We start from the raw sequence: 70,432 nt of genomic DNA on the forward strand, positions 1-70,432 counted from the left end.
TACTCTGTATACCAACAAGTATTAGTTTCCCACAAGGCAGGCTGTGTTCCAAAGTGGGCAGAGAAATTAATAAAGCTCTTCTTGTTCCACACATTCTGGTCCTGCCTCCTAAGGCCCCTCAGCCATAGTCCACTTCCAGGTCCCTTCTGCAAATGGCTGCTTACCATCTTTGGCTTTTCCTAGCTTCATAGCCTGGTTCTAAAACCCTGGGGGCACTGATCAAGGAGCAGGGTGCATGCAGTAGGCTCTTGAGGTTTTTGCACTGTCCCTAGGAATTAGTTCTCACCTATCCTCCCACCCCCACCCTGAACTATAAGTTCACCCCACCCCCAACTATTAAAGTGGTACAAGAGGCAAGGTCCTGTCACTGTCCCTCTGGTCTGTCCCAAGCTGGAACTGAGCACAAAATGGGTACATGGGAGTCATCACAATGATTGGAATGCATTGAGGTTTGAAGACAGGAGCACTGGCCCAGTGATGCCACCTGGAGCTGTGCCTTCTCCCCTCACCAGCTGAGAGCTGGGACTTCTCCTTTGACCCATTGCTAACTTGCTGTCTTCTCACTTTTCTCATACCTGCCCACCAGCTCTCCCCATTCCCTACTGCCTCAGATCCACCAGCCCTTCCAGCTGTCACACCAGGCATCATCCTGTTCCCCCTCATGTCCACTCAGCATCCTCCCAGTGTCTGACTCGGGTCCCTCCTCTCATCCCACAGCCACTCTCCCAGATCACCTGGCCTAGGTTGTCAGAGAGACTGTCCTAACATACACAATGGACATGGTTCCTTATTTCCAAACCCTTCACCAACTCTGTTGTCCACAACCCTGGTCCATCTCCTTAGCTATCATCTTGCTCAGCCCATCCTGGCCTGACATTATGCATGGGTCCCTTCTTGAATCTGAAAATAACCAAAACGAGTTGCTTTTTTCAAAACTAGTTTCCAAACAGGTTCTGTTTCAAACCTCCATGGCTTTGCATGTGCTGTTCTCTCGGTTTGAAGGGTCGCTCACCCATCCCCGGCCTCTGAATCCCTGGCAACTTCCCACCATCACTTCAAATCCCAGCTGCATGATCTCCTCTCCAGCCAGTCTCTCAACACTGTGAAAATCTCCCTTTGGGAGCCTGCTCCTCTGTTAGATCTGGGGTGGTTCAGACAGTAAAGAATCTGCCTGCAGTGCAGGAGATCTGGGTTCCATCCCTGGGTACGGAAGATGGCCTGAAGAAGGGAACGGCTACCCACTCCAGTATTCTTGCCTGGAGAATCCCACGGACAGAGAAGCCTAGAAGAGGACAGTCCATGGGGTCCCAAAGAGTTGGACACGACTAGAAGACTAACACTTTGACTTTTTTTTCCAAAGTAGGGGCCACACGTGGCCCGGCTGTGTGGCTCTTGCTCCCATCTGAGGGCTGGCACGAAGCTGTGCCAGGGTAAGCTGAATGAAAGATTCCACGCCGAGGGCAGGGACGGCCTCTATCCTGAAGTTCTGCCACAGTCCAGCGGGTGACTTCTCCTCTCCCTCCTCACCGCTCTGGGCGTGTCTTCAGGACCCTGGCCCAGCCTCTCCGCTCCTAGAACTGCCGGTAGCTAGTGTCTCACTTCCTCTGGGAGGCGGGCCCTGAGCTGGCACCTCCCCTTTAGGGCTGCTCCTGGAGCTCAGCGTTCTGGCGCCTGCCTCTGTTTCAGCTTCTCCGCTCTCCAAGAGCAAAACTGAGAATCGAAACTGCGCGGGACTCCATGCAGCAGGATCCGGAACCGACCGGATCGCCGGGGCCCCAGCAGGACCCCACGCTGCCCCACTCCCCCAGCATGCCTCCCCCGGAGTCACTCTCCGAAGGCCACCAGTCCAGCCACAGCGACAGCCCCACAGAGGTACTACTGCGTTTGGGGAGATGGGATTCGGGCTTTGTTAATTAGGTATGGTCGGTGGAATGGGGGGACTGGGGAACTTGACCAAGTACCTTGAAAAATGACGCAAAGAAGGGAGACCAGGTGCGAGGGTCCTGACCTTCTCGGCAGGGTTAGGGGTCGTGGAAAGTAGAAAGGGGGATCAGCATGAGTTTGAGGGAGGGGTCTCTGGGTTGCGATTCCCCAGGAGCAGCGGGGTGATGCTGAGGGTGAGTGGAACTCCGAGCCAGACTCTTCCGCCCAAGCTGGCGACATGCCTCTTATCCCCTACCTCAGATGAAGGACCACCTGTTACGGAAAATGGAGGTAGTAGTCTTACTGTACCCGCCTGGCAACCCCGGACATGTGCCAGGTGTGCAAAAGCCAGAACCCTTGTTCCCAGATCAGAAAGTGGGAGAGAGGTGTCTTGGCTAAGGCTCAGGGTTCCTGTGGTTTCTCCTCCAGGAAACTTCTTGGATCCTTTTCCTGGAGCACCATGCTCCCTCAACCCTCATCCCAAGGGGTTTTTTAGGGGTTTACTGGTCTTTTCCTGCACAAACTCCCCACCCCCAAAGAAAGTGCTTAGATCACTTGCTCTGTTTTCTTCCAGGCCCTTTTTACTCTCTTTCATGAAAGTACAAATAATACCATATTGCATTAACTTTTATTAGTTGCATTATAACACCTAGGAATAATGTTTACAATACTAGTTAACATGTTTGAGTATTTCTCATGTGCCAGGTACTGTATTATGTTATGTATGTTTTATCTGTTTCTAGGTGTACAATTCAGTGGCATTAAATGCATCCCACAATGTTTGTAACTATCACCACCGTCTATTTTCAGAATTTTTTCATTGAAACAAAATCTGTACCCTTCCAGCTCTTCATTCTCCTCTTCCCCCTAGTTGCTGGTAACCTCGAATCTACTTTCTGTCTCTCTGAATTTGCCTAGTCTAGATATTTTATGTAAGTGGAATCCTACAGTATTTATCTCTGTGTTTGGCTGGCTTTACTTAACATGATGTCTTCAAGGTATATTCATGTTGTAGCATGTATCAGAATGTCCTTTTTAAGGCTAAATAATATTCCATTGTATGTACATACTACATTTTGTTTTTCCATTTATCTGTTGATGGACACTTGAGTTGTTTCCACCTTTGTGAGTAATGCTGTGTACAGAATAATGGATGTACAAGCATCTGGATCCTTGTTTTCTGTTCTTTTGGGTATATAGCTAGGTGTAGAATTGCTGGAGCCTATGGTAGTTCTATGTTTAAGTTTTTGAGGAACCATCAAAGTGCAGTAAGCATTTTGTGTGAGGCTTTATGACCCACATTTAATGAATCTCCTTTTTTAAAGTCCCTTGAAGGCAAGGATTTGTCCTGGAATCAGGGGTCCCCAAGTTCCAGGCCACGGACTGGCACTTGTCCTGGCCTATTAGGAACCGAGTTCACAGTGGCAAGCAGTCAGCAAGAGAGCAAAACTTCATCTGTACTTACAGCTGCTCTCATCGCTTGCACTACCAAATTATCACAGTGGAAACGGAAAAAAGTGTACAATAAACGTAATGCATTTAAATCATCCCTACATCACCCCACCCATAGAAAAACTGTCTTTCAGGAAGCCATAACCTGGTCCCCAAAGGGTTGGGGACTGCTGCTATACATCTGGGTATCTTGTCTCATGAGAAGCAGATGCTCAGTAAATCGTGGAGTGAGTGTGGGAAGGCCTAAGTCAGTGGAGGACTGGGATACTGATAAGCCTGGGTTTTTGTGTCATCCAGTGACAGCCTGGTATGAAACAGGAAGTGCCACTGTCAGCATGCAGCCACAGGATGGGTATCCGGTCGGGTGGGGACTCCTGGGACTTCACGTCTCACCTCCCTCTCTGATTCCCCAGCAAGCCACGGAGGAAGAGTTCCAGTTCTTGCGCTGCCAGGGCTGCCGGGCAGAAGCTAAGTGCCCCAAGCTCCTGCCTTGTCTGCACACGCTGTGTTCAGGATGCCTGGAGGAGTCCGGCGTGCAGTGTCCGGTCTGCCAGGCCCCCTGGCCCTCAGGCGCCGGCACGCAGGCCCTGGACAACGTCTTCTTCGAGAGCCTGCAGCGGCGGCTGTCGGTGTACCAGCAGATCGCACGCGAGCAGGCATTTTGCACCCGCTGCAAAGAGCCGGCCAACTACTGGTGCTTCGAGTGCGAGCAGCTTATCTGCCACAAGTGCTTTGAGGCGCACCAGTGGTTCCTCAAGCACGAGGCCCGGCCCCTGGCGGAGCTCCGCAGCCAGTCGATACGGGAGTTTCTGGACGGCACCCGCAAGTCCAACAACATCTTCTGCTCCAACCCCAATCACCGCACTCCTATGCTGACCAGGTGAGCAGGCCGGCCGAGGGTGGGGTGGTGCATCTAAGAGCCAGGTAGAGGGTGCGGGGAGCAGAGATCCAGAGCCTAACAGCCGGGGCGTGGGTCAAGGAGCTTCTGAGGTCTTGCAACTCACAGTGTGGTCCACACACCAGCAGTATCAGTAGCCATGAAAGTTTACTCTTTCCCGTGGGAATGGATGGATAGTAATAGTTCCCAGTTTCCCCTCACAAGAAAATAATGCTGCAGAATTATCTTTTCACCCATATCCAGTCATTTCTTCAGGATAAATTTTTTAAAATACCGTGACTCGGTGAAGGGATATGAAAGTTTTACATTTCAATACATGTTACCAAACTGCCCTTTAAAAACTCTTAAAGAAAAAATAAATAAATAAAAATTAAAAAATAAAAACTCTTAAAGAGTGGAATTTTCCATAAGCGCTGCCACTCAGTCCCCTAAGCTAGATTGTAGAATGAGATGTGGGTAGTTAGTTCCTGGTTCAAAAGCACTCCCGAACTTCCTGGGAGGGTCTATATGAAGAAAGTCAAGTCCCATTTTAATTATTTTTACCAAACAGCACAGGAATTTAAATTCAGGTTTTTTGAGACAAGTAAAATACATTAATACGGTTCAAAAAATTGCTAACAAAACTTACAGAGAGAACAAAGTCTCCATTCCATTTTGTCCCACATCTGCCTAATACCCATCCCTTCTCCCTCCCCAATCCAAGGTTAACCATTGTTACCAGCTTTAAAGGGCTTCCCTTGTGGCTCAGCGGGTAAAGAATCCGCCTGCAATGTAGGAAACCTGGGTTCGATCCCTAGATTGGGAAGATCCCCTGGAGAAGGGAAAAGCTACCCACTCCAATATTCTGGCCTAGAGAATTCCATGGACTGCATAGTCCATGGGGTCACAAAGAATCAGTCAAGACTGAGCAACTTTCACTTTCACCAGCTTTAAAAGTTTCCAGAGTTTATGAATATACACACAGATATAAGTATATAGTCTTATAGGACTTATTTTTCCCTTTTTTAGCAAAAAGATAGCATACCTGGGTGAACTTTTAACATTTTCCTCTCACCCACCTACAACAAATAGCCGTATAAGATTCTTGGGGATCAGCTTACAAAGTGAAGGTATTCTTTGCCCATAAGGGGCACACTCAGACAGAGTTCCATTCCTGCTAAACTATAACTTACGCTTGCTTCCTGCTAGGAGGTTTACCACCTGTGCTACCAGATTCCACAAGGGCTGATATTATTGTTTGAGTTTGGATTTCTTTATTTATTATTGAGGTTGTCCAGTGACTTCTCATGTGTTTATTGGTCATTGAGCTTCTTCATTTGTAAATTGCTTACTGAGGTTCTTTGCTTGTTGGTTTGTTTACTCTTAGGAATTACACTTCAATTATAAGAGCTTGTTATAGTGCAGACATTTTTCCTGTGTTGACCTTTGTCATTCATTTAATATAAGGTGTTGTGTTCAAGTTCTTAGTTCTATATAGTCTAATCCATTAATCTCTTCCTTTATGGTATCTGGCTTTGGTCATCCTAGGAAAGATTTTGCCTATGCCAATATTGAAAATATTTACTTATACTCTATATTAATAGTTTCTTTTTATCATTAAATCTTTAACTCCCATGGAACTTATCTTTGTGTGTGATATAAGATAGGAACACTTGCTTCTCGTTTCTCTCCAGATAGAAAGCCAGTTCTCTCAACAACTTTCATTGAATAATCCACTCTTTTTGTTTGATTTTTCCCATTTTCTAAAAATTGAAGCATAGTTGATGTACAATATTCTATAAGTTACAGGTGTACAGGATAGTGATTTACAATTTTAAAGGTTATACTTCACTTATAGTTATTATAAAACATTGGCTATGTGCCCCATGTTGTACCATATATTCCTCTAGCTTATGAATAATCGGCTCTTCGCTTTGATCTGAAATGCCCTTTTAACCTTGTACTACATGTCCATGTAGTCATGAATATGTTTGTAAATCTCTGTTCTGCACCAACAGAGTGCAGAACACAATTCCTATGCCAATCCTTACTGCTATAAGGAATTCAGTAGCTTTATATTTAGTAGGTTGAATTCCCACTCTTCAGAAATAATTTTGCTTTTACAATTTGTGCGGCTTCTTTTGCTCTTACAATTCAGGCAGCTTCAGAATTCGTATGTTCTTTGGGATTTTTGATTGAGATGGAATTAAATCTTGGATGAATTGACCTCATCTCTGGTTACATCTTTTGGGTTTGAAAAAGAATTCCATGGACTGCATAGTCCATGGGGTCACAAAGAGTCAGTCATGATTGAATGACTTTCACTTTCACCAACTTTAAAAGTTTCCAGAGTTTATGAATATACACACAGATATAAGTATATAGTCTTATAGGACTTATTTTTCCCTTTTTTAGCAAAAAGATAGCATATCTGTGTGAACTTTTAACGCTCTCACAAATATCTTGAACTTTTAAATTATAGTTAAATTTACAACATGTAGTGAAGGTCCCAGATGGCTCAGCAGTAAAGATTCTGCCTGCAATGCAGGAGACTCAGGAGACATGGGTTAGATCCCTGGATCAGGAAGAGCTCCTGGAAATGGCAACCCACTCCATTATTCTTGTCTGGGAAATCCCATGGACGGGAAGAGCATGGCAGGCTATAGTCCATGAGGTTTCAAAGAGGTGATCATGACTGAGCGCGCACTGCCTATGAGATAATATGCAATAATATTATGAATGGAATCTTTTCCATTATAGTTTTTAACTGATTAACATTCATTAATATGTATGTGTATGTATGTGTATATATATAGTGAAGAAGGAAATGGCAACCCACTCCAGTATTCTTGCCTGGAAAATCCCATGGACAGAGGAACCCGGCTGGCTGCAGTCCATGGGGTCACAAAGAGTTGGACACAACTGAGTGACTAACACACACACACATACTATATCTAGCCATCCTATTGGGCTCTTTTATTCTTGTAAGTTTTTCCATTGATTTTTTTTTTCAGATTTTATAGGTAAATAGTCATATCACCTAGGAATAATAAAAACTTTTTTCCTTCCAATATTTATACATATTACCTTTTTGTAGCTTTGTTTCACTGATTTGGCCAGAACTGCCAGGGCAACATTGTATAATGTGAAGTGGTTAGAAAAGGCAACTTTGCTTTGTACCTGTCTTTCATGAAAAAGTTTCTTATGGTTTCTTGTTCAGTATGATGTTTATTGTTGACTTCCTTAGGTGACTTTTAAAAATCACATTAAGAAAGTTGCCTTGTACATCTAGTTTACTAAGAGTTTTGTTGTTGCTCTTGTCTTGTTTTAACTCAGGGATAGGTGTTCTTTGGATTCTGAAGGTGTCCTTTCACTTTTTAGTATAATGAATGATATCACTAGGTTTCTTTATGTTGAACCATTAATTCCCAGGAGGAAAAACTGTATTTGGTCATGACATACTATTATTTTAGTTTCTAGCTTGATTCCATTTATTATTGTTTTATCTAGGCTATTATCTATATTTGTAAATGTGCTCAATTTTTTTGCATATGTATGATTTCCTTGTCAAGTTTTCGTATCTATTTGATACTAATCTTTTTCAATGAGTTTGTAAGCTTTTTTGAACATGATGATATATATAAATTGCATATGCCTGGCACATATTAAATACTCAATAAATGTTAAAATACTATTCTTATAATTTCTCTGTTGTAGAATAAAGGACATAAGCAATTCAAGCTTATAGAAGTTTCTTGAAAAGCTATCTGAGACAGGTGCCTTTTTTGAAGAGTAGATTTTTTTCCCTTTTTGGGGACGGTCATGAATCAGATTTTCTGGAATGTTTTCTAAATCATCTTGAGTTATCTTACAATTTAAATATCTCCTCTATACCTGTAATTGTGTCCCCTTTCTTATTTCTTTTTTTTTTTTGGAGGGGGGGTGAAGTAGAAAAGTTTCATTCCTTTGCCAGGCAAGAGGAGACACAGAGGGCTCTTGTCTCAAAGTGAAGTGAAGTGAAGTCGCTCAGTCGTGTCCCCGACTCTTTCGACACCACGGACTGTTGCCTACCAGGCCCCTCCGTCCATGGGATTTTCCAGGCAAGAATACTGGAGTGGGTTGCCATTTCCTTCTCCATTATTTCTAATGTTGTATGAAAGTTAAAGTGTTAGTCACATCCGACTCTGCAATCCCATGGACTGTAGCCCACCAGACTCCTCTGTCCGTGGGATTCTCTAGGCAAGAATACTGGAGTGGATTGCCATTCCCTTTCTCCAGCGGAATCTTCCTGACCCGGGGTTCAAATCCGAGTCTCCTGCACTGCAGGCCGGAGCTACCAGGGAAGCCTCCTAATGTTGCATATTTGTGCTTATTTTAGTGGTCTTTCCAAAGCACTAGCTCTTTTTTTGGTCTTTTTATTGCTTGCTGATATTAATGTTTTCCTTTTTTCTAATTAATCATTTTATTTTTAGCATCATTATTTTCTTTGTTGTACTCTTCTCTCATTATTCATCTAACTGAACTAAACATCTAATTCATTTACTTGCTATCCTCATTGTTTACTGCATTCTTTGAGTATAATATTGCCTGCCTCCCATAGCTTTGACAAGTAGTGTAATCATAGTCAATCATTTCTCAAATATCTCTAATTTCAGTCTTTTCTCTTTTCAAACATTTTCTCCTTGTTAGAAGAGTGTGGGGGAGAATGTTTTCTAAAATTCTCAAGTGGCTTGTATTGTTTGATTTAAATGTTTGATGTTAATTTCTACAATATGGTAAACTAGTATTTAAGAGTTGTATCTATGACTGTGTTGAGGTTTTCTTTGGGGCCTTTGACTAGCATATTCCTCACATTTTTTTTAATGTGTATTCTTTGTAGAGATGTATCTATATCTCCTCTTTCTACTCTTGTTTAAATTTTTTAACAAACATATTAGAACATATGTGTGTGTGTGTATCTCTCTCTCACCATCAAGAGTGAGTGAGTGTGTGTGAGTGTGTGTGTGTGTGTGTGTGTGTGTGTGTGTGTGGTTAGTTGCTCAGTTGCATCTATTTCTTTGCAACCTTATGAACTGTAGATACCCAGACTCCTCTGTCAGTGGAATTCTCCAGGCAAGAATACTAGGTTGACATTCCCTTCTTCAGGGCATCTTCCCGGCCCAGGGGTCGAATCCAGGTCTCCTATATTGCAGGCAGATTCTTTTCCAACTGAACTATCAAGAGTAGACTACAACTGTTCTTCCAGATAGCATAAAACTTTTAGCAAACTTTTTCTTCTCTCCTTCCATTCCCACATTCAGATATAGTTGGATTAATATGAAATTTTATCTCTAGATTATTACCAAATTTTCTGTCTTTTCTATCCTAAGCATCTTTTTTTGGCAGTTAGTTATCACATTGTAACCCACTTGTTATTTATGACCTTAGATTCTAATTGGTGTTGCTGCCCACAATAATTTTCTCTATAATATATCTTCCTCTTTCTTCAATTATTTAATGTTATTCATTTCCCAGTTGACTGGAATACTTCAAGTAAATTTTTTGGTTGATTTTTTGAAGCATACTTTCCAGAACTTTGAGTATCTTAACTTGCAGGTTCTTTTGCTGTCACATTTATGTATTTATAATGTTTTTTGGTTGTGTCATGTAGCTTGTGGGCTTTTAATTCCCTGGCTAGGGATCAAACCCAGGCCCTAGACAGTGAGACCATGGAGTCACAAGGAAAGTTTAGCTCGTTGTAAAATTCTGAGGTCACAATCACAAATCTTTCATCTTGGAATACATAAACATTGCTTTGTACATTTGTGGCCTTCAGTGTTGCAGGTGAGAAAGTCAATTATTGTCTATATTTCCTCTCTGCGTAATCTGTTTTTGTTTGCTAAGGATTTTTAAAAAGATCTTTATTTTTCTGTGATGGGTCTTTGTTGCTGCATGCAGCCTTTCTCTAGTTGCAAAGAGAGGGGGCTACTCTCGGTGAGAGGGTGTCTCATTGCAGTGGTTTCTCCTTGTGAAGCACAGGCTCTAGGCGTGTGGGCTTTAGTAGTTTTGGCACATAGGCATTGTTGCCCCCGAGGCATGTGGAATCTTCTCAGACCAGGAATCCAACCTGTGTCTCCTGCATTGGCAGGTGGATTCTTAACTACTTGACCACCAGCGAAGCCCCTGATGATAACTTTTATGTAACTTTTTTATTTGAAAATATTTCTTCAAGCTATAGGTCTTTTCTTTTTTCAATAATCCTCTCTGACATTGTTGAACTGAAAATTCAAGTCTTTCTTCAGCTCAAAGAAATTGTCTTCTACTTTTTTATGTATTGCTCTCTGTTCATTTGCTTATGTTTTTCTTTTTACAAGTATTTGTATGTGTGGCTTTTTTTAAATTAATTTTTTATTGGAGTATAGTTAATTTACAATGTGATATTAGTTTCTGCTGTATAACGGAGTGAATCAGTTATACGTACACATATATCCACTCTGTTTTAAATTCTTTTCCCAAATAGGTCATTACAGAGTAATGAGTCAAGTTCTCTGTTCTAAACCGGAGGTTCTTATTACTTATCTATTTTATATATAGTAGTGTGTTTATTGGAGAAGGAAATGGCAACCCACTCCAGTGTTCTTGCCTGGAGAATCCCAGGGACGGCGGAGCCTGGTGGGCTGCCGTCTATGGGGTCACACAGAGTTGGACACGACTGAAGCGACTTAGCAGCAGCAGCAGCATCGTGTTTATGTCAATCCCGGTCTCCCAGTTTACCCCTCACCCGTGTTCCCCCTGGCACCCATAAGTTTGTATTTACATCTTTAACTCTATTTCTGTTTTGTAAATAAGTTCGTTTGTATCATTTTTTTTTAAATAATCCACATATGAGTGACATCATATGATATTTGTGTTTCTCTGTCTAACTTAACGTCACTCAGTATGGCACTCTCTATGGTCAGTCGTGTCCACATGCAACCTCATGGACTATAGCCTGCCAGGAATTCCATTAATTCCGTTACTTTGCCTTTTTTCTTCCAGATTCTCATAGGTACTTGAATTGATTTTCTAATCCACCAGCTCTTTTTTTTTTTTTGAGACTTCTTTCTACTATTTACTACTTATGTTGAGTTTTTTTTTTTTTTAGGTTTTCTCCCTAGCAATCATGTTTGTTTTTTTTTTTTAATTGCCAAATAAGGTCAGTTTTCTCAAGATGCTTTTTCTTGTCGGCCTGTTCTTTTCTCGATGTATATTCTTAAATCTCCCTAACTAACAGACTTAGAAGTTTTGGAAGTTTTATGTTTCCTATATTACCCTTTTTTCAATGTGAGCCAGAAGTCAGTTTGGTCCCCATTTTGGCTGCTAATCCTCTTTATAGATCCTGTGGTTTTGTGTTGTCTCCTCACATGTAAATGTGAACGTCTAGATCGCACAGTTTTAGTAGCTGATGGGCAGCAGTTGTATGAACCACAGTTTATATCTCCCACCCTGCAATAAGGACAGTACCTCCGCCAGAGCCCCAGGATGGTGGTAGCTTACGGAGTGCTTCACCTTTTAGTGTGGGGGTGGGCGTGGATTTCTCCCCAGGTATAATGAGCAAGGAAGTCCTTCCAGAAAGAGGACAGGATTCCTTTCCCTTGTGCATGGTAGATGGCTTCAAAAAGCTGACCATGTTATTTAAAAACCATACGTACACAGTGACAGTTCACATTGTTTCACATTTTACCAGCGATTATTAGAAAACCTCAACTTGTTTCTTCTGTGCAAAACCTCAATGTCACAAATAACCCACAACTTCCTTCACCTTACAAGTCAATAATAAACCCTTCCATCCTTTGACACTGAGCTGACTTATGGTTCACACTAGGAGGCAGCATCAGAAATGGCTTTAAACTTTTAAACCCAGCCCCGGAGGGTCCTCCCTGGGGCCCTTGGCATTTGGTCAGCATGCCTCTGGAGTCCATTCTTTCAGCCCACCTTCCTACTACATAGCAGGCCCTCTGCTAGGTGCTTGGGTATCAATATAAACAGATACAGCCCTCGACCTCTGAGGTCACAGTCTGGTGAAGGAACCAGATCTGCAATTAACAATCAAGGCTGCAAAGGGCTTTGAGGAAGCCGGCTCACGTGGGTCACTCTGTGCCCATAGTTGCCCTAAGGACAGTGTGAAAAGACACTGTCCTCTCCCTCCCGTCTTCCCTTGCCAGAGGGCCAGCGTCCCATGTGTACTCAGTCAGTTATTCAAGGGCAGGAGGAAGAAGGAAGGCAGACACTGGGCAAGTGAGCTCAAGAAAGGCCACCTACCTAGCCTGGATTGGCTGCTGGCTGGGGACTACAGCTTCCAACTTAGGCTGATAGGTAAGGAAGCAGAAAGGGGAGGGAGCGTGTGCAAATCGAGAGGCTCCAGCAAGTCTGCTGCATTTCAGGAACTCCAGGTAAGGGGTGTGCAGGATGGCAGGGGCTAGAAGGGTGAGCTCGGCTCAAACATGGGGGAGAGGGCTTCCCTGGTGGCTCAGTGGATAAGAATCTGCCGGCCAGTGCTGGAGAACATGGGTTCGAACCCTGGTCCGAGAAGATCCCACGTACCTCAGAGCAGCCGAGCCTGTGCATCACAGCTCCTAAGCTTGTGCTCCAGAGCTGGGGCGCTGCAACTACAGAGCCCACGCGCCACAGCTGCTGAAGCCTGTGCGCCCCAGAGCCCGTGCTCCGCGGCAGGAGAAGCCACGGCAGTGAGAAGCCCTGGCATCGCAACTGGAGTAACTCTGGCTCTCCGTAACTAGAGAAAAGCTCATGCAGGGACAAAGACTCGGCACAGCCGAAAACACATAAATCCAATTATTAAAAAAGAAAGAAAGAGCATGGCGGAGTTGGAAGAGTTATGACTCTGTCCTGTAATTTCCAGGACAAAGAAGGTTCTCGGTTTTCCCCATTTCGCTGCAGTTGGCTCTTACACCAGTGAATATCCTGGAGAACACAGTGTGAGTGGATCTATGGGGACTCTGTTGGAAACCCCCGAGAGGAATTAAGGCAAAGAGCGGGAGAGTATTCCAATCCTCTCTCTCTACTCTGCTATTTGATTGAGGTGAGCAAGTTTAGGAGCAGGGAGACCAGATTTTTTTTTTTTCTTGGCTACATGCTTATTTGCATTTTGAGAATGAAAGTGTTAGTCACTCAGTCGTGTCCGACTCTTTGCAACCCCATGGACTGTAGTCCACCAGGCTCCTCTGTCCATGGGATTCTCCAAGCAAGAATACTGGACTGGGTTGCCATTCCTCTTCCATAAAGAATTTGAGATTTACCAATTTATTGTTGGGTGTATGACCCAACCTGAAACTGAAGCAAAGAATCTGGACCTGGGGAAAAAGGAGCCGCCTTAGGAGGCTGAGGCCATGGTGCAGGTGGGGCCTGCAGGAATGCAGAGATGGCCGCATGGGGAGACGGCCAGGGTCTCACACAGCCATGGACAGCCTGTCCTGGAGGTCAAGGTGGCTGCCAGCCTTATCATCACGTGTGCTTGGGAGTGCCTTAGGGTAGGGGTAGGGGAGGGGAATCAATCTAGGACCGTTAAAATTTGTAGGCAGGAAGAACTGTAGCTATAGTTGAGTGGGGGAAATGAAAGACCTATTAGCAGAGACATTGCCTACAAAGGTCGGTATAGTCAAAGTTATGGTTTTTCCAGTAGTCATGTACAGATGTGAGAGTTGGACCATAAAGAAGGCTGAGTGTCAAAGAATTGATGCTTTTGAACTGTGGTGTTGCAGAAGACTCTTGAGAGTTCCTTGGACTGCAGAGGAGATCCAACCAGTCCATCCTAAAGGAAATCAGTCCTGGATATTCACTAGAAGGACTGATGCTGAAGCTGAAGCTCCAATACTTTGGCTGCCTGATACAGAAAGCTGACTCATTGGAAAAGGCCCTGATGCTGGGAAAGATTGAACACAAGAGGAGAAGGGGATGATAGAGGACAAGATGGTTGGATGGCATCACCGACTCAATGAACATGAGTTTGAGCAAGCTCCGGGAGATGGTGAAGGACAGGGAAGCCTAACGTGTAGCAGTCCATGGGGTCGCAGAGTTGGACATGACTGAGTGACTGAACAAACAAAAAGTAATCTAGTTTGAGAAGTATGATGAGATGATCAACTGGGAAAAGCGTTCCCAAGACCAGAAGTTGGGATGATTTGCAACAGGTGGGGAGAGGCACCCTGGACAGCCTAGGGAAGCGTTCAGGGCAGAGGCAACATCATACAGTGGCAGCAGAAAGCAGAGTGCAGGGGACAGGTATGAAGCCAGCATTGAGTGGTGCTCTTTGACTCCTTGGTACCGGAGCAGTGCTTTTCAAGTAGGAAACTTTGCCTTTTCCAGTATGGTCAGAGAATGGGCTCTTCTGGTTGGATCTGACCTCGTCTTCTTTTTTATATTAATTTCTGTTGGAGTATAGTTACTGTACAGTATTGTGTTAATTTCTCCTGTACGTGGAGTAAATCAGCTGTATATATACATGCTCAGTCACTCGGTCGTGTCCAGCTCTTTATGACCCCATGGACCATAGGGCTCCTCTGTCCATGGGATTTTTCAGGCAAGAATACTGGAGTGAGTTCCCTTTTCCTATGCATATACATCTATCCCTCTTTTGGGGGTTTCCTTTCCATTTAGGTCATCACAGAGCTCTGAGTAGAGTTCCCTGTGCTGTGCAGTAGGTTCTCATTAGTTATCTATTTTATACATAGTAGTGTATATACACCAATCACAATATCCCAATTCATCCCTCCCTTTCTTCCCCCCTTGGTATCCATACTTTTGTTCTCTACATCTATGTCTGTTTCTGCTCTGCAAATAAGATCATCTATACCATTTTTCTAGAGTCCACATATAAGCGATGTTATATGGTATTTATTCATCTCTCTCTGACTGACTTCTTTGTGTATGACAGTTTCAGGGTCCATCCACAGCTCTGCAAATGGCACGATTTCATTCCTTTTTCTGGCTGAGTAATATTCCATTGTATCTGTACCACATCTTCTTTATCCATTCCTCTGTCAGTAGACATTTAGGTTGCTGTCATGTCTTGGCTATTATAAATAGTGCCTCATTGAGCACTGGGATGCATGTAGCTTTTTGAATTATGGTTTTCCTGGGTATATGCCCAGGAGTGGGATTGCTGGGTCACAGGATAGTTCTGTTCCACATCCTCCTATAAGATTATTGAGAAAGAAAGAATTGTTGCAAGAGGCCAGAATATTAATGGGAACTCATTCCCAAGCAAGAGGTCTTATCCGAGCAAAGACCAGGACAGGACATAGGATTTCCTGACTGCAGACTCTGTCTGCACAGAGCCTGCCCTGGTGCTCCCAGCCTCCACATGCAGGCAGTCTTCAACTAACAACCAGGCCCAGCTGCAAAAAAAGAATTCTGCATGTTGCTTGTTTAGAGCTGAGATTGTATTTGCCCTTAGAATTAAATTATTCAAAGGAAGTTTGCTATTTAAGCAATGTTATGTTTAATTTTCCTTGACTTTGAAGAAAAGAAAAGGATATTGAAGTAAAATTAGACTTGTTGTTCAGTCGCTCAGTCATGTCTGACTGCAGTATACCTGGCTCCTCTCCTCCACTGTCTCCCGAAGTTTGCTCAGATTCATGTCGGTGATATTATCTAACCATCTCATCCTCTCCTGGCCACTTCTCCTTTTGCCTTCAATCTTTCCCAGCTTCCAGAGTCTTTTCCAGTGAGTGGGCTCTTTGCATCAGGAGGCCAAAGTATTGGAGCTTCAACTTCAGCAACAGTCCTTCCAATGAGTATTCAGGGTTGATTTCCTTTAGGATGGACTGGTTTCATCTCCTTGCTGTCCAAGGGACTCTCCTGAGTCTTCTCCAACACCACAGTTCAAAAGCATCAGTTCTTCAGTGCTCAGCCTTCTTTATGGTCCAGCTCTCACATCCGTACACAACTACTGGAAAAACCATAGCTTTGACTAGATGGACCTTTGTTGGTAAAGTAATCTCTCTGCTTTTCAATATACTTTCTAGGTTTGTCACAGCTTTTCTTCCAAGAAGCAAGCGTCTTAATTTCATGGCTGCAGTCACCATCTGCAGTGATTTTGGAGCCCAAGAAAATAAAGTTTCTCACTATTTCCCTTGTATCCCCATCTATTTGCCGTAAAGTGATGGGGCTGGATGCCAGGATCTTCATTTTTTCAATGTTGAATTTTAAGCCAGCTTTTTCACACTCCTCTTTCACCTTCATCAAGAGGCTCTTTAGTTCCTCTTCACTTTCTGCCATAAGGGTGATGTCATCTGTATGTCTGAGGTTATTGACATTTCTCCCAGCAGCCTTGACTCCAGCTTGTGCTTCATTTAGCCCAGCATTTTGCATGATTACACTGCATATAAGTTAAATAGGCAAGGTGACAATATACAGCCTTACTGTACTCCTTTCCCAATTTTGAACCAGTCCATTGTTTCATGTCCAGTTCTAACTGTTGCTTCTTGACCTGCATACGGGTTTTGCTGGAGGCAGGTAAGGTGGTCTGGTATTCCCAGCTCTTTAAGAATTTTCTACAGTTTGTTGAAATCCACACAGTCAAAGGCTTTAGCGTAGTCAATGAAGCAAAAGTAGATGTTTTTCTGGAATTCTCTATTTTTTTCTATGATCCAGAAGACATTGGTAGTTTGATCTCTAGTTCCTTTGCCTTTTCTAAATCCAGCATGAACATCTGGAAGTTCTCAGTTCATGTACTATTCAAGCCTGGCTTGGAGAATTTAGAGCATTACTTTGCTAACATGAAATGAGTGCAATTGTGCAATAGTTTGAAATGAAAACTGATTTTTTCCAGTCCTGTGGCCACTGCTGAGTTTTCCATATTTGCTGGCATATTGAACGCAGCACTTTAACAGCATCATCTTTTAGGATTTGAGATAGCTCAACTAGAATTCCATCACCTCCACTAGCTTCGTTTGTAGTGATGCTTCCTAAGGCCCACTTGGCTTCACACTCCAGAATGTCTGCCTCTAGGTGAGTGATTACACCATCGTGGTTATCTGGGTCATTAAAATCTTTTTAGTATAGTTCTTCTGTGTATTCTTGCCACCTCTTCTTAATACTTCTGCTTCTGTTAGATCCATAGCATTTCTGTCCTTTATTGTGCCCATCTTTGCATGAAATGTTCCCTCGGTATCTCTAATTTTCTTGAAAAGATCCCTAGTCTTTCCCATTCTATTGTTTTCATCTATTTGTTTTCATTGTTCATTTAGGAAGGCTTTCTTATCTCTCCTTGCTCTTCTTTGGAACTCTGCATTCAGATGGATATATCTTTCCTTTTCTCCTTTGCCTTTTACTTCTCTTCTTTTCTCAGCTATTTGTAAGGCCTCCTCAGACAGTCATTTAGCCTTTTTTGCAATTCTTTTTCTTGGGGATGGTCTTGATCAGTGCCTCCTGTACAATGCCACGAACCTCTGTCCATAGTTCTTCAGGCACTCTATTGGATCTAATCCCTTCAATCTATTTGTCACGCCCACTGTATAATCATAAAGGATTTGATTTAAGTCATGTATTAATGGCCTAATAGTTTCCCCTACTTTCTTCAATTTAAGTCTGAATTTTACAATATTGAGTCCATGATCTGAGCCACAGTCAGCTCCTAGTCTTGTTTTTCTGAGTGTTTAGAGCTTCTCCATCTTCGACTGCAAAGAATATAATCAATCTGATTTCGGTATTGACCATCTGGTGATGTCCAGATGTCATTTCTTTAGAGCTTTATAGACTTTGCTGAATTATCGTTCAGCATCAGATGTTCACCAGGAGAGTCCTGAGGACAGATTCATTTGCTTTTTCTGTCTTGATGCCTAAAGATACTTTTCATTCCTGAGATTTATTACTTTAACCAAGCTGTCTTAGTGTTGAGCATTTTGTATCAAATTATTCTAGAACCTGACTTGCTCCTTTAGTCTAAAAGTTCTATTTCAGTGAAAATTTCTTATGTTATCCCTCCTCCTCTTTCTTCCGCTTACTTATTTTCTTCTTGCTCTGTTACCTTTAGTATTACAGTTTTTAATTTATGACTTTATTGTTTTTCAGATTAATAATCTTAACAGTATTTCTACAGTTTGGGGGAAACATGTATGTTTAATGAGTATTGAATGAATAGCAAAGATCAGAACCATAGTAGACCCTCAAAGTTACATAAATACATTTTATTATCTTTTTTATAAAAGTACTTGTGGGAAAAAAAAAGTATTTGTGGTGGTACTTTTGTTGCTAAATTATGTCTGATTCTTTTCAACCCCATGGACTGTAATCTGCTAGGCTCCTCCTTTCATGGGATTTCCTAGGCAGGAATACTGGAGTTGGTTGTATATGTTTAATGGGGATTGAATGAATAACAAAGATCAGAACCACAGTAGACCCTCAAAACTACATAAAATAATTTTGTACCCATTTTTATAAAAGTACTTGAGAATGTCAAAATTGTTTGTGTCATATAAGGAGTTACTACTTGTTTTCTATGTCCCCAGATTCTATTTACATTTAATGATTAACTTCATAGTCATTGAATTGCATAACAAATACCTGCTTTGGCATATTTTACAATTTGGATTTGTTCTGTCAAATCTGTTAGAGTTGGAGAGGTATTTTGAGATTGGTACAACTAAATAGAAGAGCTGCCTCTTTATATCATACGTTCCTTAACTAATAAAGTGTTAAGTTACATACGTGTGTGCATGCTCGGTTGTGTCCGAGTCTGTGACCCCATGGACTGTAGTCTGCCAGGTTCCTCTATCCATAGGATTATCCTGGCAAGAATACTGGAGTGGATTGCCATTTCCTACTCCAGGGGATCTTTCAGACCCAGGGATTGAGCCTGAGTCTCCTGCAGCTCCTGCACTGGCAGGAGACTTCTTTACCCACTAGAGCCACCTGGGAAACCCCCATAAAGTGAAAGTGAAAGTTGCTTAGCCGTGTCTCTCTTTGTGACCCCATGGACTCCATGGAATTCTCCAGGCCACAGTACTAGAGTGGGTAGCCTTTCCCTTCTCCAGGGGATCTTTCCAACCCAGGGATCGAACCCAGGTCTCCTGCATTGCAGGCGAATTCTTTACCAGCTGAACCACAAGTTATTGCTGTCTCAATCATCAAATATCATTTTTCTTATTCATGGCTTTAGTTAATTGATTGTTTAAGCCATTTCCATCTGTTTTGCCATTTTATTTATTGAAATTAGGTTGACTTAAGTAAAATAGCTTGATAATCACTATCTATGTGATAAACTTTGTCTTGTGTCTTGCAAAATTTACTGACATGTAAATCCAAATCATGTTCATGTTGACTAGCATTCAATACTATATAATTATAGTATATTATTATACAACTCAATGAATTTGCCCAAATGATCTAACTTGAATCTAACTTTGCTCAAAACTTGAATCTCCTTCATTAACATATAACTTACATGCCACTTAAAATATTTCCTGCACTTGATAACTATTCTGGCAGTACTTCCAAGGGGCATCATTGCAATCACTTAAGCTAATGATGGTAATCACATTTTAGAAATACTATGTGGAGGCACTAGGAAGGGTTGATTGGAGAGACCAGGGGCAAGGAGGCCTACTAAGGGACAGTCTTAAAGGCATCTAAGTCATAACTGGGGCAAGAACAAAGGCAGTGTTGTTGGGAATTGGTATGACAGATTTAGGAACTAGAATTCAGCCTTAATCATCTCTACGTTCTAGCCCCATACCTGCAACATAGTTGGTATTCAGTCATTATATTTAAGCAAATGAAGAAAGAATCTAAAAGACTTAACGATGAGTAATTGTTGAAGCAGTCTAGGAGGGGAGGAGTCTGGAATTCCCCTTGATCTCTGGCTGGAGTGGCCTTTGGATGGTAGTTCCCCTTCACTGCCATAAAGATGAAAGGGGAGGCAGGGGCCCATGCAGCAATGCGCCTGCTGAATGAGTGACGTGGCCCAACAGAACACTGCCCACCCCATCCTGAAAGCAGAGACCTACACAGAAAAGAGTGGGAAGGGAAAAGTACAAATTTTCTCTTCCTCTTTCTTGGTTGTGAGGCCAGCATAAGGAGATAGTGTGAAATAGACAAGGCTTCCTTCTCTCCTCTTTCCTAACTTCTCTTATCTTCCTAAGACCTCAGGTTTCCCCATCTCTGCCACCACCTTCTCAGCCAGTGACTAGTTAACGGATAATGCTTTCACTCTCTTTGAGCATCGTGGCATTTCCAACTACGCATCTCCTCTCCTCGCTTCAGAAATCATTATTTCCTCAACTGTTGTCACCCTGGAGATAGCAGGAAACCAGGCCCATTAAATGCATTCATACTGCTGTGAAAATGACTAATGGATCCCTTTAATTCCCCTCTAGTTAATTATTTGAATTTCCAAAGGAGGCTATTCCTTTCACTACCCCTCAGAAGTGAAAGCTCCTAGTCACCTTGTTGAGATGGGGGTGTGACATGGACGGTTTTTCTGTCACCATTCACCAAGCCAGGCCCTGCCCTGGAATTGTGCTATGGGGTCAACTCTCCTCCACGGGTCCTGATTTCATAGGATTTTTGCTTCTTGCATTCTGAGGATGCAAGATTCCTAGGACAGCATAAGTGGCATGCTGCTGTGGGAGGTGAGGCTGGTTTAGGGTGGCCTGTCCCTACTAGGAAGGGAGCAGTCCAGAAACCACACTCAGTGGCGATATTTCCTTACTGCCCGAGGTTGAGAGGCTCACCCACCAGCAGCAGGGCTAGCCCTGCTCCCCACACACACCGCCCCGCTATGTGCTCAATGCCCTCTCTATCACAACTCCAGAACGTCCAGTGTGTGCCTGGCACTGTGCTGGTTGCTTCCCATGCCCCAGCCCCTCATCTTTGTAACATCTGTGAGACAGAATCTTTATCCCTACTGTGTAGATGGGGAAATTAAGACTCAGAGAGAACGTAATTCACTCACAGCCTCATAGGTAGGAATCATGGAAGAGCTCCCGATACCCTTGTTCACTGTCAGATGGCCTCTGGCATGTACGTTTAGACACAGGCAGCTTAGGAATGGGAAGGCTAAGAATCCAGGGGACTTATGGGAGTTTCTGTTAAAATAGTCATAGTGCAGTCAATTCACTGCAGTCATAAAGGAATACACCGAATAATGTGTCACAAAACAGAAGAGATAGAGCTTTGTTGTAATTCCCACTTGGAATGTTCTCTGTTGGTTCCCCATTGCCTCCTATTTAAAATCCAAACTCCTTTGTCTAGAATTGATTATGGAAACTTTTGGAAAATCTCAGTACATAAAACGGGGGAGGGAGGAAGAGAAAGAGGTAAGTACTATCAGTATAGAGTTTTTCCTTTCCTTCCTTCTGTCTCTATAATTATCTAAAACAGAATGAACATCCCTGAGTGTCACAAAGTGTAATTTCTTAAAATAGGAGCTCGTGCATGTCTTTTCAAAAAATAGACCATTTTGAATTTTCAGGCAACTCCATCTGTTGATTATATGATGTCTTCCATTTCTTCCTTGGTTATAAGGTCTTTATGATCATGAGAGTAAATAACCAACTATTATACCCCCATGGTGTTATTTTTCATATTTAACTCTGATTCATCAAAAATATATCTTGTTGAAAAGCATGAGGCAAAGCTCTAACTTGATTTTTACCCCCGCCCCCTGCCTCCCCATAACCAGTTTCCCTGATAAAATTGTTGAAAAACCCTTTAATGTCCATTAGTTTGGGATGCTCTTTTTCATTATGTAAAATGCTGTATTCTGATAGATGCCAGGGTCTCTTTCAGGGCTTTCTGTTTTGCTGATCTTTCTCTTGGCTATTAGACCAGTACATTAATAGTGGTAGTTCTATAATGTTGTCAGTGGCACTGAAAATCCCTATCCTTACACAGATTTTTTCCAAAAATTTCTTATCTGTTTGATCTGTTTACTCCTTCATGTGAAATTTAGAATCAGTTGGTTAATTTTTAAAATCTCTTTCTTGGGATTTCCCTCGTTGTCCAGTGGTTAAGAATCTGCCTTCCAATGCAGGGGATGCAGCTTCGATCCCTGGTCGGAAAACTAAGATTCTACATGGTGAGTGGCAACTAAATCCATGTGCCACAACCAGAGCGCCCACGTGCATTAGAGCCCATGCTCCAAAACTGGAGAAGCCCCCTACTCTACAACTAAAGAAAGCCCACACACCACAACAAAGACCCAGTGCAGCCAAAAATAATCATAATAATAAAAAATTTTTTAATTGCTTTAAAATCTCATTCATAGTTTGCCTAAAATTGCTTCAAACCATTATATTAACTTCAGAAAAATTATATAATAATAATAGTCTCTGTAGTTGGGACCTTGATACACTCTTTAGTTTTTTTAGACTTTCTCTCTTAGTGGGTTTTTTGTCCTTTAGTCTAAATAAGTTCTACATGTTTCTTGTTAGGATTATGTCTAGGTTTTTTTCTTTTTTCTTTTTTTTTAGCATTTTAAAAATTGTCATTGTGAATGGGAGCTGGAAACTATTTACCATATTTTCTTTTCGTTTGCTCTGCTGGAATAGAATTAAGCTATTTTAATTCTGGCATATTGATTCTGTGGTGTTTTAGTTCATTCTTTTGAGTATTCCAGGAGTAAATAAGTGTCCTTTTGCTCTCCAGAGCTACACTTCTTTGCATTAAGTCCAGATCCTTATCATGGAATTCCTCTGGGCAGGTGCCCACCTCACCTCTGTCACCCCTAAAAATGCCAAGCACACAGGAGGTGCTCAGTAAGTGTCTTTTGAATGAGGAACCCTAAGCCAAGGAAGTCACTCATGGTCTTGGGTGGCAGCCCCATGAGGGATCATTCTGATTCAGAGTCTGCACCTCAGTCTTAGCAGAAAGTTGGGGGCTTTGGGCGCCAGGGTGTCTCTTGTAAGACCCCAAACAGAGAGATACCTGAAGCTAATTGTCTCCTTCCATCAAGAGGGGGAGTGGGGGGGATATCACTCAGCGGTGGAGCATTAGACTGCAGAGGGGGAGTGGTGCCTGGTTTCCCTTGGGAGACCCCACTTGGGGCAGAAGGCGCCAAAGAAGAGGACCCAGCAGAGACTGTGGTCCACCCAGCAAGTCTTGCTCTCCCTCCAGCCAGGCCACTCTAGGGGTCCCCTTCCCAGGCCTGGAGCACTCCTCTTTTTTTCTAAGTTTTTTTTTTTTTTTTAATGTGGACTATTTTTTAAAGTCTTCATTGAATTTGTTACAATATTGTTTCTGTTTTATGTTTTGTTTTTTTTGGCCAGGAAGCATGTGGGATCTTAGCTCCCAGACCAGGGATCGAACATATACCCCCTGCTTTAGAAGGTGAAGTCTTAACCACTGGACCACCAGGGAAATCCCTATGTCCCTATGGAAAGGGACACTCACCACAGACTCAACCCCTCTCCCATGGACCCAAAGCTGAGAAAATGACAGCTGGTTCTAGGTCTCCCTTTATGTCTATAGCCTAATTGCCCACATGGAGAAAGCAATGGCACCCCACTCCAGTACTCTTGCCTGGAAAATCCCATGGACAGAGGAGCCTGGTAGGCTACAGTCCATGGGGTCGCTCAGGGTTGGACACGACTGAGCAACTTCACTTTCACTTTTCACTTTCATGCATTGGAGAAGGAAATGGCAACCCGCTCCAGTGTTCTTGCCTGGAGAATCCCAGGGACGGGCGAGCCTGGTGGGCTGCTGTCTATGGGGTCGCACAGAGTTGGACACGACTGAAGCGACTTAGCAGCAGCAGCAGCATTGCCCACATCTAATAGAATTCTGTTCTTTAATTAAAAACATAGGTAATATGTTCACACAGTTAAACCAGGAGAGCAAACTCAAAGGTGTACAGTGAAATGTCTTACTCCACCTCTGCCCTGCCCCATCGCATAACTAATAATTTGTAACCTTCTAAGGTTTCTTTATTCAAATGCAATCAAATATGAATATATTCTTGTTTTTCTCCATTCATATACAAAGGGTAGCATCCTATATATACACTTCCACATCTTGATTTATTTAAAATATACATCATCATAATTGAATACAGGATATGCTGGTCACTGTTCTAACCTTATATATATATAAAACACATCTAATCCTTCTGATACTCCTATTATTATCCTTATTTTGCCAGGGAGATTTTTGCCTCTAATGAACCTCCTCTGTTTTTTCCAGCTGCATAGTACTCTGTTGCACAGGTGCATCTTAATTTATGTAACTCTTTGAGTAGTGATGGGCACTTGGGTTGTTTCTATTCTTTGCTGTTATGGACTGTGTTACATTGTAAAGATGTTACCTTTTATGCATGGAGATAGAGCTGTAGAAAAGAAATCTAGAAGAGAGTGTTGCTGGGTCAAAGGATAAATACATTTGTAATTGTGATGAATGTTGCCAAATTTCCCTCTCTAGAGTTACTCATTCTTTTCATAATTCTTACCATTTCTCATTAATAGTGTCATTAGAGAACAGTAATATTTCAGTCAATTATAATTATAGTCTTTGATAAAAACATTCATGAAGGACTTATTTTGATCTTCTCCAGCACTCCCATATGAGGTGGGAATTATCCGTATTTTACAGATAAGAAAACTGAGGTCCAGGGAGGTTCTATGACCTGCCAAGGAAGGGCACAGATCTGAGGTCAGATCTGCATCTGCCCAGCTTTTTTCTCTGCTCCCCCTACCACTTACCTCAGTCACTGGCCCTGCCTCACAGCCTAGATGAGTCTCTGTTACTTAGGTCCAGTGTGCTGAGGCTGGAGGAGTTGAAGGCTCATGACCCAGTAGTGACCCCCCTTCCCCTTACCACACATTTTTCTGTCTCCAGAGAAGCTTTGTTAGTGTGAAATGAGTCTCCTCTGTTTGATCAAGAGGCTCAAGCCCTGGGACTTACCACCTTGGGTGACTTGGAAAGGTTGAGAGCTGGCAAAGCTGAGGACTTGTACCTGGCACCTGGTGCCAAGACTTTGGAACTGGGTTGGCCAGCAGGCTCTCTGTTGGCATTTCTGGGACAAGTTGATCTCAGGAATTGAGACCAAAGTGGCCACAGCTAAAATCCTTTCTCCTGGCCTTAGATGGGCTTACTTGTTATTCTCATTGCTGGCTAGAGTAAATTATAGCAGTATTTCTGGGGAAGTAACTAATATTTTTCCTGGTAATATTTTTTTTAATTTATTGACTAACTTCTGGCTGCGCTGGGTTGTCGTTGCTGCATGCAGGCCTTCTCTAGTTGCGGTGAAGTGGGGCTGCTCTTGAGTTGCAGTGCTCAGGATTCTCATTGCACTGGCTTCTCTTCTTGGCAGAGCACAGGCTCTAGGGCACACAGGCTTCAGTAGTTGTGGCACCCAGGCTCCCTGTATGTGGGATCTTCCTAAACCAGGCGTCAAACCCATGTTCTCTGCCTTGGCAGGCAGATTCTCAACCACCAGATCACAGGGAAGTCCTGCTGGTACTCTTTGAAGAGTAATATTTACAATGTTTCAGAGCGTGTGGACTCTGAGCCAGACCACTTGGGTTTTAGTTAGTTTTCTACTGTTGCTGTAACAATCTACCACAAATTTAGGGGCTTGAACCATTACAGATAGATGATTATTTACCTCTGGATGTCAGAAGTCTGCAGTAGGTCTCATTGAGCTACAATCGAGATGTCTGTAGGACTGTGTTCCTTATGGAGGCTCTTGAGAAGAGTCCATTTTCTTGCCTTTTCCAGTTTCTAGAGTGCCTGCATTCTTTTCTTTTTTTAAAAAATATTGTTTATTAATTTACCTTGACTGCTCCCAGTCTTAGTTGCAGCACATGGAATGTTTAGTTTTGGCATGTGAAATCTAGTTCCCTGACGAGGGATCGAAGCCTGGACCCTGCATTTGGAAGGCAGAGTCTTAGCCACTAGACCTCCAAGGAAGTCCCTGCCTGCATTCTGTACTTCATGATCCCCTGCCACCTTCAAAGACACCAGGACAGTATCACTGTGACTTCCGCTTCCTCTCCCTCTCTCACTCTCCTGCCTCTCTCCTCTTTCCCCTCTGAGGTCTCCTGTGATTACATTGGGCCCACCCAGATAATTCAAGACAATCTTCCCATCTCAAGATCTTTAATGTAATCACACCTATCAAGTCCTTTTTGCCATGTGAAATGAAGTGAGGTGAAAGTCGCTCAGTCAAGTCCAACTCAGCGATCCCATGGCCTGTACAGTCCATGGAATTCTGCAGGTCAGAATACTGGAGTGGGTAGCCCATCCTTTCTCCAGCGGATCTTCCCAACCCAGAAATTGAACTGGGGTCTCCTGCTTTGCAGGCGGATTCTTTACCAACTCTGCTATCAGGGGAGCCCTTCTTGCCATGTGAGGTGTCATATTCAGGTTCCAGGAATTAGTACTTGAATGCACACCATTATTCTGCCTACTACAATTTGCTTCTGGACTCTTATCACTTTCTAATTGTGTGACCTTGAACAAGTTATTGTACCTCATGCTTAGTTTCTCCATCCTTAAAATGGGAACAATGATAATTCCCATTCCATAGGGTTGTTATAAGGATTCAGTTCAGTTCAGTTCAGTTCAGTCACTCAGTTGTCTGCGACTGCGACCCAAATTGAACCACAGCACGCCAGACCTCCCCGTCCATCACCAACTCCCAGAGTCCACCCAAACCCATGTCCATCGAGTCGGTGATGCCATCCAACCATCTCATCCTCTGTCGTCCCCTTCTCCTCCTGCTCTCAATCTTTCCCAGCATCAGGGTCTCTTCAAATGAGTCAGCTCTTCGCATCATGTGGCCAAAGTATTGGAGTTTCAGCTTCAACATCAGTCCTTCCAATGAACACCCAGGACTGATCTTCTCTAAGGTGGACTGGTTGGATCTCCTTGCAGTCCAAGGGACTCTCAAGAGTCTTCTCCAACACCACAGTTCAAAAGCATCAATTCTTTGGCACTCGGCTTTCTTTATTGTCCAACTCTCACATCCATACATGACCACTGGAAAAACCATAGCCTTGACTAGACAGACCTTTGTTGGCAAAGCAATGTCTCTGCTTTTTAATATGCTGTCTAGGTTGGTCGTAACTTTCCTTCTAAGGAGAAAGGGTCTTTTAATTTCATGGCTGCAATCACCATCTGAAGTGATTTTGGAGCCCCAAAAAATAAAGTTTGACACTGCTTCCACTGTTTCCCCATCCATTTGCCTTGAAGTGATGGGACCAGATGCCTTGATCTTAGTTTTCTGAATGTTGGGCTTTAAGCCAACTTTTTCACTCTTTCACTTTCATCAAGAAGCTCTGTAGTTCTTCTTCACTTTCTGCCATAAAGGTGGTGTCATCTGCATATCTGAGGTTATTGATATTTCTCCCAGCAATCTTGATTCCAGCTTGTGCTTCATCCAGCCCAGCGTTTCTCATGATGTACTCCACATATAAGTTAAATAAGCAGGGTGACAATATATAGCCTTGATGTACTCCTTTTCCTATTTGAATCAGTCTGTTCTATGTCCAGTTCTAACTGTTGCTTCCTGACCTGCATACAGGTTTCTCAAGAGGCAGGTCATGTGGTCTGGTATTCCCATCTCTTTCAGAATTTTCCACAGTTTATTGTGATCCACACAGTTGAAGGCTTTGGCATAGTCAATAAAGCAGAAATAGATGTTTTTCTGGAACTCTCTTGCTTTTTCAATGATCCAGCGGATGTTGGCAATTTGATCTCTGGTTCCTCTGCCTTTTCTAAAACCAGCTTGTACATCTGGAAGTTCTCGGTTCATGTATTGCTGAAGCCTGGATTGGAGAATTTTGAGCGTTACTTTACTGGCATGTGAGATGAGTGCAATTGTGCTTAGTTTGAGCATTCTTTGGCATTGCCTTTCTTTGGGTTTGGAGTGAAAACTGACCTTTTCCAGTCCTGTGGCCACTGCTGAGTTTTCCAAATTTGCTGGCACATTGAGTGCAGAACTTTCACAGCGTCATCTTTCAGGATTTGAAATAGCTCAACTGGAATTCCATCATCTCCATTAGCTTTGTTCATAGTGATGGTTCCTAAGGCCCACTTGACTTCACATTCCAGGATGTCTGGCTCTAGGTGAGCGATCACACCATCGTGATTATCTGGCTTGTGAAGATCTTTTTTGTACAGTTCTTCTGTGTATTCTTGCCACCTCTTCTTAATATCTTCTGTTTCTGTTAGGTCCCTACCATTTCTGTCCTTTATTGAGCCCATCTTTGCATGAAATGTTCCCTTGGTATCTGATTTTCTTGAAGAGATCTCTAGTCTTTCCCATTCTATTGTTTTCCTCTATTTCTTTGCATTGATCACTGAGGAAGGCTTTCTTATCTCTCCTTGCTATTCTTTGGAACTCTGTATTCAAATGGGAATATCTTTCCGTTTCTCCTTTGCTTTTTGCTTCCCTTCTTTTCACAGCTATTTGTAAGGCCTCCTCAGACAGTCATTTTGCTTTTTTGCATTTCCTTTTCTTGGGGATGGTCTTGATTCCTGTCTCCTGTACAATGTCACGAACCTCCATCAGTAGTTCATCAGGCACTCTGTCCATCAGATCTAGTCCCTTAAATCTATTTCTCACTTACACTGTATAGTCATAAGGGATTTGATTTGGGTCATACCTGAATGGTCTAGTGGTTTTCTTTATTTTCTTCAATTTCAACCTGAATTTGGCAATAAGGAGTTCATGATCCGAGCCACAGTCAGCTCCCAATCTTGTTTTTGCTGACTGTATAGAGCTTCTCCATCTTTGGCTGCAAAGAATATAATCAATCTGATTTTGGTGTCGACCATCTGGTGATGTCCATGTGTAGAGTCTTCTCTTGTGTTGTTGGAAGAGGGTGTTTGCTATGACCAGTGCATTCTCTTGACAGAATTGTGAGTTGATATTTGTGAAATGTTTATAAGTGTCTTGACACATAGTAAATACTGTGGAAGTGTCTGCTGGCTAAAATATATTAAATAAATAAAAATATACATTCTCTTTGACCTAGCAATTCTATTATTTTGTAATATATTTCATAGAAACAAAAGGATCTATGCATTAAGCTACATAAAGCCTTGCCCATATTGGGGGGGAAATGCACAAGCAGGAAATCATTGGTATGCCCGTTAACACAGGGTTCTGCAACACCCTGGGCTGCAGACCCATACCGGTCAGAAACATGTTAGGAACTGGCGAGGAGCGAAAAAGGCTTCATCTGCTGCTGCACATTGCTCTCATTACTGCCTGAACCACCCCTTGCCACCCCTCCCCCAACCCATCCCCCCTCCCCTGCACACACCCCTCCTACCCACCCCATGGAAAAATTGTCTTCCACTAAACTGGTTCAATGCATTATTAATAGGGTGACTGAGTCAATGTAGTCCATCTGGAATTTAATAGAGCTATTAAAGAATACATTAGTCCATCCTAAAGGAGACCAGTCCTGGGTGTTCATTGGTAGGACTGATGCTGAAGCTGAAACTCCAATACTTTGGCCACCTGATGCGAAGAGCTGACTCATTTGAAAAGACCCTGAAAAAGAAAGATTGAGGGCAGGAGGAGATGGGGACGACAGAGGATGAGATGGTTGGATGGCATCACCGACTTGATGGACACGGGTTTGGGTGGACTCCGGGAGTTGGTGAAGGACAGGGAGGCCTGGCGTGCTGTGGTTCATGGGGTTGCAAAGAGTCGGACATGACTGAGTGACTGAACTGAACTGAAGGTTATGCTTGTAGACCTAGATGAGGAGTGTCCTGGACAAAAGTTAAATTAGAGGCGGAAGTTACAAAGTAATCGTTTAGCATGATCTGATTTTTTTTTTTTAAACATCAACCTGCCCAAAATTGTTGTAGGTATGAGTCAGTTATTTAAGCTCTGAACATCTTGTTTTCTTCTATCTGTGAAGTGAGGATCATAATAATTCTCTCTTAAAAAACTCTGCCGAGGATTAAATGGGATGAAATGTATCAAGTCCTTAGAATTCTACTAGCAGCAGAAGAGTGTGAATATTTATGTGAAGTGGTTTGAAGAGCCAGAGGTGTGAAATATGCACCCAGGATGGTCCCCTGGTTGTCTCTGAGGTGGAGAAAAGAAATTCAGAAGTGCTGGGTGCTTCTGATGATGATTAACTCTGCTTTTAAAAAAAATTATTTAATTGGAGGATAATTACTTTACAATATTGTGATGGTTTTTGCCATACATCGATATGAATCAGCCATGGGTATACATGTGTCTCCACATCCTGAAACCCCCTCCCACCTCCCTCCCCACCCTGTCCCTTTGGGTTGTCCCAGAGCACAGGGATTTGGGAACCCTGCTTCACGCATCGAACTTGCATTGATCATCTATTTTACATATGGAAATGTACATATTTCAATGCTATTCTCTCAAATCATCCCACCCTCGCCTTCTCCCATGGAGTCCAAACGTCTGTTCTTTACATCTGTGTCTCCTTTGCTGCCCTGCATGTAGGATCTTTGTTACTGTCTTTCTAAATTACATATATATGTGTTAAAATACAGTATTTTATGGATGGAGGCTAGCTATTACTACTTTAGTAACTTTTTTATGTTCCAGTAAGTTTTATTGGTAGTTTGGATACTATCACCATAACCAGAAACACTGAACTGAGAAAAGCACAGACGTAGAAACATACCAGGATTCAAAGTTTTGTAACTTTTTGAAGAGGCATTTAATAAAGAATATTTAAAGAGAAAAAGAAAGCAGGAATGCCCTAAATCAGGCCAACCTTCTCTGTCCGCAGCATCTACTGCAGAGGCTGCTCCAAGCCCCTGTGCTGCTCATGCGCACTCCTGGATAGGGACCACAGCGAGCTCAAGTGCGACATCAGCACGGAGATCCAGCAGCGGCAGGATGAGCTGGACACCATGACCCAGGACCTGCAGGAGCAGGACCGCGCCTTTGCGGCAGCGCAGGCGCAGATGCGCTCTGCCATCACCCAGCTGGGCCGCGTACGCGCCGACACCGAGGAGTTCATCCGAGAGCGCGTGCGCGAGGTGGTAGCGCACGTGCTCGAGCTGGAGCGTGAGCTGCTGGAAGGCGTGGGTGCGCGGTACCAGCGCGACTACGAAGAGATAGCGGGCCAGCTGGGCCGGCTGGACGCCGTGCTACAGCGGATCCGTATGGGCAGCGTGCTGGTGCAGAGGATGAAACTGTATGCCTCGGACCAGGAGGTGCTGGACATGCATGACTTCCTGCGCAAGGCACTCCACCAGCTGCGCCAGGAGGAGCCCCAGAGCCCGCGAGCCACGGTACACACAAACAGCTTCGACGCATTCAGGATGCGCCTGCAGGACCTCCTCTCTTGCATCACCCAGGGTACAGGTAAGCCACCATCACCTTATGGCTGGCCTGTTTACCCTGTGAGGGCTTGGGCCTGCCGCTGCCCCTGGGGAAAGGCGGGTGGAAAAGATCAACCCGGTGTGACGTAAGAGGAAACTGTGGGGTTTTTATTAAGTCTGTTGGGTTTGATCACATCATAGGTTACAGAGCGCATGATAAGTCTGGGGGAGCGGAAGCCTGCAGCCACCCAGAAGGGTCACGTCTGACTGATTTACAAGACCCTAAGTATTAGTTGTGATCTTGTGACCCTCAAGGAAGTTGAAAGTGAAAGTTACTCAGTTGTGTCCAACTCTGCGATCCTATGAACTGTAGGCCTCCAGGCTCCTCTGTCCGTGGAATTCTCCAGGCAAGAGGGAGTGGATTAGGTTGCCAATTCCTTCTCTAGGGAATCTTCCCGACCCAGGGATTGAACCCTGGTATCCTGCATTGCAGGCAGATTCTTTACTGCTTGAGCCACTTGGGGAAGCCCCTCAAGGGACTTAAAAAACTATAAAGCTGAGAACCATACCCTGTATCATTTTAGCCCCAGAGGGGCCAACCACTTCAAGAGGTTCTCATAAGCCCCCTGTGTCCAGCAACAGAGAATTCAACAGGAAGGTGAGGTTTGGGTGGGGCTGAGAACCTCCACCACCACCACCGTTCCTACCCCCCACCCCCATCCCCTGGTTGGGTGCTTACCCAAAACCAGGCTAGGGCTCAGTGGAGGAGATCTTTTGCCCCTCGGACGGCCTGCCATCCGGACTAGCTGCCTAGCTTTGTGGGCCCTGCCTGGTATTGGGCCTAGGGAAGTGGGAAGACAGAGGACCAGTTTCTGACCTGGAGTTGTCCAGTCCAACTGGGAGACAATGTCGGGGCACATCGTGTGGCTGGAGAATGAGACAGTGCTTGGCTCTGCAGCCCAAATCCAGGAGTTACAGCAGCTTTCTAGGCGCTGGAGGCAGCAGGGAGGCTTCCAAGAGACACGGGGGCAGTCAGGAGGGCCTCCAGGGTAGGGAGGCCGAAATGGCTCTTTGATGAAATTTCTGGTTCTGGTGTGAGGATACCCTTTCACTGAGAAAAGGGAGGAAAGCCTCAGAATCAGAAGGTTCTTGGGCAGGTGGCAGTGATGGAGATCTGCTCACTCCTGCCCTTGGAGCTAGTGAATGTGGATTCATCAAAATGCAGTCCTAGCGTGGACCTGCGCCTTCTCCACCTGGGTGGTGACTTACTGCATGTACAGGACATGACCTCCATAGAGTTTAAACAGCTTGCCTCGGTGGTGGCAGAGAAAGGAGTTATTTTATCTTCCAGCATGATTTAGATTTAATAAAAACAGGCCACAAGTCAGAAGCGTGTCATGGAGCTCTCACTGTGCAGAGAAATCAGTGAGCAGTAACGCTGTTAGGATTGTCCGTGCTTTGCCTTGGTGGCGGCCCCAAGTTGGAGAGAGAGCTGTGCTTGGGGTCTGGAGCCAAAGGCAAACACTCTCCCATGCCATGCCTCTCTTCCTTGTAGGTGAGTTCATGCCCACTGCAATCAGGGAGCTTTCTTCCCAACTACAGCCACTCCATGGAGCTGCCAGAGGCCCTGGAAAATGGGTCTCCAGGAAAAGCAACGGGGATGTTTCCTTTGTCACTGTCCTCAGACAGGATGCCTCACCAGGAACGTCTCTGACCTGCCCATGACTTTCTTTGTGTTCTCCAGATGCAGCTCTATCCAGGAGAGCCAGCCCAGAAGCTGCCAGCGCTCCCAGAGACACTTGTAGCACTGACCCGGTGAGATGGAGTTGAGGTTTAAAGGGGAGGTAGTCCATCCTGCAGGCCGGGCGGGTTGGGAGTTCCCCTCCATCGGGAAGGGAACTGAGTCTCGCTGTCCCTATGTCTACAGGCAACAGAGGAGAGAGAGCACCCGAGAGAATGACAGCAAGGGCCTGGACTGGAGCCTTCAGTGGGAGGGGGCAGAGAAAGGGCTGGCTGGCTCTGGGCTCCTAAGTGCCATAGTAGGTCTTGATGTGTCCAGGAAGCATTAGGCCCAGGGGTGGACAGGAGATAAAGGAGTGGTCCCTGGCAGGCAGGCCCTTGATAGACCTGGCAGATGTCCCTCCCTTCTGTGTGCCCCACTCCAGATATGTGGCCCTTCCCCCACATATGGTTCTGGAGAGGAATGGAGAATGAGGCCAGGAGTCAGACAGTGATCGCAGCAGCCTGGGTCCCATCAATGTGATTTCAGGGCCGTCACAGTCCTAAGAGCCATAGTATTCAGGGTTGGAAAGCGCCCGCACTCCCTCTCATGTGGTCATTCCCTCTGCAGCACCGCTGACCTGCGACTGTCCAGCCGTCATGCACATACCTCCAGGGACAGGAAGCTTGCTCGTTCTTGAGGCTTGAGCCACTCCCATTTCTGCAGTGCTCTTAGGGCGCATCCCTGGGTGCAAATGCAGTGGCATCCTGTTAACCTGTCCTTTTGGCTACGTGCATGCATTTCTTCTCTCTCCCAGGATAAGCTTTTTCAGTTCCTCCCTGGATCGGGCACCTGGTCTGCTCCCCATCCTGGTCATCCAAGTGTGTGTGCCTGTCAAGGAGCTGGGCCCAGGATTGACTGGTTGTCCATGGAAAGCAGGTCTTCTGGTGAGGGCAGTCAGCCTTGCTAGCTTTGCCGTGGCTAATCTCTCTCGTAGGAGACAGAGATTGCTGTAGATTGAGGCAATTAGAAGAGGCTTCCCATAGGAGGCAGAACTTAGGACCTGAGAGCTTTAGAGTTAGGAGAAATCTTGGCATCTGACCTGCTCTTGCATAGAGAATGAAGCTAAGACCCCAAGAGAAGGTGTGACTTAACCCAAGGCCACACAGCATGCTAATGCTAAGGACAGGACTTGAAGCCAGTTCCCAACTGTCTTGGCTACTGCATTCCCATATACACACATATAAAATTTTAAAAGGACATTTAATTCTGGATATTTAGGACGAGTAATACAATCACATGGTCAGAAATTGTAATAAAAACATAGAAAGTGATAATGTCTCCCTCCCACCTTGTCCCCCATCTGACCAGTGTTTACACCCATATTGTTGTTGTTTAGTCACTGAGTTGTGTCCGACTCTTGCAACCCCATAAACTGTAGCCTGCCAGGCTCCTCTGTCCATGAGATTTCCCAGGCAAGAATATTAGAGTGGGTTGTCATTTCCTTCTCCAGGGAATCATCCCAACCCAGGGATCAAGCCTGCATCTCCTGCATTGAGAGGCTGATTCTTTACCACTGAGCCGCCAGCAAAGGCCTACCTATATTTCTATCTTTATTAATTTCTTGGGCTTCCCTGGTGGCTTATATCCTTCCAGAATTTCTTTATGTAGTTACAAGCAAATATGACTATATAGTTGCTTTTTTTTTTTTTGGACAAAGGTAGCATAGTGCCGCAGATATATCATACCTAGGGCACAATCCTGTTGGGGAATTCTTATCTCATCAGTAGGCAGGGAGCTGCCTGATGCCTTTTTATATCTGCATAGTGGTCTGTGCTAAAATAGGTGTAGCGTGATTTGTTTAGCCAGTTCCTTGGCTTTTAGGTTATTTTGATATGATAGACAACGCTAGAATGAAAAAATGTCTTCAAAGAAATTGTGAATGGTGGTGACAAGTGCCCCAGGGCCACAGACTGCACTGGCTTCCAGGTGCCAGTCGTTAGTTAATGAACAGCAAGAGAGCCTGTGTTGTCTTGTGTGAAGACGGTCTAGGTGTTTTTCTGGGCCTCGTCTTGTGCCCTGTTGCTGCCAGCTACTAAGCAGGTTGAACTTGGAGCATCAGAAGAATGCTCTGTGCAGAGGCTTGGGGGTGAGGGTGGATGGATCTGGGGAATGGAAGTGGGTCATACACCATGAGTGCAAAGGACAGGTGCGGCTGCTTGAGGGAGGCAGGCATGGTCTGGCTGTGCCAGGAGAGAAGTACCGCTCGGACCCACATTCCTGCCTTAGGAGCCAGGACCTGGGCTTCCAGCACCAACACGCATCCCTCTTGAAACCGCTGGTTTAGTTTCATCCCCACCCCGTGCCTAGGTGGAGAGGATGATAAATACCAACTGGTGTAATTAACTAGGAGTGCTTGGGTAGGACAGCACCTCAGACATTGTCCTTCCTCTGTCTCCCTTGGTTCTTTCTGTAATGATGTCACAATACTTTAATGGAAAAAATAAATTGTTTTAAAACTGTAAAATAACTATGAATCAGTCATGATGATTTTTTTTTCTTTACTGAGCCCTCGTGTGTGTCCCTGCTTCATTAACATGGTAGGGGGTGTCAGGAAGGATGGGCAGAGGCTGAGAGGAGCCCAATTCTGTCTTTGGAGAGTTCACAGCCCACATGGAAAGAGGTTCTCTTGCATGCCAGCAGTTTTCAGAGACACACACAGATGGGCAGACCAAGACCTTTCCAACTGTTTTCATTTTTTTAAAAAATTTAATTTTTGGCTGCATTGGGTCTTCATTGCTCACTAGAGCTTTTTCTAGTTGCCGCAAATGGGGGCTGCCCTCTAGCTGTGGTGTGCACACTCATTGTGGTGGCTTCTCTTGTTGCAGAGCACAGGCTCTTAGAACGCAAGCTCAGTAGTTGTGGCACACGACCTTAGTCGTGCCTCAGCATATGGACTCTTTCTGGACCAGAGATCGAACCCAGGTCCCCTGCATTAGAAGGCAGATTCTTAACCACTGGACCACCAGTAAAGTCCCCACTCTTTCATTTTTAATGGTGATCAAATACATATAACATAAATTTGCCTGGAAGTGGAATTGCTGATTCGTATAGTAATTCTGTTTTTAATTTTTGAGGAATCACCATAAAATTTTCCTTAGTGGCTGCACTGTATTGGTGCACCAACAGTCCACAGCGGTTCCAGTTCTCCACATTCTCATTCACACTTTTTTTTAAAGTGGTGGCCATCTTAAAGACTGTGGAGTGGTTTAAAGTTTTTGACTACCACCCACTGTAAAAGATATATTTTACATCTAACCTACTGGTGTATACACATGCACATTCCTATAGCTAAAACAGAAGTTTTGTGCAATAAATTACACTGATAAATGTGGTATGTACTCTTAAGATTTTTCTGTTCTGTAGTATTCTATGTAATACAAAAAATGCTAGTCATGACTTTGCTTCCGTGACCCATTCATGGGTCACAACTGTAATTTGTAAAACACTGGCACCAAGAGTACCCTGGAGATTATATATTTTTCCAAGAGGCCTGGGAGAAAATGACCTGCCAGATTATCACCTCCTCCCACACAACCCCCCACCCCCACCCCAAACAGGTCTGCTCTCTGATTCAGAGAAACAGCTCTCCTCTTTTTGTGAGGATGTTGAGAAAAAGAAACCCTGGAAGGAGGGGAGGAAATCAGTCCATGATACTCCATGATTTGGGAACCCACATTTGACATGAATGCACTTGACATCAAGAAGAGCCCCGCCTCGGGGTCCTGGTCCCCAGCACACGGCCTGTCCTGCCAGGCTTCCCTGCCTTCCTCTGCCCAGGCGTGGCCAGGTAAGCCCTGCCGTTCACCCTGTGAGGGTGGGCCCAACCACGTGCCCCACCGCACAGGAGCGGACAGAGCCTGTCCCCATGAGGAAAGCACATTCCTGACCTCACCCTCTTACAACCCAGTGCCTGGGTTTTCTAACGCAGCTCAGCTTAGCCAAGAGCCCCCTCCAGCTATGTGGATGGACCTCGGGCTCCGGATGGACCCTCGTCTGCCGAGTGCATAGGGAGTGTGAGGCGCCAAGGGGTCAGGATTGGAGGCAGGAGGGGCAGGCTGGGGCCCCTGGACTGAGCGCCGGAATCTGGGCCTCTCATTGCAGAGGGATGCTCACCACATCACAAACACCATTTCAGCAAAAGCTCCAGCTTACTCTTGAGTTTCCCACGATAGGGAAAGATGGTGCAGACGGACATAAAGGAGACAGTGAGTGAAGAAAAGGGAGTGTACTCAGGCGCAGAAAGGGAACTTGCATTTCAGAAGCACTGGATTTGGACTTCCCTGGTGGCGCAGTGGATAAGAATCTGCCTACCAGTGTAGGGGACGTGGGTTCAATCCCTGGTCTGGGAAGATTCCATATGCCGCAGAGCAACTAAGCCCATGCGCCTAGAGCCTGTGCTCCACAAAAGAGAAGCCCTTGCACTGCAACTGGAGAGTAAGCCCTTCTTGCCGCAACTAGAGAAAGCCTGCACAAAGCAATGAAGATCCAATGCAGCCAAAAATAAACAAATTTTTAAAAAATTAAAAATAACACTAGTTTCAAGCCCCGGGTCCAGGCCCTTATTAGGTATATGACCTTAGGAAATCACTTCACCTCTCTGTGCCTTGGTTTCCTTCTCTGTAGATGGGCAATAATACAATATATATATATATAATATAATAATGTATAATATAGCACCACCTTCTTTTTTTTTAAACTGTAATTTCATTGTAAAATTCACATAAGAAAATTCACCATTTTAACTATTTTAAAGTGTACCATCCAGTGACATTTAGTACGCTCACAGTCTGGTATAACTGTCCCAGACTATAGTTCCTGTACTTTCATTTCCCCAAAAGGAAAGCCTATATCCATGAAGCAGTCACTCCTCACTTTCCCTCCCCCAACCCTTGGCAATGCCCAGTCTGCTGTCATTGTGCATTTGGCACTTCTGGCTATTTCGTATAAATGGAATCATAGAGAATGCGTTCTTCTGTGGCTAGCTGTCCACTTAGCATGATGTGTTCGAGGTCCATCCACCGTGTGTGGTCAGGATGTCATTCCTTTCTGTGGCTGAATGGGATTCTCCTGAAAGGCTACCCTACATTTTATCTCTTCATCCATTGACATTTGGGCTGCTTCCACCTTTAGGCTATTGTGAACAGGTGATGGGGCGGGGGGCAATGTCAGCTCCATGGAAGGGTCCCCTCCCTATTATGAATTTGCAGCTAGAGAGGAGCTACCGCCATTAGTAGGGACCACCAGCACCACTTCGTCCCTAGAGTTGTTTGTGCTGGTCTGCGCTTAGTCGCTGAGTCACGTCTGACTCTGCAACGCCGTGGACTGTAGCCCGCCAGGGTCCTCTGTCCATGAGGATTCTCCAGGCAAGAATACTGGAGTGGGTTGCTATGCCCTCTTCTAGGGGACCATCCCAAGCCAAGGATTGAACCCAGGTCTCCCACATTACAAGTGGATTCTTTACCATCTGAGCCACCGGGGAAGCCCCGGAGTTGTCTAGGCTGGGCCTACCTGTCAAGCGAACCTTGAGTTGTTGGGCACTGTGATCCCTGAGGTCATCTTCTGGCACCATTAGGATTCACAGGCATTGACGTGGTCCCTGGTGCCAGCAGCTCAGGGTTGCCAGGGGGTGAAGTCATGGAGGCTGCAAGGAAGACTCCTGGTCCCCATTAGGCTCTCGGTATTGGACCAGGAGCCAGCTCTTATGTCTGGGTGAGGCCTTGGAGACTGAGCTGACCCCAGGTCAGGGAACCTGGCTGGTCCTACTGCCTGGTCATTTTCTTTCTTTAATATTTATTTATTTGGCTACACTGGGTCTTAGTTGAGGCACACGTGCTCTTTAGTTTCAGCGTGTGAGATCTAGTTCCCTGACCAGGGATCAAACCTGAGCCCCCTGCATTGGGAGTGCAGGGACTTAGCCACTGGAGCACCAGGGAAGTCCCCTGCCTGGTCATTTCTGACTACTTTTGTTTCACAACTTTGCAGCCAGAGGAGGTGCAGAGGGACCAGGAGCAAGCCGCGGGATTGGCCGTGGTACAGCCGGTGCCAGGGGCACACCCTGTGCCAGTGTACGCCTTCTCCATCCAAGACCCCTCCCGCAGAGAAGTAAGATGTTCCCCAGCCCTCGCCTCCCCTTCCCAGGGCCCAGATCCCACTCGGTGGTAAGAGGTGGAATGGAAGTGAGAACCCAGACCTCAACAGGCACTTACTCTGCGCCCTCCCAGCCCTTGGTGGCTGTGTCAGGAAGCTCCCTTCCAAGCAGGAGCCCCTCCCAGGGCAGTCAGAAGCCAGCAGAGATCGGTGGTCAGTGGTCACCAGCAGGGCCAGTGTGCCTGCTGACCTGGGAGGGCCTCTGTGTAGAGAGGTGTGACCTGCATGGCAGATAGAAGAGGGGACAGCAGGAGCAAAGGGCACGGGGCGGGGAACAGAGTCCTACCACTCAGGTCTGGGTCTCTGCCCACTGCCCTGGTGCCCTGGAGGCTCCTGACCCCACCCTGTGACACCCCACTGCACAGGAGGTCACCAACACGGCCACCCCGCAGAAGAGGAAGGCCTGCCAAACCGATTGCCCCCGGAAGGTCATCAAGATGGAGTCTGAGGAGGGGGAAGAGTCTAGGTTGGCTCAGAGCTCCCCTGAGCAGCCCAGGCCCAGCACCTCCAGGGCAGTCTCGCCACCCCACCTGGATGGGCCCCCCAGCCCCAAGAGCCCCATCATAAGAGATGAGCTCTCGATGCCTGACAGCAACCATCAAACCGGCGACCCTGCAGAGACAGGTAGGGAGTGGGGGTAGGCTGCACGGGCTGAGGCCTGCATCCTGTCTTCCCGGGGTTGGGTGGGACCCCTCCTCTCCATCCCGATGCCCTTCCCAGGAAGCCCAAGGCCAGCAGCATTCCCTGTGTGTCTTGCCCTCAGCTGCCACCAAACGGGAAGGGCAAGTCCAGGGTTTGTCTGGGTTGGGGGAGCTGGCGGGAACGTGGATGGTTTAGCCCATGCTTTGTTGGGATGCCCGTGTAGAGAGCATGATGGGCTGGGGAACACATTTTCTTAGCTCCTTCCCCTGACACACTCTTTTTGAACTCAGACCATGCCTCTGCATAGGCTGGGTCTCCCCAGACAATGTTTGCTGGTAGGTGTCTAGCACATGCTCAGAGAAGACTTGGGTAAAGTCCACACCCTTCAGTTCCCAATTTTTTTTTACGAAGGCCATCCACCTAAAGTATCTCATTTGTTCAAGGTATCTTTTATGGCCACTGCCAGAGAGGGAGTCCTTTCATGTGAGTGGAGGTCAACCCACAGAATTCTGGAATGTTCAAGACAGTTCTTCCTGGAGCTGTCTTACCCAGTGTCCAGCTTTGTTTTCATTCTAGGTCCCATGCTGACCCCTGTCCCTGGTCACACTGAACCCTGACCCTGGCCACAAACTCAGCCCCAATGGAGAATCCTTGCTCACAAATGCTATTGGTAATCAGAAGGTTTTATAAACCTAAAATATCTTTTAACTCAAACATCTTGGTTCACAGAACTGAGAATTGGAACAACCAGTGTGCTGCTTTAGGATGGCCCAAGGTTCCAAACCAGGTGGTGCTTGTCACACCCCCTCCACGGGTAGTCAGTTCTGAATCATTCCAGGGCAGCAGCTGAATTAAGTCTTCACAGACAAGGCATAGTAGGCAGTGATGGAAAGCCACCTTGAGTAACCCCTCCATACAGGCAGATCCCGGCTTCCTAGGTGGCCCAGTGGTAAAGAACCCGCTTGCTAACACAGACAGACATCAGAGAGATGGCTTTGATCCCTGCCATGGGATGGGGACCCATTGGGGGTCCCCTGAAGGAAGGCACAGCAACCCAATCTAGTATTCTTGCCTGGAGAATTCCACTGGCAGAGAGGCCTGGCAGGCTACATCCACAGGGTTGCAAAGAGTCAGACCTAACTGAGGGACTAAACAGGCAGATCCACACTGGCCGACACGCTGAATGTTGACAGCCCCCTTGCAGGGCACATGTCACCCGCCCAGCCCACTGACCTGCAAGGATTCCCATAGGAGAACACCCCGGGCTCCGTTCACAAGCAGCCCTGCCAGGGCCTAACCCCATCTCCCTTGCTCCATTTCAGAGGAGCGCGTCGTGGTGATCAGCAGCTCAGAAGACTCAGATCCTGAAAACCCGGTGAGTGGTTCAGAAGTCCGGCCCAGGACACTTCCTCCCCCCATTCCAGGTCCCCGGGGGCAGAGCCCCCAGCAAGTGACTCTCAGACTCACCTTGCACCCGGGGGATTTATCAGCGAGGCAGTGAGTCCCGAGTTGTCCGGAGGATAGTCTCCAATTGCCAGCTGTGGCCTGGATCACCCCGGCCCTCCTGTCGTACCAGGGCAGGAGCCATCAGTAATCACATGTACGCTTTCTGAAGAGCTGGACGGGGCTTCCCTTCAGAGCCCTGTGTCTTTTCTGGACTAGCCAGTGCCTGTGTCTGCAGCTTCCTTATGCATTTTCTGACTCCTAAGTCTCAGTGAGGAGGGCGGACCCACACCCGTTCCCCCGGTTAATGGCAGCCATGCAGGGCCACGTGGGGGTGTGAGGGTGCAGGGCAGCACCACGCAGGGCCCAGACTAGAACGTTGTGACTCCACATAAGCAGAACTTTGTTTAAAGCCATCCCACAGTGGGACAAGTGGCTGCATGGGTTGTGACCCTCCTGTCCCGGATGTTTGTTCTTAGAGGGTCATAGAGGCCGGGCTGTCGCCTGCCCAGGGGCGAAAGGGATCGGAATTAGAGTGGAAGGCTGGACTGGGTGGCCCCTGAGGCCCCTGCCAGCCCTCAGTCTGAGGTTCTGTGTTGGAAAGCGTGCGGAGCCCACTGAGACCGCCGTCCTGCCTCCTTCCTCGTCCGTCCACCCCCCGCCGAGAGCTCACGGAGCGTCCCACCCCCTCTGGGCCTCTCGTCTGTCCCGTGGCACATGCCGCCCCCCGGCTTGGCCTCCCCACCATCCCGCCCAGCAAGCTGCCGTCCCCGACGCTGAGAGCCCCAGCCAGCCTGCCGGTCACCAGGAGCAAGCCGCCGTCCACCGTGGGATCAGCTTCCTGTCACGCGGGGTGCAAAGAGCCCTGCGCCCTCGCAGCACCTTTCACCTGCCCCTCAAAACGTATGGTGCCCACACGTGGACTTGGCTTTCCCCCACGGGTCAAACCACCACCCCGGCCACCACTGGGCCTCCCAGCCAACCTGCCAATCCCCAAGAGGATCCCGCCCGCCCCCAAAGGGCCGGTGGCCAACCCCGCCTGTTGCGACTGGCTACACGACCCCTTGACTCCTTCCCCGCTGTGTCCCAGTGGCTCAACATCTTTCCCCTTCCTCACTCCCCTGGGATCTCCCAGCGTAACACCTTTTACAGGAGAATGATGGGGGGAGGCAGAGCATCCCAAATTCCCGGAGCAGAGGTCTCCCCTCGGGATCCTGGCAGGGCCCCCACGGAGAATCCCCCAGTCCAGGTCCCCATGGAGGCCTCTCCAAGTGCACTCCTACCACCCCACCCTCTGGAGAGGCCACCCACCAGCACAGACACCCCGCAGACAAGCCTCTGAGAGCCCCAGGTACCTCCCTCCTTTGCAGCCCTGGAGATTGGCAGGTTGGCATCCCGTATGTCTTGTCACAGAATGAAGCAGGGAATGAATGGCTCCATGGACCTCTGAACAAAGAGGCTTAAGGCCTCCCCAGCCAGGATATTCTGGTTCCCCACATCCTCAGGTCTCTTTGCCCAAGACGAAGCTTCTCGCACCCTTTGCAACTCCCACTGCCCCCTTCTCCCGCCCCAAGCCTTCCCACTGGGCCTCTGCCAGGATGTAAGCCCATGAGGGCAGGGACTGCGTGGCTCCCAGGCCCTGGCAGGTGTGGCTGCTCAATAAACACTCATTGAATGATTACCCTTGCAAACCCTTCTTCCATGACCGTCAGATTCCCTGCTGGGCCTACCTCCTCCCGGCTGGCGGTCTTTGGCTCCTCTGCACAGACACTTGGTTCACCTGTGGGGTTGCCGTGACCCTCTTTCCTCCATTCCCTGTGTGAGCCTCAGAGGTGGGACGTGGGGTCCAGGCCCTCTGTGCCTCCTGGACTGTTTCGGTTCTACTATCTGGCAGCATCCTCTATGCCCTTGAGGTTTGGGCTCTCCAGATGAACCCCCTTTCCCCAGCTCATCTCAGACATCCTTCTGCTCCCCACCACGTAGGAAGACTGCCTCCTAGGTTTCCTCTCCCCACCCAGGTCCCGCTTTCTTCCTGGCTGACTCCAACATCCACCAGCCTGGCCTCTCCTTGACGTTTCAAGGATCTTTGCCCCATTCCCCAGTAGCTGCCAGCCCCACCCCTCTTGCCTCCTCCCCCCAGACCACTGCATCACTGAGAACTTTCCTTCTCTAGACTGGCCCAGACTGACCATAGCCTCCTATTCCTTGAGCTCCCCATCAGTTATTTCCAGGACCTGGGCTCTCTCCCTCCCAGTTCCTTCTGCCCACCAGCCAGCAAGGTCCACCGTTTCAGCCAGTCTTCCGCCAGGATCTTGGTGCCCTGTCTCCCCACGGCCTCGCTCCTGGTAGCCGGCCCTCCGAACACAGCCCTGGAAGGAGGCAGTCGTGTCCCCTGCTCTGCACTGCCACCTGGAGGCCAACTTCTGTTGGAGAAAAGTCGAGGGGAGGAAAGCTACAGATGATTTGTCTCCTGGGCTCCTTGGCCTCCTGCCTAGGCATGCCCCGCCCCCTGCTCTTCAGGGCGCCTCGCTGCACCCCTACTTCCCTAGCTCTGGTCCCTCTTCCCCACCCTTGCTCTTGGCCGGTGGCTGCACCTTCTGCCCTAGGAGGACCATAGGACAGGTGGCATGGCAGCGGCCCACATCTTGCTTTCTGATGACTGATTGACCTGACCCCATCACATCCCTCCCCATCCCTTCTGTTAGGATGGTGAGGGTGGCCACCCCCCTCTAGGACTCACTCCTCCTCTTCCTGGCCCTGCCCTCCTGTCCTTTGGGAGCCTCCCTCCATCTCCCCATCCTCATTTGCATCTTCAAACACTTCCTGTGGGCTGTAACTAAGCACCCTGGAGAAAGTCCTACCATTGCATTCATTCCCCCCACACACACCATTTATGCGCTTCGACCTTCATCCCCTCGGCGCTCCTTCCTTGCCCCAGTTCCCTGCCCTTCCCCACCATGCCTGTGAGCCCTGCCACCATCTCCAGATGGTGCCTCTGAGTCCAGTGGTCACCTTCAGTCCTAACGCCCCACAACTCTGCTTCCCTTGGCTTCAGGAGGTTTCCTCCTGCAGCTCTGGCTGGTCCTCCTCACCTCCGCTTCAGGTCTCTTCATTCTTTTAAATGTTGTTGTTTCAGCTTTAGGTTCTTGGATCTCATCTCCTTCTAGAATCTACACTGTCCCCATGATCTCAACCATGCACACGGCTGCCTATGGGCTCCTGCCCACCAGACCAATAAAGCCAGTAGCCGCGCAGTATCTCCACTCAGATGCCCCACAGAAACTCAAATTCACCTTGCCTCTTGTCCTCTCTGTAAGTTGCACACATCTGCCTAGTTGCAAAAGCTGGGACCCCAGAGCTGCCCAGGGCTCCCCCAACCCTTTTTACTATTCCTCAGTGCCAATCACTTTGTGAGTCATTCCATGTTCTAAATTCCTCAGAAAGCTGGTTACTTCTTTCTATCCCATAATCTTGATAACATAAAACAAGGCTAACCCTGGATGGAAGTAGAAGCCTGGGAAAGAAAGAGCAAGAGAAGGATTTGAATGCTGTTAATCTGGCCAGACTTCATGAGAGTCAGGTAGAACTACTGAAACCAGAAATATTTTGGTAGTGTGGGGGTTGGGGTGGGGTCAGACTAGCACTTAGCTGTCAGTAGCGAGGAGCCAGTACTCTTGCCTGGAAAACCCCATGGACGGAGGAGCCTGGTTGGCTACAGTCCATGGAGTCGCTAAGAGTCGGACACGACTGAGCGACTTCACTTTCATGCATTGGAGAATGAAATGGCAACCCACTCCAGTGTTCTTGCCTGGAGAATCCCAGGGATGGGGAAGCCTGGTGGGCTGCCATCTCTGGGGTCGCACAGAGTCGGACACGACTGAAGCGACTTAGCAGCAAGGAGCCACTAGGTGCTATCTGAGGTTGATCAACTCAGGAAGGAGAAGTGCATTTCAGGTTACAAAGAATTAAATGATTAGAAGCAGCTGCTCATGTCTGGAGGCAAGAGAAACCAGAGGGATACTGCTTTTGTGTAGGCGTTCTTCAGACACAATTTTAAAATTAACCATTACAGGAGTCTGAAACTTACTGGAAAAAAAAAATTTAGAAAGCAAACAAATTAGATCCTTCTCAGTACATGCATCTCTCATCCACCTTCCGTGCCCCCTTCCAGACCCCTGGTGCTCCCAGAGTTCCTTAGCAGGAGGGGGCAGGGCGATGTCTGCAGGATGCTCCCAGCTCCCATGTCCTCCCCTCCCTATGGACTTTATCCATCCTGCCCCTGTATGAGAGCTTTGGAATGCCTGCTTCAGTCATGTCCAGCTCTTTGTGACCCCATGGACTGTAGCTCACCAGGCTCCTCTGTCCATGGGATTCTCCAGCTAAGAACACTGGAGGGGTTTGCCATTTCCTTCTCCAGGGGCTCTTCCCCACCCAGAGGTTGAACTCATGTCTCTTCTGTCACCTGCTGAGTTGTAGAATAGTGGCCTGCTAAGATACTGCGTTTTCCAAGTGTACCAGGGCATGCAAGCCCCCAACTGGTGCTGCAGCTGTGTCAATGGCTGGAATCCAGACATGTGGGGGCTCTGGCACTGACCTGGTGTGGTGGGCAGGGCTGGGGAGAGGCTGCTTGAGAAGCACAGGTGTTCTGTCGGAGACCTCGCCCCTGCTGGGAGAGGCAGTGGGACTGTAGTCTTGGGGTGGAGGGGGAGTCCCAGGCCTGATGCTGGAGACCTGGGGTGAGGACTATGCTTAAAAATGAGGTGGCTCAGCCACACCTCTGCCGCGGGCCCTGTGTCAACAGGGCCAAAGGAGAAAAAGATAGATGTCCTCACCCACTCTTGCAACAGAAGATGCCCCAGTGCCCAGTAGCAGCAGAACCAAGTGGAAGCAGGAGGTGGCCTTGCTGAGGGGGCAACTTCCGGAAGAAGTGCATGGTGACGGGCAGGGGAAGGGAGGCCTGTGGGGAGCAACTGATCCAGGGGAGGGACCGTGATGCTGGTGAGTGTGCACACTGGAAAAAGAAACAGGTGCTCGGCTGAGAAGATGGGAGCCGTGGCCCCTGGAGCCTGCAGAAGGGCCAGAGCAGGAGACAGAGGGACGTAAGGACCACAGGCTGGCTAATGGGATCATCTGGGTTAACAGATAACATGTGCGGTATCTCTGGGGCCTTCAGGCTTTGCAAGAGCTAGGGTTTTCTGTCTGCAAAATACAGGCATGCATGTGTCTGGCCAATCTGATTCCAACTGTTGCTTGAGCTCAAGTGCTGAGAAAGTTCCTCAAGAGCCGAGGACTCTCTCGATTAGCATTAATGTCGATACTAGATACTTCAGGTGAGGATGTTGAATAGCAAAAAGTTTGGCTCCTGTCTGATTTGCTGATGCCCAAACATGGAATGAATCAGTAATTAGGACAGTTGTTCCCAATCCTGGCTATGTACTGCTATCACTTGGGGGTTTTGCCAAGGACAGATTCCTGAGTCCCACCCCCAGAGAGTCTAACTGAATTGCTCTGGGGTGCAGCCTGGACATCAAGATTTTTTTAAATTGCTTGTGCACAATCAAGGTTGTTGTGTTCAGTCGCTAAGTCATGTCTGACTCTGTGCTGTGACCCCATGGACTGGAGCATACCAGGCTTCCCCGTCCTTTGCTGTCTCCCAGAGCTTGCTCAAACTCATGTCCATTGAGTCGGTGATGCCATTCAACCATCTCATCCTCTGTCACTCCCTTCTCCACTTGAGGGATTTGATTGCATATCTGTGTCAAAGAAATGCTGCTCATTTGTGTACGTATCAGCCTTGAATAGAGGTGACGTATACATGCTGGGATATGATCCAGTTTGGAAAGGGGAGATGCTGGGTCTTTCCAGATAAACCTCCTATAAGGTTTTTTTTGGAAGGTGATAAGGTGTCAGCCTAGTGGCTTCCTAGGAGCACCTCGATATGGCCATTACACCTGTTGTGTTAAGTTGAGATGCAGTTGATCTGCTAAGTTGACTGTGATGGAGATAAGTGAAATTGAGCTCGTGAACCCAATTGCACATGTATCCTGATTGCCTGTGTATACTGAGAAATATCCCAGATCCCACATGGCTCAGTTTTGCAGTCAAAGAAACACAGTCCATTAACCAACTATCTAGTATATAGTCATCTTTCAAAAACTATTACAGAGAATACAATTCATAACTCACAGCAGCACTCCTTAAATCCTTCATCCCTTCAGGCTCACCACCATCATCTCCTACTCATTGATCCCTCAAAGCCTTTTCTCACTTTTCACTTTCCAGTCCTCATATGTGGGCTCTGATCTCTTCCCTGCTCTGGTTCTTTCTGCTGCCATTCCTTTCCCTTCCAAGCAAATCTCAAGCTTTTTCCAATGAAAGGCCCTCTCCTGGATTCTTGGGTTCAGGTCTCTGCTACTCTCCCCCTCTATGTTCCACTGCCCCCCCCCCCCCTTAATCTTGATTGTGGAATGAGGTCGAGGAGTGGCAGGCAGTGGGGGGCGTGGAAGAAGGACAGAAAGATATCCAGCATCGGAGCCTCTATGTGCTGATTCTGTTAACCCTGGGTCTTTAGGAAAGTCTTTTTTAAATGTCAGTACTTCCTAGCTGTACTGCTGGGATTTAAGGCAGGAATGGGGAACTGCTTGTAGTGCTAGCTGGAGCTCAGTGGAAGGCATTCCTGTTAGACCAGCCCGGTGGAATAGCCATACTTTATGGTCGTTCCCCAAGGGCAAGAAAAATCTGGGTGGAAGGGGAGTCAGGGCTGGAAGATTCAGCCTTCCCTCCCTTGACAACTTGATGGAAAGGGGTGTTCTTTTATTAAGGGGGCCAGCAGGGTCTTCAGTAAGTTCAGGACAAAGGATATTTCCATGACTATAAATACCTCAGGGCCATGGGAGGCTCTTGAAAAGTGAGGTTCTCGTGGCTATCATAAGTGACCCTGGTATAAAGATGGGGGAGTTGGCTCAAAGGTGCTGCTCTCCAGGGAGATCAAGTCTTGGAAAGGACTATCTGAAGAGAAGACACTGGCTTTCCAGCCTGAAGAGACAGCTCCAGAAGACGGACGGAAGCACTCAGGGCCACTGCGAGGGCTTCGGCAGTTTGGAGCAAAGAGAAGAAGGAATAGGGGAAGGCCATGCTGGTGGGTGGCAGAGATGACTCGGCCAAGTGGGGACGGCAAGGGGACAGCACTTCACCTGCAGCGCAGGGGAGGCCACAGCAATGGGAGTCCAGCTGTTTCCACCAGCCCCAGTGTGAGAGCACCACTGCCTTGTGATCAGGACAGGCACTGGAAGGTTGGAGGGAGGAAACAACTAGATTCTCCCATGGGGGAGGAAGGTAGTGTCTCCTGTCGGCACTCTGGCAACTTCAAAGAAGACTCCTGGAGAAGGATCCCTCCAGGGAGGCCAGGGAGCCCTGATAGCAGGACAGAGACTCAGAAAGACTTGCCAAGCCAGCCTTGGCTGCACGGCCAACTCAATGATACTCAATGATACTGATCCACAAGGCCTATGTTTTGTCAAAGTAGGGCCTTAGGTATAAAGTCCCAGAAAACTCACAGGCTGCTGTAAGCCAAACCAGGTCTAGATGGATTCAGTGAGTGTCTATCAGTGCCTAGGAGGAAGATGGTGCGCCTGGGAGAGGGCTATGAAATGCAAATAAAGCAGAAATCAGCCACTCACAGGAAAATTCCAGCACATTTTAATTGTGGTTAGCAAAGACTTTGCACTTGGCTGAAGTTTCAGTAAAACAGGCTTCACCTGGAGAGTGGAAGGGCCGGAGACAGTAGGATAGTTCTGCCCAGGCCAGGGACGATAGCCAGAGGTCAGAGTTCAGAGAGGCCTTGGATGGCCTCGAGTGAGGCCAGCTCCATCAGCCATCAGGGGCAGTCTGTCAGAGGGGAAGGCTGGGGCCTGCTCTGGACTCTGACCCTACAGCGCCCCCAGCGGGCCCTGTGACAATGGCCACATCCCTTCCTCCTGGTGTCTGGTTAACATCCACAGGTGACACAGGAAGTTCTGAGCAGGCCACCAAAGCTGAGCTTTGCCCGGTGGGCAGATGATAAGCAATTAACTCTACGTTATGAAAGGCTCTCCCTCCCTCCTCCACCCCAGCCCCGGGGGTTTAAACGCTTACAGCTAGAGGCCCTCCCATCCCCAGGGCCTTTCGACAGTGTTCACACCTTGGTGCTGGAGACAACAGAGCCTCAGGTGCCCAGCCTGCCAGAACCCGGGCCTTCAGCTTACCTAAGCAGCTGTCTCCTGGACGCCAGATGACAGAGAGCTCCCCGGTTCTGAGCCTACTTCTCCACTGTTCTCACAGCCAGACGCTGTGTGTCCCCTGGAGGTGGCGTTCCGGAGGTCGGACAGCCCTCCCCTCTCCTTCGTGCAGGGTGCCAGGACCTCAGCTCACTTGGGGGACAAGAAAAGCTAGGCATCTTGCCCCTTCCAGAGAAACACCTGAGGTTCGAGATGGGACTCCTCCCCCCGCCGCCCCCCAGTTCACGATGTTTGTTCTGAGTCGGCTCAAGGAGTTGAAACAAGGAGCGGACACATTGGGCCCTGCCCACCTCCGCCCCGACACCTTCCCTGAGCCTCCACACCCAGCTCTGCTCACCCATATGCACACTCAGCCACACAGTATCACACTTTCACACACACCTGTGTCAACACAGGCCCACAAAACCACACCCCCCCATAAACACACACACACACAATATTTGCATTCATTCCCACACTTCTTCACAGTCACTCACACTTCCCCCGTGATGCCATCCTACTCACACACTGACACATGTGTCCTGGTTCACACGCATGACCCTCACACATGCCCATGCACATTCACGTCCATTCAGGCACTCGCTTGGAAACGCCCCCTCCCTTTCCCAGTAACAGGCCCTCCCTGAGACGCACACAGACCCCCCTGCCATACCCATGTGCTCTCATCCGCACCCCGCCCCATGCTCACGCACACACCAGCATGCACGCCTGTTCATGGGGAACCGACTCTCATGGCCACTGCCCCCTCTTGACGCCCACGCCCCCTGACCTGTTGGCTTCTTGTGTGTTGCAGGACTCCCGAGAGCTGGCTGACAACAGCAGCGAGTCCAGTGACCTCCAGCTGGAGGGCCCCAGCTCACTCGGAGTCCTGGACGACAGCCTCTCCAACTCCCTGGTGGAAGACAAGCCCCTGGTTTTCTTTGACCTCAAGATTGACAATGAAAGTGGGTTCTCCAGTGGCCACCCCCCACCCCTTTCTAGCTCAGCCTCTAAGTCCCCAGGATAAGTGCAGGCAGAGCCATCTGTGAGCCCGGGAGAACCCTGAGCTGTGGCCAGTGGCTGCAGCCAGAGTGAGCAGAGCACCACAGCTCCCCGGGGCCTCGCAGGCGTTTGAACCTGGTTCTCTGAATAAGGACGTCTGCTTTGATCAGGGCCTGAAGGCATGAGGCAAGCACTTCCATGAGTCCCCCATGACTGGTGCTTCCACTAGGGAGCCTTGGGAACACACTTCTAAATAGAAACACAACGGTAAAGTCACCAAGGTGACACCAGCAATCCAACACAGCCTTAGGCTGAGTGCAGAGCCCATTCGTTCCATGGTCGCTGCGAGGGGAGGCCAACAGAGCCAAGGTCACAGAAGATATGACCCCTTCTCCCTCAACTCTGCGGTGCTCACCCTGGCCCTGCGGGAGGCCGGGTCCCATCCAGTTGCCCGGGCTCAGCGTGGGGCCAGCCCAGGCGGACACAAGAAGCGAGTATTTCGTAGGACAGGGAGGCCGTTTGCAGACCTCACTGGAAGATTCGGGGCCATGCTCTGAATGGAGTAGATCAGGCAGGTGTGCTGTCTGACCCAGCGCTCTGACGGCTGGGGGCCTCAGCTACGTGACTGATGGGTTTGGCAGTCGGGGGGAAAGAGAGTGGAGGGTTAGGCTGAAGCAGTGAGTGGTCCCTAGGGCAGGTGGGTGGAGGCTGGCAGAAGACAGGAGGGACCCGGAGTGAAAGGGCTTGGTGAACTCCGGAAGGTGGCAGGGCAGGGGGGAGCAGGAGTCCCGGCAGGGGAGGAAGGGGGTTTGGAGGGCGGCCCCACCTCCCCTTCTGACCCCCATCCCTATCAGAGCCAGGGTCAGAGCTGCGTTTGAGGCTGACGTTTGATTCCTGCCATCAGGCCCCAAGGTGGGGTTTCTGGATGGTGGGGTCGATGCCCCCCACCATGCCCTTGGGACCTCACGCTGCCCTTCTCTCCTGCCCAGCCCAGAAGATTAGCCAGCTGGCAGCCGTGAACCAGGAAAGCCACTTCCGCGCGTACATCCAGCCCGAGGTGCTCAACGTGTGCTCCAAGGCCGTCTCCCTGGAGGTGGGACTGCAGCACTTCCTGCACTTCTTGGCGAGCATGCGCCAGCCCATCCTGGCCTGCCATAAGCTGTGGGGGCCCAGTCTCCCCAACTTCTTCCAGGCTCTGGAGGAGATGAACATGCTGGGGGAGTTCCAGAAGGCCATCTCGGGCTTCCTGGACACCCTGCCCCTCATCCGGGAGTGCGTGCCTGGGGCCAGCAGCTTCAAACTCAAGAGCCTGGCCAAGACCTACCTGGCGAGAAACATGAGCGAACGCAGCTCCCTAGCGGCCGTGCTGACCATGCGTGACCTGTGCCGCCTCCTCGAGGTGTCCCCCGGCCCCCAGCTGGCCCCGCACATCCACCCCTTCGGCAGCCTGCAGTGTTTCTCATCCCTGCAGCCCCTGGTGCGGGCGGCCGTCCTGCCCCGGGCCGAGGCCCGCTTGCTGGCCCTCCACAAGGTCACCTTCATAGAGCTGCTGACCGCACACCACCATGACCCGCGGGGCGGCCTGAAGAAGTACAACCGCTTCCTGAGCCTCCGGAACCCCGCGTCGCCCTCTGCCCAGCCTGCGCTCGACCTGCAGTCTCTGGGCACCTACTTTGAAGGTCTGCTGGGGGCGCCGGCCATGGCAGGGGCAGGAGACGTCGCTGCGCCTCCAGCTGGCCACAGCTTGGCAGAAAGGGCTATGCAGCAGACCTGAGGGGAGGGGCTGACTGGCTCAGACGCTCTGGGGACAGAGAGAGATGGGGTCCCTGAGCCCGCCCCTGCCCACCGCAGCATTCCCAGGTCCTGGTCCCGTTATCTCCCTTGTCATTTGGTCCAGAATCAGTTCTCCTTCTCCGGGACCAAATTCCACTTCTCTAAAAATTCCACAGAGAAGGTTCTGAGGCCAAGCTACCACCCGCCGGGGGCCACCAGATCCCTGGGCGGCCCTGGGAAAACCGTGAGTTAGCCCAAAGACCCCCCTGGGCCTCCCTCTCCAGGAGCCAGAACCAGGGGCAGGGTGAGGTCCCTGGTGAAAAAGGCCTGGCTGCTGGGCTCTCGAAGCAGCCCCCATATTGCCCCAGCCAACCAGCTCCAGCTTCCAGAGGGGTCCTTACTGCTCCCCCCTGAGCCCTGGCATGGCCCCAGGGGGCCTGCTGAGAGCACCCACGGACACTGCCTACGACACCAGGGGCCCCACGGGTAGGAAAGTGCCTTTCAAACCAAACCTTCCCTGAGGGCTTTGGGTTCTTCTAGCCTTTGACTGCCCGAAGGCCAGCCCAGTTCACGTCCCCTCTGGAGCACTTTGACCCCCAGAGGGCCTCCTCTCAGCGGAGATGGGGCCCGCCGCTCCCTGCTTCCAGACATGAACTTCCAAGCCTGCTTCCCTCCTCCTGGCCACACTGGGCCCTTCTCGCTCTCTGCACTGCCCCCACCTGCCCCAAGCCCTCCCGAGGTGTGACCTCCAACCCAGCACTGATCTCAGTGGAGTCCAGGGACCTGCAGCATAGGAGTCTCTGGGGTGGGGCCCAGCAGGCTGCTTTAGCAGGTTCTCCAGATGATTCTGAGGCCCGCCAAGTTTCAGCGCCATTGCTCTGATAGACTGCCTTCCCAGGAGAATCAGTGTGGAGCAGCAGAGTCCTGGCCCTAACTGTGTGCACTGAGTGGAACCCAGGAAAGGGCCCCTTCCTGAGCCCCCACGTCCCCACCTGTAAAATGGGCTGGTTAGCCCGCCCGGTCCCAGAGCTCCCATCTGGCCCCGCCGTTCTGGGGGTTTAGGAATGAACAGCAGGCCTCTGGGGCCGTGGTCAAGGAGGTTTTCATTCTTGAGCCCATGGCCCCAACCCTAAGCTAACTAAGGCCCCCAAACTTGTGCGGAACACAGGCAGGTGGTCTTGTCTGACCAGCAGAACCACTGCCCCTTCCCCTCTGCCATCCCTCTTCCTTGACGCCCTGATCCTGGGGACATCCCCATGGCCTCAGCTTTCACATGGGTGAAGGCTGTGTGCCCGCACCCCACTCCCCATCCACTGGGGACCCTGAAGACCCACAGAGGGATCACGTAGGAACTTGTTGCCATGTGAGAGTGCTGGCTCTAACAGCGAACTCTGATGCATTTAAAATCAGATTCCGACTTAAAAGTAGGCGCTGGCTCTGAAGCTCAGTAAAACCGGTGGCTTGGGTGAGGAGAGGAGGGGGCCGGAGCCTCAGTCTGTCTGTGATGACCATCTTGGCAGCAGGAGGGCAGGACTTGGTCCCCTTCTCACCACATCTTCCCCCCAGCCCCACCCCAAAACTGAGCCTGCTGATTTCCAGCTCCAAGCCCAGCCCCACAAGGCTTTCTCCCTTCAGATGGAGTTGATCACAAGTGTTATAGCAAAGGACTGTTCAGCTCTCTCGCCACTGTCCTAGCCTTTAATAAAGATGTGACTCTTCAAAGCCTGGTGCGCCAATCACAGACTCTGCCCATCCCACCCCAGGAGTCCTGAGCAGTCTCTTGCCTGGTGAAGGGGGAGCTTGCTGGCACAGCTGTTCTTTGTGAGGGGGTCTTTCAGGATTCAGCAGAGCTGAGGACCCCTCGTTGCTCAGTGCTGAGGGTCTCTAGGATATGAGCCCCCGTTCTAAGTGGGGAGACCAGGGTGGACCTGTCTGGGATCATTTCCAAGGTGGGTAACCACGTGGAGGGAAAGAAGCGCCGGTTTCAAGAATCACCCCCTAGGGGGAGTCATGGACCAGAGACCAGGGACCAAAGGAACTTTATGTCTGCCTCCTGCTGGGTAACGTTGTGCCCTGGCTGTCCCAGAGGGAGTTCTCATTAGTGCCCACAGGGGCTCCCTTGGCACAGGCGCTGTAGGAATTAGTGCCCCCCTGGCCTGGGTGAGGAGCCAGGTAATGTGATTTGATCAGTGCCTCCATCCTTAGCCTCACCTACCTGTCTCACTTAGTCATGTCCAACTTTTTGTGGCCCCATAAACTGTGACCTGCCAGGCTCCTCTGACCATGAAACTTTCCAGGCAAGAATACTGGAGTGGGTTGCCGTTGCTTTCTCCAGGCTATCTTCCCGGCCCAGAGATCGAATCCATGTCTCTTGCATCTCCTGCATTGGCAGGCAGGTTCTTTACCACTAGTGCCACCTAGGAAGCCCAAGTCTCTAATGGCAAATCCAAATACTTCTCCTGTGCTTTGAATCTCTGGATCAGTCTCGGTTTATCTGTGTCAATGAACCACAAGCTTGCTGGGCCAGAAGTCAGGGCACTGAGTTTCAGTCCTCACTCAGTAGCCTGTGACTGTGGTCTGGTGCATCAAGCTCACTGATGTTCAGGCTCCAATTCTGTAAAATGGTATAAGATGGGTCGTTTTTTACCTCATAGGATCTTGTGTGAACCAGTAAGGAGATTTGTGAAAATAGCCTTTTAATGTAGGAAGAATCACACAAATGTAAGATCTTATCTTACCGACAAACAAGACGACGGTGTTATTGCTTTATAAACAGAAAAAAACAGATATTGGATCTTAGTAAGCAAAGGACTTGGGCTTGCCTTCAAGGGGATGAAGAACAAGCTCTGGGATGGAGCAGACAGCTAGGGGGTGGGGTGGGGGTGGGGGTGTGCTGGTCCTGGGTCCCAGGAAGGAGAGCCAGGGAGTCTGCCTTGGAGAGGCTGAGCAGTGAGTGGCGTTGTGCCCCCTGAACACCCAGATGGGAGGTTTCAACCACACAGACCTGGAGCCGAAAACAGTCTTCCCGTGACAGCCAGCTCACTGACACCCCTAGGAAGGTCACCGGCAAGTCCACTTTCACCTCAACCTTGCCCTGCCTTTTACCTGCACAACTCCCAAGCCGCTGCTTCACCGGGCGTTGCTGTCTCCCCGAGCTGCACCCTCCCCTCATCCAGCCCTGGCCGGTCCCGCCCTTAACATCTACCCTAGACTCACTCGATCCCTCAGTCCCATCCCTGACAATCCTCCGCAACTCAGAGCTGACCCTTCACCCCGAACCTGCCCGAGGTCCCGTCCCCGCCCTGTCTCCACCTCCTCCGACCTCAGGCGGGCCTCCACCTCGCGCCCCAAGTGCCCCAGCCCCTGCACCTGGAGCAAGGGGTCCTTTCTCACTTCTCTTCACGCCTCACAACGAAGGAAAACTACACCGCTAGTGACATCAAACGTCCAGTCTGAGAGAGTCGCCCCTTGTGGATCTCGCCCAGACGGAAGGGGAGCCGAGCTGGAGCGGCTCCCAGACCGGCCAGCAGAGGGCGCTGCAGCCCCACCGAGCCCGGTGCTGAGGCTGTGGCTCCTCGCGGATGGGGGGGGGGGGGGGGGCGGGGCGGGATGTGGGCTCAAGGTCTGGGTGGCAGCATCTTTTCCCAATCGCCACGCGTACTGCCGGTGGCATGGCAGGTATCTTTAAGTAGATGGTGCATGGAGAAACATTTTTAACGTGTTGACAACTTTGTATTTATTTTAACATCTATCGGAAACTGTATAACCAACCTATCAATGCCCTGATTTCTGGAATCTGGATGCTCAGAATGATGCTAAAAGAGTATTCTTTCCAGGTCTGATTTAAGGACAGCTATGAAGTAACTACAAGCTCAGAAGGAACACAGGAACAGCAAAACTTGTGACAGTGGAAGTGGAAGACTTAATTTGGGGAAATACTGCGTTTGCTGTTGTTCTGTTGCTAAGCCGTATCCGTGTTTGGTGGCTAAGTGTAGTCATCCTCTTCTAGAAGCATCCAGCAGGGATTCCACCTGAGCTCACTGAACCCAGGGAAGGACACAGTGACCATCCAGGTGTGAGTGCCTGGGACAGTCAGGTGACTAAAGCTCCCAAGTAACATGACTGAAAGGTAACTACTTGCTGGACACTCTTTTCTCACTCAGCAGAGCGAGGCTCATCTAATCTCCCCAGACACAGTATGCAGTTACATTATCATCCTCATTCTTTTCTGGACCTGGGATGGGGGCTAGGGCAGGAAGGTTGAGTACCTGGCTCCAGATCATTGAACTTGAATGTGGCAGAGTTGGGATTTGCCCCACAGGGAGGCTGTGTCTATGCTGGAGCCTTCTGTAGCCCACACTGCCAGGGGCATTGCCATGCCTTTGGGTGGCGGTTTCCACCCTCTCCTTCTGGTGCCCTCCTGGGCTGTTCGATCTCACACGATGCAAAATGCAGGGCCCAGAAAACTCACACCAAAACCTTCTGGTCCCAGGGTCCCAGAATTTGAACTTATCCTAATTCTATTTTTTTCTTTAAGGACACTGCTTCTCCAACTTCTTTCCCCATTATTGCCCACCTCCCCCCACTCACCCAAGGAGACTTTTTAGACAATGTTTTTTCCTAGTTGAGACTCCCTCCCATGAAATTTTAATACTTGATTCCTTAGGATTTTCTATATACAAAATTATGTCATCTGCAAATAGAGATCATTTTACTTCTTCCTTATGCAGATGTCCTATATATCTGTGTATGTTCTGTGGTCCTTTGGAAGGTCAGAAATCATTGGAATATCTAAAGTGCCCACTCTACTCCGAACCAATTTTCATCCTCTCTGGGGTAATATGGCCCCTGTTGAGAACGCATGATATAGGGTAAGGCCCTATCTCTAGTTATAATGCAAGTCAAGAAGTCATGATGGGTGTCAGTCCCTCCACATGATGTTGGGAGCCACCGGGATGTGCCCAGTCTGTTACAAGGTCATGGGACGAGAGAGGAACCTGCAAAGCAGTCCTTCCTCACACAGGGCTGCCCCAGGGGCCCAATATGTCCCCTCTGGAGCCACCAGGACGAGAAAGGAACCTGCAAGGCAGTTCTTCCCCTCGAGGTTGTTCCGGGGGCCTGGTATGTCCCTTTCTTCCTTCTGTCTTACTGTTGTTGGGCTTTCTATTAATTTTTGGAAATATAATATATAGTAATAAGGCCTCACTAGAAAAGTCCAAGCCTTTTTGGAAATGCTCATGATTGCTCTGGCTCAGGACATGACCATAAACAGCAAGTCAAAAAAGAAAAGGCCACAAGTATAGTTTGGCTGCTTGCTTAAAAGATTATAATGTTCTAGAATAGAAAAGAGTAGAGGCATTTCGATTTAGAAGTAGATATACTGCTTTAGTTTACTTGCTCCCTGGTTGAGAGGGTTTTCACTATTGCTATTTCCTTGCTGCTATTTGTTCATTGTTTCCCTTTCTTTAAACAACATGGGATATTATGGGTATTTTTGTAGAGTTAGGAAATGGGGTACACAGGATTTCAATAGAAGATTTATATTAACCAGCTTCACTGCCATTATCTCACTATTAATAGAGGTGTTTTGCTGCTTTAGAGGTGTTTTTGCTGTTTAATAATTGATCATTGTAAATTGAGATTTTGTGGTTTCAGGTAAAGAAAAATATCAGGTTTTTCTCATGGTACTATTATCAGAAATGTCAAACATGTTACTGTGACCCTTCCCATGTATTGTTTTATTGTCAAAGAATTTACACTATACCTGAGATTTGTGGAACATTGTTTTTGTCAGAGTGAGAATGTTAGGCCATTGAGGCAAGAAGACTATGTATGGGACATTTAAGAATAAACCCTGTAATCGGAAACGTTCTAGATGAATGCGTAGGGGGAAAACATGGGGAAAAAATGTTGATGGAAGCACAAACCAATATCTGATGTAATATGTGGTGACTTAAGGGGGAAGTTAACGTTCATTCTATAAAAACTGAGCTATCCTAAAATTATAAAAAAGCTACCTCTTCTATGCAACCTTGTGTGTGTGTCTGCCGACGCCAATCATCCCTTGGGTATTCCTGGTCCTGCTGGGGCTGGACCTCGGCAACATGGCTTGGTTCACGGTGGGGATGAGGTGAGTCTAGGCTATAGTGAGAAGGGAGGGAATGTGGGCAGAGGTCTCTGAGGACATGTTTCCCTGGGGTGGCCTTAGTCCTGGACTCAGGTCGAGATCCAGGCTGAGCCTGGGGCTAGGAAGGATGGGGCAGCACCATTATTTATTTTTGTCTCAGAATCCAAGTGTCAGCTCCAAGGCTTTTGAACCTGAATAAAGCAGATATGGGTCTAGAATTTCAACTGACTCCCCCTCTCAAAACACAAAACCCAAAGTTTGAAAATCTCTACCCACTCCTACAGAATGCATTTGCTGCCAACAGAGGGAAAAAATTCCTTCATTCTTGGCTCAAGGAACTTCCTTAAACTCAACCCAGAAGAATTCTTTAAAGACCAGCTGCCTGGACTATGCTGAAGTCAATTGATAAATATTATAAATATCCCAAAGTTGATAGCTAAGCAGATTACAAAAGCTAGCTAGCAAACCACAGAAATTTTCCACAAAGCTATCCAGCCAAATATTTGTGACCAGAAATGTTGCAAAATCCAGTGTCGCTTGTCTAATTGTCTAAAACTGAGTTCTTTGGGCAGACAAAATGCAGAGGGCCTGGGGGTAGGGTTTATCAGAGGGCTGACTCTCTCCTGGAGTTCTCCAGCCATGAAACCCTGGCCGACACCACAGTGGACTGACTGAAGAGTAAAGCAGACCAACCAAGGAGAAGGCAGGGGGTGGGTGGCCCTGGGCCCACGATGGTGGTGCCCTCGTCAAGTCTGTTTGGGGGAGTTGGGGGGAGATGATGAGTAGTAGTCAGGACTTCGGCTTTGGAGGAACTTGGTTCAAATCCCAGCTCTGCTGGGTGACCTTGAACAAACAAGTTAGCCTCTGTGGTCTCAGATGCAAATTGGAGGTGATAACACATACTTAGAAAATTGTTAGGATCCAATGAAATACGTAAAGCATTAACTTTGTGAATTGAAAAGTGAAAGTGTTCATCACTCAGTCATGTCCGACTCTTTGCAGTCCCATGGACTATAACCCACCCGGCTCCTCTGTCCATAGGATTCTCCAGGCAAGAATACTGGAGTGGGTTGCCATTTCTTTCTCCAAGGGATATTCGGATGCAGCAGTGCTCAGTAAAAAAATAACTATACATCCAGTGCCACAGAAAGAAGGCACTGTGTTGACTCCCAGAAAGCGGTTGGTCTATAACACTCCTCTCCCATGCCCTCCCCGCCCCCTCCCCCTTCCCCTCCCTCTCTCCCCCTCCTCTCTCTTCTGGTTCCAGTTCATTAACATTTGGGCAACTCTGTCCCTAGCTCCTTCGACTAGTACCTCTGTCTGCATCTCTTCAAGCCTCCTCCACCATCTCCTCTACCCCGATGGGGTCACCCCGCAGGCTGCAGGCTGGATGGATTTACTACAGCTTCCCCCCGCCCCCCGGCCCCCACCTGGCTACCAGACACAGCCATCTGCAGGAAGGTCACTTTCTCGCAGTACCAACAAAGATGTGGGTTGGGCAGAGGAGGTTCCGGGAGAAGCTAATAAATACATCAAGTTCCCAGCTGGGTCTGGAGATAAGGGCTCCGGAGACGGGCCAAGGCATCACTGTATCAGTTCACGCTTCCCAGCCTGTCCACGCCGGTAGCAGGAAACCCTATTTGGGGAACTTCAGAGAAGACATCGCAGAGAACTGTGGGGTGGGGGCATGGAGGGCAGGGAAGGGGCTGGCCCTCCTGGGGATGAATCTGGTAGGGACAGGCCTGACAAAAAAGAATATGATGGATCCTGTTCTGTTCCAGCTGAGACAAGTGGGTGGGGAGGGATGGTTAGCCCCAAGGCTCAGGAGGGGAAACTGAATCCAAGAACAGAGAGAAGCTTTTCCAAAAGTCTCAGAGGAAGTCAGTGGAAAAGCAGGTACAGCCCCCCACCCCCTGATCTCCTGTTCTGGATCCCCTTACGCTGAGCTCTACCTGATGGTCACCAAGGGGTGGCCATTAGAACTGGACTTGCCTGGCTACAGATTGGAGGCCCCTCTGCATCAGGCCGAGACCCACTGAGGAGGGCTCTCATTTCTCCAAACCTCTGCCCCAGCCGGCTGCCTGGCTGAGGGCTGTAATCAGGGCTGTTCCAATCCAGGGCCCAACCTCAGTCTGGCTCAGACATGGGCATGGCTCTGCTGCTGATAACCACAAGGCCCAAAGGAGGACAGGGGACTAATACAAGAAATCTGAAGTCGGAGCACCTGTCCCACTCCAGAAACACCTGCCCTCTGCCGTCGGAGAGGCCACACCTCCTGAGAGTCTCAAGGGCTTCCTAACCAGCAAGGTCAGTGATGGCCACCAAACTCAGACTGCCCTGGGAGGGCATCTCAAAGAAGCTGCCTGCTGGGGCATCTCCCAGCCCCACCTGCTCTGTCACCTCTGTCTTGGCCTGTCTTCTCTCCTGTAAAGTGGAGAGGTAGGGAGAGAGGACCTCCAGGGCCCGAGCTCTTATGCTCTGCAAATCCAGACAGCTCCCTATCTGTCCTGCATCTCAGGCAGGTGCAGGCTTCAGAGAGTCCTTCTGACTTTAGCCCAGGTGACCTGTTGGAGCCCTTCCAAGGGATGCTTGCCTTCCGGAAGCTGGTTCATATATGCAGGAGATCTGATCATGCTGGGAGGTACCCCCCCCCAGGGCACCTGGAAACATGATGGGGGGCTCCGCATAGTTGCTCAGTTGGGTCTGACTCTTTGTGACCACCCCTGCCCCCGGCCCCGTGGACTGTAGCCCACCAGCATCCCTGTCCAAGGGGAGTCTCCAGGCAAGAATACTGAAGTGGGTTGAAGAACACTGGAGTGGGTTGCCATGCCCTCCTCCAGGGGATCTTCCCAACCCAGGGACTGAACCCAGGTCTCTGGCACTGAAGGCAGATTCCTTACCAGCTGAGCTACCAGGGGTGGGGAGACTCAATTAATATTTGTGGAATGAATGATGTAGCAAACCTGTCTCTGCTTGCCATCCCTCTGCTTCTGGGGTGGGGGGCGGTGTTGGGTCATTGCAGCAGGTGGAGGTGGGATCTTGGTTGTGGTGCAGGCTTCTTTCCAGAGCCCATGGATTCTGTAGTTGTAGTGCATGGGCTTAGTTGCTCCTTGGCTCATGGAATCTTAGTTCCCAGACCAGGAATTGAACCTGCGTCCCTTGCATTGGGAAGCAGATTCTTAACCACTGGACTACCAGGAGAGTCCCTGCTTCTGTGCGATTCACTTCTGACAGCTCACACCTGCAACTTTCTTCCAAGGCCTGCCCTTCTGCTGCTGAAACTGATTGCCTACAGGCACAGAGAGGGAAATGCCTGGAAGCTTCCAACCCCAGGGGTAGCCCCTTGAGAATGTCTGTCTCTGTCTGTGGAAGCCAAGCTCCCCTCCCTAAATCAGGGCAAACTCTGAGGTGTGATTATGCCTAGAGCTTCCTGGGATCAGGCTGAGCCTGCCTGAATTCACACCCTGGCTTGGCTTCCTCCCTTTCCTCTCCTGCCTCCCCTCTCCCTTGCTGGTTTCTGCTGAGGCATTTCCTTAATGGATCACTGGGGTGCGAATCCCTGTCTCCCTTCTGCTCTCTGGGAAACCGTATTCAAAAACAAATGAAAAGCCTGATGGCCACAGGAGACTAAAGATTCCCAGGAGGAAATTCAATTTAGGCCATGCCGCCACATGACCCCCATGGGCTTTGATGGGGACAGTGGATGCAGAGACCCTGGGTGACCCTCCAGGAGCTTTGAGCCTGAGGGATGGAGGTGGCGGAGGTTCCCTGGGCCTTGCTTGCCCTTGTGGGCTCTGCCAGAGACCACACTGGGTTGGGGGGCAGAGAGTCTCTGACAACATATTTATTGTGATCTTCTCTCCAAGTCCTCTGATAATGCCAGGCAAGAGAGAGCCGAGGGCCCCAGAACAGAGAAGAGTGGCCTCAACTGCTGGAAGAGTTGGAATCCCTTCTGCATCCCCACCCCCCACCCCACCCCACCAGCCAGGGAGTCCCTGGCAGCCTTGGTCTTTCTTCCTGAGCCTACTTGCCACGTTCTTGAAATGTTCATTGATTGGATTTAATCTCTAATCACATCACGCCCTCTGCCCCCCAGATTCCTTCTATGTGAAGGACCTTCAGGAAGTGTTTTGTAGCAGGAGTCCCCCTGCCCACAGAGTTGTGGACAGCACTCTGGGGAAGGGTGAGCTCCTGGGTGCAGGGATGCTGATAGCCTCAAGAGATAGGGTAGGCTGCAGTGTGGTGGGAGGGGAACAAAAAACCTGTCTGGGGGCATGAGGAGGAGGGCAACAGGTGGTCTCCAGACTTTATGAAGAGCCCCACCTGCAGGAAGCCCTGGCAGACGCCCCCTAGAGGCCTCAATTCAACCTGCAAGCTTGCTTCTCAAGCTGCAGCACCCCAGACAGTGGCCCTGGAAGGGCCTCCGAGCTCTTCTAGCCCATTCTTCTACCTTCCCAAAGATAGAGGCTTAGAATGAGAGAGGCCGAGGAGTTGCTTGAGATCACACAGCAAATGTGTGAAGCTGGCACCTTCGTGCCACCTCCGCGTTCTTCACAAGACCAGTAGAATTCTTTCTCCTGTTTTCCACCTCAACAGTAAAATGCCTCTCTCCCCTGCCATGGGACCCAGTGGCATGTTCAGGATGTGAAGTCATGTAGAACAGTCTTTGAATTCAGAAACATCTCCTGTTCATAAATACCCAACTAACGACTGAAACTTCCACGGCTCCCAAAATAGCTTTGGATCCAGCGCTGGCATTTCCAAGAACAGATTTTTATCCTTTCAAGAATTCTATGAAAGCAGAGAATCCTCTAGTCTGTATGCCTGCTCAAGAGAGCTCCCTGACCCTGGTCACACATTGAGCCTTGACCCTGGTCACAATCTGTGGACATAATCTGGTTTTTTTTTCCAGATAAGAGGTATCTACTATGGTTCATTATAATTATTCCAGCCTCAATTCATTTTAATACAATGTTAGATTACTCTGATCATGCAATTGCCCAACTTCTATTGAAAGGAGATTTCTTGCTTGTAGTGAATCTTGGGACTGACTTTTCAACATCCATTTCAGGACTAGATGATTACTCTAAGCCAATCAATTCTATCCCCTTTGCCAGTGAGTGGCTCAAAGATGGAGAGTCCTAAGCCAATATGTGTCCCTAAGACCTAAGGAGAGGCAATAGCTTCTGGAAAGAGAATCCAGTCTCTCTCTTCTGGGGTCCGCTACTGATAGCATGTTATCCCAGCTGCTGCCAAAGCCTTCCAATGACGCTGAGGGACATGAGGCTCAAGTTGAAGCCCTGTTGAGAATGGGAAAGGAGACAGAAGACCCCAAGCCTGCCACTGTCATTGAGCTACTGAATCAGTCACCCCTGAAGCCAGACCTGCTTCCTGCCTGTGAGTGATGCACTTAATAGTTTAACACACTTTAAAGATGGGCATTCTGTTATCTGCAGATGGAAGCATCATAAATGATTCCCTGGCCTCCCTGCCCCTGCTTCCCCGTGCCATGGAGAGGCTGGCTGCCCAGGACTCCAGCTCTGGGGGTTCCAGTCATGCCTGGACTGTGTAGAATAGCTAAGCATGTTGCTCTGGCAGGCGTGTTGTGTCTTCCAGGCGGGAGTTCCCTATCTTTGGTGAGACAAGCACAGACTCAGATAATTACATGAGATGCCACTGGAAAAGCTGTCGTTAATTTTGATGGCAATAAAGCGCCTTGCCAGCAAGTTAAGCTAATTTCATGAAAGCACTGGGAGGAAGGTCATGGACTGGATTCCAGCTTATTAATAATGTCGAGCTTCATTTGAACCATTCAGGAAATTCTTCCCAGTTGCCTCCAGCAAACTGCCACAGGTTGCTACTTTCTTCTGAAATCAACAGTCTTCCCATATGCAAATGTGGATTTTTCTGTTTTTCCCTAGAAAATAATTAAAGTCACAGAGCCCAATAAAACTTAAACAGATTGTGGTTTTAATTAAAAACCTTTCTCCAAGCCTGCAGCTGCAGGTCTCTCTTCCCAAACAGGCACGCTGGCGACAGCTGCAAATATGAGAACCTGGGTTTAAGCGTCTGAGACTAGAAGACTTTACAAATAATAATAATAGCAATTCTGATTTTTACCTATGCCATGGTGTGTGGGAGGCACAGGAGGAGTGAAGAGAGATTTGGGGGGAGGGCCAAGGCCTTTCTTCCTACTGAAGAGGCAGTACACAAGCATATAGGAGCATGCTCAGCAGAGCATCTCATCATACCTGTACCGAGTGCTGTGAGATAACAATGATGGTTAGTTCTAGCTATTGTTGGGAGGGGGGGAATAGCTCATTTCTGAGCACCACCTAAGTGCCAGTGTTTTGCACGCATTGACTCATTTAATCCTCACAGCAACCCAATAAAACAGTTATTCTTGTTTATACCCTCCACTCCACTCCCCCCACTCCACACAGGGAGGTTAAGTAACTTGACCAAGGTCACACAGTGCATACACGGTGAAGTTAGATGCTAGCACCTTCCCTCCTAACCACTATGTAGAGTGTATGAGGAGAAGGAGAGATGGAAGTTGGGATTGAAGTGTGTTAGTTGCTCAGTCATGTCCAATTCTTTGTTGGACCCCAAGGACTGTAGCCCACCAGGCTTCTCTGTCCATGGAACCCTCCAGGCAAGAATACCGGAGTGGGTTGCCATGCCTTCTCCAGGGGATCTTCCTGACCCAGGGATTAAACCCAGGTCTCCAGCATTGCCAGCAGATTCTTTATCATATGAGCCAAGGTTGGGGACGGGCTTGGTGGGGGTTGGGGGGGGTTGTGGTTTTACAAACAAGGACTACAGAAGCTGAAAGGTGGGAGCTATGTGTTTGAGAGATTTTGGCTGGAAGGCAGGTGGGAAGGGTCTTCTGAATAGGTTGCTATGCTGAAGATATGTGATGCCCTTCTGGGTTCTGGCTTTCTTACTCTCAGAGACCCTTGTTCTTTCATTAAATCACCTGCCTGTCACATTAAATACAAGGGCATGATTTCCAAGTCATTGTCTGTTAATGCCATCATCTCTGTGATTTCTATTTCTGTTGACTTATTTTTTCTCTTAGTTACAGGTCCTATATCCACCTTCTTTACATGTACAATAAGTTTTGATTGGACACTGCGCATTATGGATGTTTGGATTTTTGTTCTTTTCCTTTAAAAAGCATTGAGCTTTTCTTTAGGAAGGCAGTAAATAAATACAAGGGCGTGTACAATTCTGCATGCAGTTGCAATGGAATGGTCTGCACAGTGTTATATGTCCTAAACATTTCATCAAACGTCTACTACTTCCAACTCTGCAGTTTTCTATTTCCTTCTTAGAGCCTGAAAGAGATTTTATTTTTCAGATTGAGGCATTTTATAGGTTCAGTTCAGTTCAGTTGCTCAGTTGTGTCCGACTCTTTGCGATCCCATGAATCGCAGCACGCCAGGCCTCCCTGTCCATCACCAAGTCCCGGAGTTCACTCAAACTCATGCCCATCGAGTCAGTGATGCCATCCAGCCATCTCATCCTCTGTCATCCCCTTCTCCTGCCCCCAATCCCTCCCAGCATCAGGGTCTTTTCCAATGAGTCAACTCTTTGCCTGAGGTGGCCAGGTCTGGCAAAATCAGAAGACTTAAGGTCGGCCTTCTAGGCCTGTGTGTGTGTGTGTGTGTGTGTGTGCGTGCATGTGTGTGTTAGTCGTTCAGTCATGTCCGACTCTTTGCAACCCATGGGCTGTAGCTTGCCAGGCTCCTCCATCCTTGGGATTTTTCCAGGCAAGGGTACTGGAGTGGGTTGCCATTCTCTTCTTTCCCGTCTAGGCCTGGGTACTGGACTCAAAGAGAAAGCACTTAGCCCGCACAGGGAAGGTGGGGGAGGAGTACAGGGTGGCTTCCTCCCAAGAAAACTAAACTTCTTCTTGCTCACTCCAGAGGGTGCCAATTGTGCCTTGGGCGTGGGAAACAGCGGGGTGCAAAGCGCGGACTGTGCCTGTGTTGTGCGGGGGTGAAGAGGCTGCAGATTCCTAGGACGTTCGCTGAGTGGTGGGCATGGGGACGAAAGCTTTGGTGCTTGGGTTAGCATGTCCCACTTCGGAATGTCGCACCGCGGGATGCAGAACTGGGAGCCGCACAAGCTTCGGTCCCGGCCCGGTTCGAGCCTCAGAACCTCCCGGCCCAAGGTACCCCAGCCCCTGCCCCGCGCCTCTGAGTCCGGCAGGCTGCTTCCAGCAGGGGGCGCGCGCGAACCAGGCCTGGGCCCGAGCTTTGAATAGACAGATTCGGGGTAGCCTAGTGCCGGGATCCAGGGGGTTTCAACTCTCCCTACCCTCGGAACCGTGAGGGTCGGCAAGGTCGCAGTTAAAAGTCCACAAAAAGCTGCCCAGAGCTCGAGTTATCCTCTCTGGGTGTATCTAGGGTCGGCACCGCAGCCTGGTCCAAAAACCTTAGCCTAGATTCTGCAGATTTCAAATCTGGGCGCTCCACCCTGGCGTCTTGGAAACTTGTACCCCTTCTCTCCCCTATTTCCACCCACCTAATTAGCTGTTTCTTTAACCATAAAAGACGTGGGCGGAGGTGGGGGTGGTATCTTCGCTCCCGGTTCCCCAGCCCTTCAGTAACCGTACCATCGTCCACATTACAAACATTAGAGAGGCTGGCTCCTGCGCGCCTGGCGGCGCCGGTGGAGATGCGCGCAGCCTTGAAGAGGAGCTCGGAGGCTGATCCTGGAGCCATAACTCCCAACAGAGGCTTCGGCGGACTCTGCCCGGGGCGACTCGGGCTCCAACCCTGCCCGGGCGGGCACTGAACTCTTCAGGGTTCAAGGCGGGGGTAAGGGTTGTCTTTTCCCCCAAGGCAGGCTCGGGGAACAAAAGCGCTTGCAGGAGAGTGGGCGGGAGCTGCGGGGGTCCGCGGGAATTGACGCCCTCTCCTGGGTGGCCACTGCGCCCTTAGCCCCCCTCCAGGCGCCTGGAGCCCTGTCTCCCTGCCAAATTCCCCGGGCTTCTGCATTCCTGGCAAAAGAGCAAGGAAGGGGGTCTTTCTTGGCTCGCGGGCCCCAGAGGTCCCCAGGTGGGGCGAGTCCCCGCGGTCGAGGAAGATCTTCTGCGGAGAGAGAGGTCATTTTTCCTTCCATTCCCCAGCCTCTGTCTTCCAGTCCCTCAACACTTCCGAGTTACCCCATCCCTACCTCCCCTGACGCTTCCTAGCTGAAGGCAATAAGAACCAAAACGGGGGGGGGAGTGAAAACTGGTCCACAAGTCACCGGCCTCCAAGCCTGAGTCTAGGTCACTGCCTTTAAGCCAGGCGCCCCTCCCCCTGCCAAAGAAAGTCTCCAGGACCCCCCATCCAGGACTCTTCTCCAACCAGGCTGCAGGGCCCCCATCTCCCCCAGATCTCTCTTACTCGACCAAGACTCCTGGAATTGCTCTTCAAGATGCCCAAGATGCTCAGACTGTACATCCAGGAAATCCCCCTTACTGCGCAGACAAAGAGGCTGTGCCAGGCCCGGCGGCCGGCGCCATTCCCCCACCTAGCCAGACCCAACCCCCCCACCCCCACCCCCACCCCCACCCCACCCGGACTCACTCCTGAACTAGGGACCTGCTCCTGCTGCCCCTACCCCGCGGTCAAGAGCCTCTTACCCCTCCTCCCTCCTCGAAGACACCTTCTCCCTTTGGGTGCCCCCATCGCCTGTGGAGGCGTCTGTAGGGATTACAGACACAGGCAAGTGGAGTGAAGTTCAGGGTTCTGAATTCTGGATTGATGAGATGCGCTGGTCCCATCAGGGCTGCCTGTAGGTACGCCAGGAATAGGAGAGCGGAAAGGATGCGGAGTATGCATGGAGCAGTCTGTTCATATTTAATTTACAAAGCCTCCTCGGAACCCCTGGTGGGGTGGTCTCTTTAGATGCAGCGCTCCGCACCCGTCGCTCTCCCCCACCTACGCAGCTCATTAAAATGCTCAAATTCAAATAGGAAGATTGATCTCGGAGGCCCCAAACTGACCCACCTCCAGAGACCGCCTTGGCCAGAGTGAGGGCTGGGGGGCCAAGAGCCCCCAGAGTGCTCAGTGTCTATGGAAAAACCGAAGAAGGAATGGGGCTCTGCAGGTTCCCCCGAGCCTGCACCCCCCTTTCCGATTCTGGTCAGCCACTGTGTCTCCAGGGCTGTGATGGACCCTGGGGTCCGGGGGGGGGGGGGAACGGAAGTCGAGTTCTATACAAATGCTTGGACATCCCTGCGCCTCCACTTTCTTGTCGCTAGAAGAAATGTCGGAGTTTCGCCAGAGACAGGAACAGCAAATATTCGAGTCTGCTGAGGCCGACTGTTCTGTGAGGGTGTGAGACAGTAGGGCGGTATCGGGGCTGCGGAGGCTTTCAGGGATAGTGTGTGTGGGGGGGTGGCTGATGGTGTGTTCGCTGGTTAGACTGTGAAGACGTTGGTGGGGGCGGAGGAGGGAGAGATGCTCAAGCCTTACATCCCCAACCCACAGTGCTCAAAAGGAGCAGACGTTTTGTAACCATGCCTCTCCATCCCGCCGTCTGCTGCAGCCTCGGAGCCCCAAGCTAGCAAGACCACAGGGCGAGGCCCTCGGGTGCGCTTGGGCGGGCTTCCTGGGAGCGCAGGCTGGTACCCACGCGCCCTGGCGATACGCAGGGTCCCGTGCGCTGGGCGGTGGGCTTCAAGCGCTGGGTTAGCCACAAAAGACAAGACGTACGCAGTCCAGCTGAGGAGGCTGGGCTGGGGCGGTGGTGGACTGGGGAGGGGAGCGTCGCTTCTCCGCGCGCCCAGTAGGGCGGTGCGTTCTAATCTCCGGGTTGGGCTGTTGGGGGTGGGGTGGGGGCGGGGAAAACAGGGGCTTGTAGCTGCCCGGATCTAGGCAAAAATAGCAGGGAGGGTGAGGCGCTCTGCTAACACTATCAATTATGCATCGTGTTGAACGTGGCTTCGGGGAGGAGGCGGCTAGCAGCGAGGGTGCGGGAAGGAAGGGTCCGTGCGAGCCGGGCGGCGCGCAGCTCAGTCAGTCCCGGGCGAGGTCTGTCGGCACCACCGCCTGCCTTTGCAGAAAGAGTTTTAAGGCAAAGACACGCCTCCCCCACTTCAGGCGTGCGCCTTTCCTTCCCCCAATTCCTCAAGGATGGTTTGTCTCACGTGTTGCGGGGCGTAAAAGAGGCTCGCATTCAATTAGGAGCAAAGCTAACGGGCCCTGGCGGGACCCGGACGTGAGGGTGAGTGCGCATGAATGTGTGTGCGTGCAGGAGGAGGGGAATGGTGAGTGTCCCGGGTGTGAACACACCGGCGAGTGAAAATGTGTGTGAACATAGCGAGAGATCAACACATTGGCGCGATTATTACATGATGATGGGTAATTCTAATATTGAAGAGCAACTGTGTGGACGGTGTGAGGGTCAGTGTCTGAGCCAACATGTTTGAACGGAGGGAGGGGGCTGTATAATTAAGAATAGTGATAATGTCTGCAGATGTGTAGATGTAGGGGGAACGTGGGTTATGGGAGTGTGGTGAACTGGGAAGAGCCAAGTCGAGGGCGGTGGGCGTGGGGGCGCCCCTTTGTGACCAGGGGAAGAATCTCTACGGCTTTAACAAATGTAGATGATGCGGGAGGTAGGAGAGGCTGCGCAAAGCCCCGCAGCCCGCGAGGACTCTTCCTGCAGCCGGTGAGAGGTAGGGGGAGACAGATGCGAAAAGGAAAACTGAAGTGGGACCGCAGGGCCAGGGGAATCCGCAACTTACCTGTCCCTTT

General features: G+C 48.9%; 2 protein-coding genes across 17 annotated transcripts in view; both read left to right on the top strand.

The window, feature by feature from the left end:
• The first annotated feature begins 1,618 nt into the window (after nucleotides 1-1,618).
• Nucleotides 1,619-54,268, top strand: PML (PML nuclear body scaffold). 9 transcript variants are annotated; one of them, XM_020897963.2, is made up of 9 exons: nucleotides 1,619-1,872; nucleotides 3,789-4,255; nucleotides 30,964-31,544; nucleotides 33,246-33,316; nucleotides 39,267-39,386; nucleotides 39,797-40,055; nucleotides 41,396-41,448; nucleotides 50,586-50,736; nucleotides 51,763-54,268. In XM_020897963.2, exons 1-9 carry the CDS (start codon nucleotides 1,738-1,740, stop codon nucleotides 52,545-52,547), a joined length of 2,622 nt encoding a protein of 873 aa, XP_020753622.2. In that variant the 5' UTR covers nucleotides 1,619-1,737; the 3' UTR covers nucleotides 52,548-54,268. The 9 variants fall into 9 exon arrangements, with proteins under 9 accessions (XP_020753622.2, XP_070333638.1, XP_020753624.2 ...); XM_070477537.1 differs by having other exon boundaries at nucleotides 51,768-51,860; XM_020897965.2 differs by lacking the exons at nucleotides 50,586-50,736; nucleotides 51,763-54,268 and adding an exon at nucleotides 42,121-43,195.
• Nucleotides 54,269-66,711: 12,443 nt separating this feature from the next.
• The window catches only part of ISLR2 (immunoglobulin superfamily containing leucine rich repeat 2), a 9,047-nt gene continuing 5,326 nt past the window's right edge, over nucleotides 66,712-70,432 (top strand). Inside the window, exon 1 of one of the 8 annotated variants that reach the window (XM_070477547.1) lies at nucleotides 66,712-66,852. Coding sequence is in view for 1 of the 8 variants with exons in the window: in XM_070477545.1 (XP_070333646.1) it covers nucleotides 70,027-70,078 (52 nt within the window). In the remaining 7 variants the exon portion in view is untranslated. Of the gene's footprint in view, nucleotides 66,853-67,211; nucleotides 67,502-69,156; nucleotides 69,266-69,294; nucleotides 69,385-69,557; nucleotides 69,900-69,944; nucleotides 70,079-70,265; nucleotides 70,354-70,432 lie in introns of those variants that run through there. The other 7 variants (XM_020897958.2, XM_020897957.2, XM_070477546.1 and 4 more) reach the window with 7 other exon arrangements.

The sequence above is a fragment of the Odocoileus virginianus genome, chromosome 16, assembly GCF_023699985.2.
Source record: "Odocoileus virginianus isolate 20LAN1187 ecotype Illinois chromosome 16, Ovbor_1.2, whole genome shotgun sequence".
Classification (NCBI taxonomy): Eukaryota; Metazoa; Chordata; class Mammalia; order Artiodactyla; family Cervidae; genus Odocoileus; species Odocoileus virginianus.

Bases quoted from the DNA above. Each gene is read 5' to 3' on its own strand.
- PML (XM_020897963.2), top strand. From the start codon at position 1,738: ATGCAGCAGGATCCGGAACCGACCGGATCGCCGGGGCCCCAGCAGGAC. The intron at 31,545-33,245 runs GTAAGCCACCAT...TGTGTTCTCCAG, and splicing joins TTGCATCACCCAGGGTACAG to ATGCAGCTCTATCCAGGAGA. The intron at 50,737-51,762 runs GTGGGTTCTCCA...TCTCCTGCCCAG, and splicing joins CCTCAAGATTGACAATGAAA to CCCAGAAGATTAGCCAGCTG.